This window comes from Populus alba, chromosome 11 (genome assembly GCF_005239225.2).
Source record: "Populus alba chromosome 11, ASM523922v2, whole genome shotgun sequence".
Classification (NCBI taxonomy): Eukaryota; Viridiplantae; Streptophyta; class Magnoliopsida; order Malpighiales; family Salicaceae; genus Populus; species Populus alba.
Window position 1 is genome coordinate 11,817,809 of NC_133294.1, and position 67,245 is coordinate 11,885,053.

The window sequence follows — 67,245 nt, forward strand, 5'->3', positions numbered from 1 at the left end:
AGGACATTGCTATTCTTCTTGGCCTACCCATTAATGGATGGTTAATAAACAAGGAGGATCTATGCTTATGCATAATAGGACATGCTCCCCCTAACTTGTATGTTAAAGAGGCATGCCATCAAGCTAAATTGGATTGGAAAAAAAAAAATTTAGTCCACATCCTAATTATGCGAATGGGGATTGTGTGGGTATATTAAAGCATAAATCATGCATATGTTTAGCAACAACCTCTTCCATACATGACTAACAATGTAATGTCAATTATGTGTTTTCCATATTATTAGAATGGTTTTTTATGATATTTATGAATATAGTTAGGGGTCGACAATTCTTACTAATTTATACTGTTGGTTAAGTCATTGATGCATGATAGGGGCTAAACAAGTTAGGTGGTTGTTTGTTGCTTTTATTAGTATAATAATATAAACAAAGTGTTTTAATTTGTTATATTTCATTTATTGTTATAACAATACATATAAGCAATTTATAATAGTTCGTGTTTTTTTAATATATAATTATAGTCCTAAGAGCATCTGCATGTTAGGTGTTTTAAAATTAAGGATGGAAAATGATAGGTTAAATCTTTAGGCTAACACTCCTATTAGGAATTAAATAATACATATTCTTAAATAGTTTTTCATTAGCACATAAATTATAATTAAATAAAACTCGTCATAACTTTGTGATTTGCAAAGTCAAGTAGTGTAGGAGTAAGATTTTTAAGGATAATCCAACCCACTTCCTGTCCTTTATCATAATAAGCTGGATAAACAATAATTACATCAAGTATGGGTTATAAAAGTTGATTTGTATAGTTTAATTGTATTATTTTTTGTGTTAAATTATTTATAATATGATACCTTGCTTTAATATTTTAATAGGTTAAGTGAAACCTTTCTATGAGGATGGGCTCCTAGTTGCTCTTCAAATTTGTAGAATGAGCAAAGATACATAGATAAAATGTTAAGTTTTCTAGAACACAAACAAAAATGGAAAACAAATTTTGGAATTCACAACAATATCATTAAACAATCTAGGATCATTTAGAGTTTGAACAAAGATTATATGAATATTAGTTTTTTTTTTTTTTTTTTTTTTTACAGTTTTATAAACTCTTCAAGACTAAGTTGTCACAAACTAAAAGTAATCTTAAAGAGTTTATCAAACTTAATCCATATAAACCAATAGTTCAATATATTAGCTGGTTTAAGCTAGATAATGTAAAAAATATCACTCAGGAGCAAGAGTGCCAACATTATATGTTTAAAATGCTCATCTTGTTTACTCTAGATTACAAAGAGATGATAAGGTCATTTCAAGGTAATTCAAATTTCAATTTAAGAATTAAACAAGGTAAAACTCTTGTGCGCTTATGCCCCAGAGAGAATATTTTCAGCTCACCCAACAAAGAGATCAATCACATGTCAGAGAAAATTGTCCATGTCTAGCATACCTATTATCTGAAGGCATTGGATCTAGCTCTATTATCTAGTTTATCAATTGCCTTTGAAATTTGTAACTAGCATGGTCAACTACCACAGAACATTCTATTTTATTTACAAAAAGTTTTAAGAAATAGTGTCTGGAATGGTCATCAAACTTGCTAAAAGTTTTAGACTTCTGAGATCATCATTTCAAAGTTGTTTTTTGGTATGAAAAATAGTTTTCAAAAGTTCGAGAAAGAGAGAACATGTCTAATCGTGCGAAACATACTTCCATTAACACAAACTCAAAAAAAATGATTAATAACCAATTAATGATTTGATTCTTTAACACCAGAAACAATGGATACCGTTAGGCCAACACCTGCATTTTCTTGGGCTGTTTGAAGAACTGGATATTACAGCGTCCCAAATATTAGCGGGCTCATGGTAGGCCGTCTTAACCTAAAATTTTCACCTGCAGATTCTGGACGCCTAGTCCGAAACCAAACATCAAAATGTAAGGTTAACAACTTGATTTCTTCGTCGATAAATCTCTTAACACCTCACCCTTATATTTTCTACAAAATACTTCTGAAATACAAGCAGGCACCACAAGATAATAAGAGAAAAAAATGAAAGTGAAGTGGGCGTGACAGATGTGTGGACGCCCACATAACTAAAAACCTATGCATAAATTTAAAGTCATTTTACACCATGGTTATTGTCTATTTTGAGCAAAGAATTGAGGGATGTGCTATTGAATCGCTGAGCAAAGCCTCGAATCACAAGAGCGATGACATCCCGCAAATGTCTCGAGTGGACCATCAGGTCTACTTCATTCTCACTATCCACAACAATCCTAAGCCGATGCTGGTCATTTCGGAAAAGCTCCACCTGAAAAAAAATCTTAACCTTAGCTTTTCTGGTAGTAATAAGATTGGGAAAAGCAATCTATAAGTGGACTAAAAGTGCTTTAAGTTTAAGCTCCGATTATTGACAAAACTAACTAAATACATAAATTGTGAGCAAAAAACATTATTGTGATGTGGGAAGAGAGCAACATAAAGTGAGATGCATTGAAAAAGACTAAAAACCAGGGGCAATTTTATATTTTTACCACATCAGAGTACTTCTAAATTCATTTACCAAACTGTCAAGAGTACTTCTACATTTATATTATAATGTTTGTTAAAGTTGACATTGAATTGATAATTTAAAGCAAAATTGGTATGCGATTAGATGGAATGAAAACCTAAAACGAATTCCTTCTTGAAATCAAGATAAGAAACAAGTTTGCAATAATACTGCATGCCAAGGAACAAAGTAAGCAAGGTGTATACAAAATTATTAAAGTTCAGACACAAACTCACATGAAAGGGAGGAGCATAACTTCCACGAATTTCAGTAGTTGGAAAAGAAGTCTTAGAACCAGGCTTCACAACTTTCACGCGTTTCCTATTAACTTCTAGTATTCTTCTCTCAAGACTACCCCCCTCTCCAAGAACCTGCAATATTAACAGTAACAATAAAATGCTATATTTTTTTTTTTATCATTCCAACTTTTACCTCAAAATTGCAATGACATGGAAAAACCTTTTTTGGAGAACGGTCTTTGTCACATAATGCCTGTATACAAAGATTGGCAGTCAGTTCTTGAATAATGTAAGAGAATACACATAAATGAGCTGGCTTGGACAGTCAAGACTATTGCAATTGTCATCTTCAAGCAGTCCTTTCATGACAAACAATAATATATTAGATCTGAACCAAACAAAAATAGCAAACATGGTAATTCAGGCAAGCATCTCTCTCATACTTTCACAGAGAAAACCCAAAAGAACAGAAGTCAAAATCCATCCTCCTATCCTTCTCCCCTCCAATTAAAAGAGTTCTAGAACATGAGATGTATGATCAAAACACCTCCACCAAACCTTTAGAACTCAACAGAAAAGAGGCCAAAAACAGCTTCAGTTAAAAAGAAAAACAAAAACTATATAAAAAACAATCTTGAAATTCATTACATGAAAGTATAGTTTGTACATTCTGAGATGCATAATTTACAATAAATTCAACAAATACAAAATTGAAGATGTACAAGAAACATCAGCAACTATACCAAGAGCACCAAAAATCAATTAGTATAGAGGAAATTATATTCATCACAATACTTAAATATACACACCTCAAACTTCACAGATCCAAGTTCAATCTTCTGCTTAACTTCTTTAAAAACATCAGGCTCTGAAAGTTAATCATGCCAAAATCAGGGGGAAATTGATGACAGACAATCAAAAAACTCATGAGATTTTACAGCATTAATCATAATTAGAGAAGGTATTTCACACAAGTGAGCGGGGAAAAACTAAACGAAACTAAGGTAGGACATGGACATGAAAACCCATACATAAAGCTTGCTGTGGGTTTGTCCTTGGAGCAGGACAAAAGAATTGCAAGTCAAATCTTGTCTGTTTATACATCAAATTCAACACAACTCATTTCTTAATCAATACATTATTTAAGATTTTAAAGTTCACTGCAATTTGTCCCCAAAAAAACACCCAGTGGCCATTTCCACTTGGAGTGCTCTAGTCCAAGCAATAGAAGGGCTTGTGGGATTTAAAGATGGAAGGAGATACCCCATTTTGTAGTCCAAAACCTGTCTTAGGTTCTGTTGAACCAAAAAAAAAAAAAGTTTGATGATTTCATGTCACATGACTGATCTGCCATGAAACTTGCAATGCCAGGCTTGCTCAAAGCCCAATCAGCTAAAGTTGAACCAAGCGGCAAATACTATAAGATGGGTGTCCAGCAGAGTTCAACCAGGAAATCTTTTAATTTCCTTTTCTTTTTCAACAAGGCACTTCCTATATCTTTTCCTCATAAAAGCAAGGTACATTAGATCCTATTTTCCAGAAGATAAAAAAAACAAATTGAAAGATCATGATATATACAAACTAAAAAACTCGAACCCTCCTCTCTTTTTCTTTACTTGTTTGCCCTAATCTCTTTGTTTTTGAAGTTCCCAATCCTAGTCTCAATTTTGTAAAATTTCTGGAAAGTTGCTTCCTATATAATGAAAAATGAGACGTTCACTACTCTACCACCTAAATACCAAATAAAAAAGTCACACCTTCATGACAATTACTGAAAGATAAATACCATGATTCAGAAATCAACGGAGAAATTTCAACAGAATTATGGCAGGCTCAATTGCAGCAAACTTTATTTAACTCTTAAAAGGAAGATTTTATTATTTTTTTAATTACCAATCGTTCTATCTAAAATAAACATCACTTATTCCCAAAGCTATAGATAAAATACATGATTGTTATTGAGCTTGATGTTGATGATAAGAAACAAATTAATTTCATATAAAATATCAACTATAGTAACATAAATTTCATCCGAACCAACCTATGTTCTTCCTGTTTTAAATCCATGACTTTCTATTTTCTTTTCTCAAAATTTCACTTAAATACATATAAGGAATCTCTATGTTAGACATTGTTTCACACAGATACTAGTGCTCTTTTGGTTGGGTATTGTTCCACAGTTCCTTCCAGGGTTTAGGCTAGAATCAGAGGGATTAGATAACTGTAAAAATTCGAACCCTGCTGAACCTGTTTAGGTGACATTGATTTTATACCAACAACAATTTGCTAAATTGTTTAAAATAAACAGTGGGAAAGGGGAAGTACAAGTAGCAGAGGGAATTGAGCATACCAACTGCAATTGGCTCTGTTGATGCAGACACCGGTTGCCCCTCAACACCATCATCTCTCACAGGAGTATAAATTGCCACCAGCCTGTACCCCACATCATCAACATTAGCTTCATACATCCTTCCCACCTCCCCTACAAGATCAAACAATTTTCGAAGTCAAATACAACATTCTGTCAACATTTTTACTTGTACTCGAGTGGAACCCACCACCAGCAATGAAACTAAATGAAGAGATTACTGTCAACAAATATGTCCATGTGGAGCTTTTTGTTTGAGTGTATGGTTCCAGCATTTTATAGAACAATTTAATGGTTTTTCAGCTGTCATACCTGGAATGGAGATTAGATCGGGACTACCAATCATTGATCTAAGCCATTGAATTCTACTTTTGCCTTCTTTTCCTCCACTGTAAATGCCTCTAACAGCATATAAGTTGGTGTGAAAACCCCTACCCTCAATCTCCAACTTATTTATTCTAGGAATCCCTAAAATCAATCAATATATCAATTACTTAACAAGAAGAAGAGTTCATGAGAACAAATACCGAGATAAAATAAGAATGCAATCAAGTGTTAGGCATTCAAGAAAAATTGCCAATAGCAGCAGGTACAATAAAATCTTAGCAATGAACATGTCAACAAAAAGAAAAGAACAGAAACTTTCATCAATGAAAAATCCAAGAAAAACAGCTATTTGTAAAATCATGCAATAGATTATCAAAAAGGACATTAAAGGTTCACGTGTTAATGCTCTCCAAAATAATGGGATAGTTTGAAATAGACATGCAGACATATATACACACACGCATAAAAGGTTCACCCTTTTATTAAATATTTTACTAACAGGTGTCAATCTATGATAGATCTTAGATAATCCATGGTAAATGTTACATTAATAGCAAGATTTACTTTTTCATGACTTAAAAAAATTCCTCTAATATTGTAAAATTTAGTATCCCTAGTGTGTGTGTGTGTGTGTGTGTTTGTGAGGGGAGAGAGAGCGATATAACACTACCTTCACAACATTTAGATTAAACAGGACTTTAACCTGAATGAGGAAATATCCAAGCATAAGTGAAACATTTGCAACATGTGATTACTAGTCAGTTCAGAAATAGACATCCATAGTTGGCCAAAATGTCAAAAAAATATTAAATTTGGAAAAAATAAATCAAGAAAATGGAATGTGTTACTTAAAAACCATGTCCCATCAGAATAAGTGCACATACATCTCATGGAGTGATACAAAATTCTGAAATCAAATTGATGGAGATAGATTAAAATATGAAATAATTTCCCCTGAATAGAGAAAAAACACAGTTTAAAGCAAAAGACCTGGCAACACAGCATCAGTCTCAGCATATGCTAGTTCACTCAACCTTCCAAAGACATCAGTCACAATACATTCACATCTGAAGCATCTACCAATATCTTCTAACCGCAACTTGTAAGAACAGGAGTGCTGTGCAGGCAAGAGTTCAAAAGAGCCATCCCCTGTCACTGTTGAACAGAACCTGCAGCATCTTTGTGTCAAATGAGAGAATGACAATAGCTAAGGACTTGTGATGAAATTCAAGAGACTGGAAATATTTCTGACTTCATTGCATACATGCCAAATTCTGAAATGGAAACCAGCCATCTAATGGTTATGCATGTCATTTCACCAATAGCCATAAAGTATACCAAAGTGTTTTAGCACCTATTTATTCAGAATCCCAACAGAAGTAAAATGATTTAAAAATGTTTGCCTTCATACGAATTTTGGTTCCAGTAAAAAGAAAATCGGGTTGGATACATGTTGCTGTTGTAATATGAACAAGTTAAAAACACTTCAATTGCATTGACCCTTCATAAATATACTTTAAAATTTTGCTAAGGATATAGGGAAAGAATGCCTAACAATACTAGTTATTATTAGAAATCTATCAGGGGAAAAAAAAACTCTAAAAGAGAATTTTGCATTTCACCATTGGTATTTGACTTCTTTTTTGTACTTGCTCCAAACATTTCTTTGGGTTTCACTCTTCGGGATCACTTCAACAGCAGTAAGTACATCACCTTCAATTGCCTTTCCCGTGAGAGCAACCATTTCCACTTGTGGAAGCTCTGGGACAAATCAGAAATATAGTTTAATTTGCATGATGCTCCCAAGGAGATGTAGCCACAATGCAGTATACAATAGAGCATAGCATATATAATGTTCAGCAACTGTATCAATAAAAGCAACAGGGTGGAAGAGAAGAATGTAATGCAGCAAGCAAAGCAAAGAATCAAAGAAGGGGAACAGATATATACATCAATAGAACTCCAGATAGAATTACTAAGGTCACATCTGTCTGCAAACGAGTACTATATGCCATGTTCAACAAAATTACCTTGCAAGTACGAGCTTCAATAAGAATTTGGAAAGAGGAATGGCAACGCACATGGATCATTCTTGCAAGGGTTTAGGAGCTAGACATGGCTTCTAGATAGACTTATGTCTAGATAAATTTATTACTCTAACTAGCCAAAAAAGCTAGTTCATGAGTGTTAGAGAATAATATAAATCATATCCTGGGACCTCACCTAAAAACTTAAGTTGTTGGGTTGAGATAGTTCTTTGACATGATATTAGAGCCTTAATGACCAAGCGGTCACGAGTTCGAATCTTATCATCTCCATTTATTTGATAAAAATTATGCACAAGGTAATCTGGGCCCGCAAGTTTCAAGCCCAAAGGGTTTTCACTTGAGGGGGTGTGTTAGAGAATAATATAAATCATATCCTAGGACCTCACCTAAAAGCTTAAGCTGTTGGGTTAAGATGGTTCTTTGACAATGAGAAACCAAAGCTCAAGAAATTAGGACAATTTTTTCATGGTTGTTCATAAAATTTTGGTGGTAACATTACTAAGCCTGCTTTTTATCATAGTAAAGCCAATTGTCTTTCTAATTTCATGAGCTCTAGTTTCTAGAGAATTAGTCTTACTGACTAGGTTGAAATAATAATTTGATGTAAACATAAATCTACTCGGAAGGCAGGTCTAGCTTCAAAACCTTTGCAACAGTTACTACAAAAGTTTTTGAACAATGATAATGACAATCTTGATTGTCATGAGGAAATTCAACCACTTGAGTACATGACAATCTTGCAAGCAACAAGAGTAAAGTTTGAAGGTTTCTAAGTTACATCAGATTCTTGGAAAACAAGGGGAAATAGTTGAAAAAGTAAATGGAAAGATTTCGTTGTGGATCCATTTTACAGGGACCATCATGCAAGTATTTATAGCACTCTAATGAAAACCCTAAACTCGAATAAATAGGAATCAAAATCCTAGTAAATGCCATCAACGATTTTCCCATTAAATTAAGGACAAAATTTCTAATAAAAAGCAATCTCCCATTTCCTGATTCAACTTATGAACACAACCTGAAAAAAAGATACAATCTTACACTGTCTAATTTAGATCAAAGTACAATCTCATGCTTCTATCCTTTTCCACAACTCCCCCAACATTCCCAACTAGTTTGGACTTCAGGTTGACTGAATTAAATCCATACAGAGTATGGTTTCACAGAAGATATATTCATCAACATAACTCACCTAAAATTGTGAGTTGTACAATGAGATAATTAGAGCACAAGGCAAAGGCTAGAGCCTGCTCACTAGAGGTAGTTGTTCAGGAATAGTAACTTCTTTATTCAATTCCATGTAACTTTGTTTAAGAAATCAAAAGAGCACAGTATCATAAATCTAGGACACTCCCTCCCATGAATTTCTATTTTACCTTTCAAGGCTTCTCTTCATCTACACAAAAAACAGGGAAACTGAGATAATATAAATCTTGTGAACGATAATATTACCCACCTTCATTTTTCTATTTAATGTTTTCAAGGTAACATAACATTTGGACAGAAATTTGCAGCATTTTGATCTACCGCCGGGGGGGGGGGGGATGAATAAGTGATAAGGTCAGCGAGTCCAATTTATACAGCTCATCTACAGTTAAATGCAAAATCATATTCCCCATTCTTTCCCAAAAGAGACTACACACCTGGGAGAATGATGTTAGTTGGCTCAGACAACTTAAGCTCACCTACTACTGAATCTGAACGAACAGGTGTGTACCTATGAGAAAAATTTGGACATGTTTATCGCAGTATATCATCACATAGCCTTATGAACCAAAGGAATACTGGAAAATCATTCTAGAGTAATATTCAAATGTTTGGCACATCAATAGATAACTAAGTTTAAACTTGAGGAACTTAGATGGGATGGTAAAAAAGAGTAAGAACAGTTACCCAAACAATAAGCAGCAATTGTAATCCAAATCTGTGACTTTGTACGTTCTAGAGTTAGCCCCATTAATAAGAATGATTGTTCCCTCATTTGTCTCTCTATACCAGCTGAAGAGGCTCAATCCCTCATGCCCACCAAAATATTTTCCTTCTCCAGCATAAACACCCGAAGACAGCTCCTTCACATGAACATTAGAAACTACTGGAAGAGCTGCCACAAGATATCAATTCCACTTTTTAATGAGCTAATTTAAGGAAAAGAAGAACTAAACAAATGCAGCTTCTTGGCATAACTTGGGCCAGACCATGGATTGGTATAATGGAGTACATGTAATTCAATTTAATCAACCATACTGTGGTTCAAAAAGTGGCCAATATATCATAGGTTCATCACAAGATTAACAAAACTCCAAAATGCATGCACCTGTGATGATGTTTATGGAAGGTCTATGACTATCTATAGCCTTGCATAACAAGATAGGTCTTTGTTGTCAAAGAACACATGAAGTTGAAATTTATGAATGAATACCAGGGTTAACTGGAGAGTTGGAAATTGTGACTAAAGGCTTTCCACACTTGCCATCTGCACGAGTAGGCAGCCAGTACAGAGCCAAATAAGCTCCAACATCTTCAATTGATGGAGTATATGACCTGCCACGAGTGCACATCAGTCTCAGAAATTCATGGTTAAGATGAACTTTCTCAACTCTTTGAACCCAGTATATTATACAAGTTACTTACAAGGTTGTACCACATATAAGATCATCATCACCGGCATTTGATATATCCAACAATTCAGATTTATTTAGCTTGTCCCTTGTTCTAAACCAAATGTACTCTCCAGCACCTTCCTGTCCACCGAAGTACGTTTTTTGTGGGATGGCCTCCTTGTCCTCGTAGCAATTAGGAATCACAAGTTCCAATCCCACTGGATCAGCTATTTAAAAAGAGTAAATATAGAATAAGACAAATTTGAGTGTGATAGAAATTTTATTGAGCAAGAAAATGCTAAATTAGAATCAGTGCCAAAAACACCAAAATGTCAATTAGATTAGATTCAATAATTTCAATCAGGAATCTAATGAAGCAGTGCATCTGGGGGGGGGGGGGTGCGCAACTATAAACACATTAGCAAATGCACATTGTCATGTCAAGCATGCATCCAAGTAGTATACGCCACTGACAAACCAATAAGACCTGAGTACCAAAACCCCTGTGAAATATGTTTTTGAGTTCCCATAAGACATTTTACAGAACAATGACATGTGTGTCTATCTTTAAGAAACACGATCCTAAAGTTGCATCACATATAGCATTCAATTACAAGAAAATCTATTTTGATATAGATTTTGGCTGATTTTCCAGAAGTTTAGGAATTTAAAACATTAAACTCACCAACCATTGTGATGAAGTAGCTATGTTATTCTTAGAGAAACACTCTCCCAATGCTACATTAAGCGATTCTTCTTCAACCAACAGGTCTTTTGGTAAAAAAAAAAAAAAAAATGAGTGTCCTTGGTAGATTTCTATGTTTGGGATTTGGAGTCTTTATGTCATGGGTTATTTTGTAAGCTTAGTCTTTAATAGAGTATTCCTATTTAGTTTCAGTCCTAGTAAAGTAAGGATTAGAAATCCGAGTTTTAATCTCTATAAATGAGAGATGCTATATTTTCATTTTCACTCTCTGTTCTCCTGTTCTATTTTCTCGTACTTCTATTTCTTTCTTGCATAAAAGCAATGCTGCTATAGTAACGGATCACTGTTCACAGCCTAATTTCTTCTTATTTCTTTCTAAACAAGCTCTATGCTACTCTAATGCTACGAACAACAAACCCTAGCTCACCACAAATCCTTCCTAGAACAGAAATTTCAAATATGTCTTGCATCATCTTGGGTTTTTAATCTTTTTCAATCAATCATCTATCGGTCGGACAGAAACTGGTTCTTAGGCTTTTCTTTGTTTAACTGGTCAACCGGTTCTGGATTTCCCAGAAACCAGTCGACCAGATGTCTCTATTTTAGCTTTTGCTTTGTTTTCTTGTTGTTTTAGCTTTGTTCTTTGTTTTGACCTTATGGTCTCTTTATCCGATCTTCAGACTTGTACTGCTTGGGGTATACCCCTTGTATCTTGTAATTATTTTTGGATTTATACAACTTGAACTTTTCCAAAGAAAAATGAATTAAGTAACAACATGAACAAAGCTGATGATACGTGTATCATAACAACCCCAACCAAATCAAACTCAAATTCATTTATGTCTTTCCAAAGCTTTCCATCAAGAGCACCTTTTGAGTGCTAATTTAGATTCACAGAAGTTAATGTAAAGGCACATGCTTTTTGAAACTGTGACTTTCTATAACCTAATTAGCATGCAAGCATGACAACAATGATACATAACAACCCAAAACAACTCAAACTCAATCCATGTGTCCTCCCAAAGCTTTCCCTCAAGTGCAGCTTTCCAGTACTAATTTCGATCCCCAAGTAAAATTTGACATGAGGAAAAATTCCTGCTAGAAAGTCATGTCCTATCCCCTAAAGTAATCTAATTATTAAGCAATCATAAGTTCTTAACAACAATGTGGGCAGTCCAATCAGAATCAAAGATCTTTTTTAGACAAACAAAAGCTACAGCAATTTTTATTTTATTTTAGGCAATAATTTTCAGAGATGTTGAGGTCCACAAAAAGATTATTGTTGTGTCTTATATGTTCTGAATTATGAAAGTATGACTCACCAGGTACAATCACATCAGATAATATGGTCCGTGGGCTTCCTTTCATACCATCTTTGCGAATTGGAGTGTAAACAAGTTCGATGCATTGTCCAGCATCCTCTAAAGTCAAATCAAGATACTCTGCAACATTTTAAGAAGATATTTTCTAATCTAGTAATTCCAAGAAGACAAATCGAATTGGTAAAACATCATATTTCAAGTTGCTTCACAGAAACTTACCATCCACACTTAATTTCTCCCTGATACCACCACTTTTCACTCTAAACCATTCATGGAAGCAATTCCCTCTCTCTCTGAATCATAGAAAACTTTAATTTCAGGAGAAACAACTACAACAGGCTTAGACATTCGAGCACTCAGTAAAACAATAGGTTGCTAATGCCAATAAAAGAACGGACATCTTATTCACTAGAATTCTCACCCTCCACTATATGATGCAACAAAGCTCAAACGTTGTCCTTCCATCATCGATCCCAGAAACTCCAATGACTGACAAGTTGGAGGACCTGTGCAAGATTTTAAAGATAGAATCACGAAACCAGACCTTACTGAGTCAACTATTACATGATGGAATAGAGGAGATTAAATCTCAAAAACTGCATAATTCAGAAGCTTATAAAGAAACACAGCAAAGAAAAAGGGTAGCAGCTATGGAAAGGACATCACATACCTGGTATAATAGGTCCAATCTGTTCAGAAAAAATGGTAGGACCACAAGCCCAATCACTTCTCACAGGCTCACATGAAACCGAGACAAAGGAGCCAATGTCATCAACTGAAAGCATGTATGACGAGGTATTGGCTCCTTGAATTTCAATTTGAGCACCATCTGAACTAGTCTGTAAAAGAATAGCTTGGTGAATAAAGCATAAAGCAGTCAACAATCAGATGTAGCAGGAAAATGCCATTTCTACCAGTAAGTGCTGTTCCTCCTTTCTGCTACACTATGTCACAAGCAACTACGGCAATTTGCCTTCAAAATATGAGAAGATTACTAAGTCCATACATGCATAAAGAAAAAAGTACCCGAAACCAGCAGAAAACTGAATTCCCCTCTTCACCTCCCCAGTATTTTTTGTCAACGCTTACTGAAGTTCCTTCAATAGCATTTCCAACTATTTGCAGAGAAAGCAATCTTGGACTTCCTAATCATCAAAGACAACTTCTCGTAAAGAAATAAGTTTGAAACATAAACAACATAACTAGCTACATGCAGACAGCACAAACCAGTTCAAGCACACAAGTCTTGGTAAGCATTCACAACAGATAGCTAGTCCATAGAAATACCTAAACCACAAGAAACTAATATTCTTTCAATACAACTTTCTTAAGATTCAAATTTATCTTCAACCTTCACTTAACAGCTTAAACTTTCATGTTAATTTTTTATATATATATAGTACAAGTCCATTTGACCTAGATGTCAAGAATTCAAAACCTAATCCCTCCATTTATTTGAAAATTAATATCAACAAAAAGTAGTGGTGAATTGCGCCTAATATCTACTTCAATGCCAATAAACATTCAAGGGAAAGAGCTAATTAAGAAAAAAAAAAAAAAAACAAATCATTGGCTTTGCTTATAAACTTTAGTTTTATATTGTGATTTACATTAATTGCAACATTTTGCAGCTTCATCTATTCTTGGTTCACACACTTACACAAGCAAGCAAAATTATATAAACTTGAGACAAAAAAATCACCTGGTCGAATGCGTTCCACCCCCATGCAAGTTCTTGGCTCGCCTGCTATTCCATCATCACGGACTGGGATGCACTGAAAAGATATGAATTTACCAATTGCATCTCTAGTAACACAATACCGAAGAACTCCAGAACCCTCAAGTATCAAGGTTCCATTGTCTCTTTCAAACTGAAAATTCCAAACAACAATGAAAAGTCAGTTTAAGTGCAATTCTTGGATAAAAAAACAGGCATCAGACACACTCGATAATTTTATTTCTTTAAACTAAAACAGTCAACTCTTTACTACCCAGTTTCATAATAGTGGGATTTCAAAATAGTGGGATAATCGAATGGAATGGTGCAAAGGAAAACAAATAGCCAAGTGTTGTTAAAGACAAGGCGATAAAAGGCACCAAGCCTGTAAAATGCTTGAGGTGCTCACCCAAATGAACCAAGGCAATATGTTATAGATTAAAAAATGTGTACAATATTATAGTATAATATATTATATCATATAAAATAAATCTAAAATATATATCTTCCTAATTAAGATTAGATCATTAGAAAATCAAAAGAAAATATACAATAACATGACATAGTCATATAAAGTTATATTTTTCACCCTTAAAACAAAAAAAAGATAATTTAAAGTGGTCTGCAGTAAGTAGCCAAATAGATTAAAAGGCAAACTTAAAATCATCATCATTATTCATTAATCTTCAAAAACATCCTCATTTGTACTTGTGTTGTTCTCTGACTCTATTCAACTCAAAGTTGGCTTATATTTCTCTTCAAGTGCCCTTCTTTGACTGTATGTCTCCCTCTCACTTTAATGATTTTTTTATTCTTTTTTTACCCTAATCTGTTTTTTCTAACAAAAATACCCCTAAGTTGTTTCTTGTGGTAAATTTAAAAATGGACAAATAGGTCAAAACATAAATTAGTTAAAAACAAATCCAGCAGAAAAAAAAAATATTTCAATCAGGCACTCGCTTAGGCAACACTTCATTGAAATCCATCACCTGAGACTAATAAAGGTGCTGTGGTCTTGCCTCGCCTAGGTGAGCACCTGACAACACTAAAATAGCCTACCCCAACTAGCTTGGGTTTGAGGCTTGATTGTTGTTTCTAAACAAAGGAATGGTCAAATATACTTGATACAAAAAAAAAAAAAAAAAGCAATAAAATGGATGTGAAGACTATAAAAAAAGTTGATAGAAGAAAAAAGAAAACCATTTGGTACATTAAACAAGCTAAAGTTCTGAGATACATATTCCAAATGACATAAGAGCAAAACAAAATGAATACTAATAATTTGAACATATTTTGCTAAGACTCATATGGTTAACTTCTAGATATCCTATTTATTTCTCTAGAGATGCAAAAAATGACTTGAAGAATTGAATCGCAAATAGCAGATATTTAAATAAAAAAGGCTACACCTTGTAGCATGAGCCGTTACCCCACATAAAAGGGAGGGGAAAAACCTATTTCAGAAAGCCTCTTGGAACCTCTAGTGTCCAATTTTCTACTGGACAATGCGACCTCACATGGAAAAAAATGGCAATGTTTTTTCTTTCAAATAAAGTACTAAAAAAAAAAACCAAACAGTCTGTTATGAGTAAGGAAAAGTAAGAACATCCACCAAGACTGCAATATGTAAATACGCATACATACAGATAAATATTGTTATAGATCAATAAAAATCTTCTATTTTTCAAATAGCAAATGATTTTTCATTTTGGTTTTAGGCTGGGTTTTGTTAGGGATTAAAAAATGGAGGTTAAATGTTAAGGGGTTAAGTACCAAGGGATAAGTGTTACGAATCCAAGAAATTGGTTAAAAGGTAAAGTATTAAAGATGTTTGGTAAGTGTGTAAAAACTACTTGTAATGGTGGGACCCAATAATTTTTAAATCGATATTAAAATAAATATAATAAAACAATAATAAATAATGGTAGGATCCATTTGTTGGGTGTGCATAAAAAAGGGAATGGAATTTGAATTTGGAAAGAAAAAAAAATGTCAAACTTCAAAATTATTTCCCCTCTCAAAAATTTTGCTACCCCATCCCCTATAGGTTAACATTTAACCCCCATTTCGAGGTTGACCAACATTAACCCAAAACCAAACACACCCTAAGTGTAAGAATTTATTCATGGAAATAAGAGAAGGATATCATGAAGGAAAATCTTCATTGCATGGCTATGGGTTATCCACAAGAGCATCAAATACAAAAATGATTTCAGTAGATTGATTGTCAAAGCAACATCTCTTATATGCTAGCAATGAAAGTTAGAAATATGAATCTCTTGAAGTAAGCATCTTAACAAAACTTTAATTTCATCTGATTATCATTAAGAAGACAGGTCTCAACATGTAAAAAAGAAATTAATGTGATGCAAATTTTGAAGTTGTAGTGCACATGGATTAGATTTAAGCATTTACCTCATGAAGAAACCAATTATATTCACTTTTCCCTTCATGCCCACCTACATAACCGTATGATGCTGTCAATATTCCACCTTCAGTGTAGTCGCCCGAAATTGATAAGAAATTTAGGCTTGGGGGAAGAGCTGGAACATGTGGAAAAATAACATTTAGATTATGTGAATTTCAAACCAGAACTTTACCTTGTGTCAAAAACATATTCAAGAAGCTTTAGCAAGGCAGAGGAAAAGGATTTACTTACTCTCAACTGCTTTTTCAGATATAGCATATGCTGGTTCACCAGATTCACCATCTGGAGTCATAGGAGTATATTTCGCAACAATGTAATAACCAACTGCTCCTAAAGGTATTCGTAATGCCTAAATTACGGCAAAAGTTCAACTATGAACATCCAACAAAAATAAATGAAAAGGAGACACTGGCCCATTATTTCTGTGTACATATACAGATAAAGGTTTACCCACCTTTGCAATCTTTGCTGTGATCAATGCATCAAGACTATTCTCACCATCCAATGTTGAAGAACTTGTTTTAAACCACTGAACTCTGCTAGAACCTTCAGTTCCTCCAGTAACAGTAGCAGTTACAGTGACCTTACTGTTTTCCCGTAAATGACCAATTATCTTTATATTCTTTACTTTAGGAGGTGCTGAATTTGGAGTAAACAAAACCATCACAACCAATGGGAGTCAGAAACTTTATGCAACACGATAAAACTGCAAAAACATTACAAAGATACCAACAACAAAATACTGCAATATATATTACTAGCAATGGAAGAAAACTATAATGCAAGGAATTTCATAAAGCTCATTGTATCGTTGTTATCAAGAATAGAATCTAGAAGAGCATACCATATTTGAAGAGTATACACTGATGAAGCACACTTATAAAGAACTAATTGTACATTTTTCAGTGGACATGATAAACAACTAAGACTCTAAACTTGATAGAGGAGCAACTATTTTGACTTTTTAATGAGGATAATACTCAGCTAGGATAACATGCAACCATTGACATGGAATAGAAATGGCAGGAATAAAGAGAGAAAAACAAACAATAAAATTGGCCACCTAGGCAACAGTGCCCCTACTATTGCTAAAATATCTGGTGCATCACTAATTGGATTTTCATTTGAGGAAAAGTACACCCTCTCACACAAACACACCATTGACATTTAAACAGAATGGCTTGAGAAAGAAAGAAACAGTGAAACTACACTGAAAGTTTTCCTGCCTTGGCCACTAAAGCTGATGTATTACACAACTGAAGGAAACAAACAAATTAAAGAACAAGAATGGCATACATAGCAAGAGAAACTAAGATTAGTGCCACAAACAAATTTCACTTCCCATGACCGTGATTTCCCTGAGTAGGACAAACTTGAAAACTATGCTGAGTCATTGACTAGTTGGCATTTGCATGAGTAAAAGTGAATCTACTTTCTTATATTTACTAAAACTAACATGTGCTTCAATTATGTTGATTTAGGGTTACCACAGACTGCAAGAGGTTCAAAAATGAATTTAATTTAGAAAAAGACCCATTACTTGCCAACTGATATGAGCTTCAAATCTATCAGACATTTTCACTATAACCAGGAAGCATAACAATGCCTCCGGGCCCCTGGAACAAGAAAAAAAACGTGAAAATATGTTGGCATCATTTCAATCTACCTTGCTTCACTGGGTGAGAAAATATTGAAACAGATTTCCCTTCCTGTCCTGCAAAGAATGCTAACTATTATACTACGTAAATATAATCTATCAGAAATCTAGATGATGAGAAAACATGTTTCTTATAATTTCAACAACAAAAAGGGCAATGGACCTACCTTCAAAATTAATGGGTGAATATACAAAAGCTAAGCATCGTCCAACATCTTCATTGGTCAAGGCATACTCAGATGTACCAGTTGATATGGATACAAAATCTCTACAAAATAAAAAATAAAAACAGCCAAGAAGAATGAAGTAACTTCTATCAAAAAAGAGTCCATGAAATGTGTATCTCTTAGAATCCACAATTAAAAAAACAAATGAACTCAAATGTCTAAATGAAAACCATGAAAAGTGGAGCACAAAAAAAAAATCCAAATCCAAATTGAAAACATACAAGGAGAAAATAAGGCCTTGTATATGCAATGCTATTTGCATAAAAGTGAGCAGGGCATAAACCTCTAAAAACAAGAATAAAAACAAACTCAAGAGAATAAGTTGTTTTTTTTTCCAAGAAACAGAGGTAAATTATGAGATATTGAGCACACTAACCCAGTATTCTTATTCTCCCGTAACCATTCAAACTTGCTGGGACCCTCTTTCCCCCCAAAGTAATCCCCAACTCCTTTAATGATATTTCCTTCTACAATATCTCCAATAATTCGAACATTGCTGACCGATGGAGGTGCTGTCACAATGAAACACAATCCTTCAGTGTCCAACGCCATACTATTTGCATTTAAAAATAAATGGTGAAAATATTTAGCAAATATATAGCAGGCATGACTAACCAATAAAGTCAAAATTCAGAGCATGAGAACAAACATTCTGAGTTTTCTATGAAATTTTAACTAAATTCCCAAGTCAACTGTTTGAGCCTAGAAAGTTTGCATCCATTATTGAATTAATTATGAGTTCAGCATAAAAGAGTTGTTCATGCAAGATAGGAGGATATCTCATCACTCATGCTAAAAGGAGGTTTGATTTTCAGGTTCATTCTTTGAATTTGAATAAATGAAAAATTACTTCCTCGCCTTTTCAAGGAGCATACTAAGTTTCAAATGGTAAGTTTCAATTGACTTTTATTTTATACAAGAAAGTTCAGAGAGTTGCACCAATAAAAACCTCAGAACAAAGAAAATAAATTGTCATGGATGCTAAAACGCTTGATCACAGGAAACTCATTCTGTTTAAATTCAATATAAGTCTTGGGGTGGGTCAACCTTTTCCCAACAGATATTTCTTTGGGATGTTTCCCTGATAAAGGGGAACCAAGCATAAATTCAAATAGGAAATTCATAAACATCAAGGATAAACAATAAGAAATTGAAGAGAAAACAGCTCGTACACTAACTAATCAAGGATTTCATCCCCTACACACCTGCTTTAACAAAATCAGTATATTTATATTGAGGTTCCCCTTTGGCACCTTCTTCTGTGACTGGTGTGTACATAAAAACCAAACTGGAATCAATGTCATCTAAAGTTAAACAATACTCCTCATCTTCTGCCCCTACAATAACCACTGGGCTACTATTCCATCTTCTCCTCAGCCAACTGAAAAAAGGCAATAGTGGAGTTAAATTGCATATTTTGACCTTGGATGTGTATATCCTACAACCACGATATCAATCTTACCTAGCAACACCCTTCCCTGGAGTTCCACCACACCATGCAATCCCAGCATAGCCTTTGATAACATTTCCTTCCACCAACTCTCCTTGCACTTCAAGGTTCACAACCTTTGGAATTCCATTTCCTTTATAAGATGAAAAGGTGAGGTTACAAGACAATATGACGCAAGTACATGGTTGAAGAAAAGGTTGGGAAGAAATTAGGTTGAAGGAAAAGTCATCATGTATTTTATACCATATTCTCTTTGACTGAGAATATTAGAGCCTACAATTCCTTGAATGTTTGCATGTATATTTGTCTGATTCTTCATTTCTAAAAGGGCTTTTCTGTTGTAGATGTAAAGCCACTTTGATGTGAATCAATAATTACAAATTATAAATCTATTCTGCTAACAATAAAATAACATGCTGATAACTTAGAAGCTAAATTAACAAGCAACTTATTCAATATCAACCATTCATTTAAATAAATTAGAGCAAAACATACCGGGTGAAACACGTGATGATATAGCAAAAATAGGAGGATACTCTATTTCTCCCATTACAGAAGTACATTCCACTTTCAGAAATTTACCAATGTCTTCATGCTTTGGCCAGTATACCTAAGCATCATATGATACTATCAGCATAGCATAAGATGAAGATATCTGCTCAAATGTTTATCTATGACATGAATCAATTACCTCTCCAGTGGCATCAGGAATGGCAGCAAAGCTTGAAAGTGCTCTTTCTCCCACAAACCACTGATACTTCAAGACTAACTGTGGAGCGGCACTTGGATTGTTGTCTTGAACAAAAACAAAGTGGCAGTGGCAAGCATCTCCTTCAAAAGGTTGATCTACCAACGCATCTTTGAGCAGATAGCCAGGAGGGAAATGCTCTTTCCATTGCTCATACAGAAAGTGAAAAGTGGAGTCTGTTCAGCAGACCACAGTTCAAGGTTAAGAATTTCACCAAGGAACCTTCAATTCATGATTGGCAAGATCAACTATAATTACTTGTTGTGAGATAGCTTCACAAGTCACTGCAGCCTAATATTCACATTGTGCTACATAACATGACAGTGGAGATTCATAATGTGGCCCTTGCTTGTGTTGCCTTATATGTTTCACAGTCTTTGGTGGTCCAGCTATTTCCTCAACATGAACTCATTAACCATGTACTAAACCTGATACATTGCCTGCTCAGTAGCCCTCACAATGCAATCAAAGAATCAAAACAAGAACTAGATAGAGGTGCTAAACAGCATATATCCTTTTATGGTTGGTTTTGTGATAGTTAGGCTGAGAGTGGTGGTTAAGAAGGATTCTCACTATGTTGATACAAATATAATATAACAGTAAGTTGACTGGTGTTTGTTGTGTAAGTAGCAGCCATATTTGTCAATCACCTTCTGTTGCTTAATCTGTGAGTCAGATAAATGCTTATGGAATTGGTGCTTGAAGCTGTGAAATTTATGGCAGGTGTAATTGAGGTGGACATGAATGCATGGAGAAGGTATTGTTCCCATTTAGGGAAATTTAAGGGAAAAGTATCATATCTCACTTGTTTGAATGATACTTGTCAGTAGCACGCACTATTGACATGTGGAACAATCTTTGGTTGGTGAGGAATATTACTGAATCCATATTGCTATTTATATTGTTTAGATGCTCACATGTAATAAAGGTGGAATGAAGTACCATGGCATGCATTGAACCTAGAAATAGCAACTACCACCTTTGTAACTAATTTAATAAATCCTGTTAACTTTTATTCATCAAAAACTTTGTAAAAATTCATGTGCACATGCACAAAGCACATGAATTAGCATGTCCACATTCAGGTCATAATGCCGGCAGTTATTGATTTCAAAGGCATAGCCTCCATCATCACAGTAATTAAGCATTCAGTGATGGAGAACAAGAATAGGATAATCAGAGCAGAGATGATAGAAGAAAAGACGAGAGAAACAGCACCAAGAAAGAAGGCAGAAAAAGGAGCACAGGGAACTTTTATGAACATTTAACTATAATGTAACCTCAAGAAAATAGTTTAAAAAAAAAAATCTAATACGGAGTTGAATAGACAAAATTAGCTAGCAAATGGAAAATAAGATAAAAAATTTAATACCCCCCAAAAATCACATGCAACTAATTAATAACTAAGCAATCCTAGAACAAATTAAGCAAGAGAAAGAGATCATTGTCTAAATAAAGCAAGCATCTACCATAGGGGCTTCTCCACTGAGCTAGAAAAAATCAACATTGCTAGAGATGTGGTGATTTATTTGATGTAGTTTTCAAAGTCCAAACCAAGCACCAATATAGTGTGTTTTGCAAAATGAATACCTGCTGCATTCTCAGGGCGACAAAGCTCCCAGCCATCTCTAATACACAATGCTGTGCATGCTGGATAACGCTTTGCAATTGCAACCTCTTCCCGGGAAAGATCTATCAGAATTTTCAAGTTTAGAAAACAATGAAAAAAGTAACAAAATGAGAACTTCATAAAGTGAGCACTCTATTTTCAAGGTGGAGAAAAAAAGAAGAAGAAATGCATTTGAAAGAAAATGCAGATGCATGTTTTGTTGTACATAAGGAGCAGACATATCATTCAATCTTGAATAAAGGCATTTCGAAACATGCCAAGAATACCTCTATCATTAAACTTTTTCAAGGTAAGACCAACAAGCAAAATCGAGGCAGCTTCTAAATGAGGCATCTTAAGTATAGGATTCTCCTCCACTCGCAAATGCTGCAGCACAACACAATATTAAAAATATGTATCTTCTTGGGAGTTTAAGAAAATGAGCAACATGTTTTCATTATAATGTCATCAATGCATCAAATATTTGTCTCCAACTCTTAAACCATTGGAATATAAATATGTGTACAGAAGATGATAAATATTCTAACTGCATGTTGATCCAAGAGAATTCAGACTATGCTGGCAGAAAGATGAACGCAAATGAAAATATTTCTGTAGTTTCTTCTACTCCCAAGTCCAAATACCCCACTGAAACAGATTTCATTAGTCTCTAACCCTAGGCCATATTAACCTTAAATATTCTTGAGCATGAGGAATCATTTTTTTAACAAAGTAAAAGATGTATAAAAAAAAAAAGGATATTACCCTGAGCATTCTATGGTTTGACCTGGATTATACTTTACCCCTATAGTTGCACATATTAAAGGTTACACCCGCAGCTAAAAAAGGCCAGTAATTCTGTTAGTGAAATTACCAAAAAAAAAAAAAAGATGCCCCAATATAAAATTAACCCTTGGAACCCTTCTCCTTGCAGCAACCATTCCCCCACTCCCACTCTTTCTTTCCCTCCTCCTAAGTTCTCTCTCTCCTAAACTACAAGATAAAACAACCATACAATTCTAAAGTCAAAACTCCCTCCCTCTGACTCCATTCTGCCTCTCTCTACACCAAGACCACCATTGCCACCCTCATCTTCACTGTCAACCTCTGTATCGCCTTAGACGTCAACCTTCAACAAGTTGACATTGTGATCTTCCTCCACCGCTGGCCAACCCCCAAGTGCCAATCGAGGTTCAATTCTATTCCAAATCAATAATAACAACCCTTTTGACCATAATGCCTCCAACAGTCCTAAATTGATCACCTTTTGTTTGAATTGATAGCAAAAATTTGCACAAAAATGACCAATTTGAAACAGAAGTTCTATTTCTAGAAGGATGGGTCTGAGCTATCTCTAGTTGGTTTATATTTTGAGCTCAAATTTGCCTCTCTTTTCTGTTTGCCTATTCATTAAGTGGTTAGCAATCATAGAAGCTTACAAGTTTGGTCATTGGGTTGCAATAGTTTAGCTTCATTGGTGGGAGAAACAAAAAATGTATTTTTCTAATTTTTGATACATTGTAAAAGTTTTGAATTTTTATAATTATGGGTTAATTAATTGGTTTGAGTTGACTGATTGTTTTGACAACCAATTTTGTTTCAAGGTGTGAGAAGAAAAATTATTATTTTGTGGTGGAGGAGGTTTTGGGGTTTGACAGAAGTCATGTCAGTGACAAGGGTAATTATGAAGATACCAACTACGTGTAATCTTTTTCTTCTTGTTTTTTATTTGAATAATCATCTACCTGGTTATTTGGTGGGGTTAATGATTGGTTTGTGATAATACGTCTTCAAAGGAAAAGCTAGAAATTATCTTTGGATGTACTAACTTCGGTAAAATGAATCAGAATATAGGGTGTTAAGTAAATGATGCAGTAAAAGATGTCACGGAATAATATGTGAAATTATAGGGGCAAAATGTAATCTAGGCCAAACTATTGGTTGCTCAGGGTAATTTATCCTACTAAGAAATCATAATGATGAAGATTGAGATACCTCCAACCATTCAATATTGGTTCACATAGCATGAGAAAGCCTTAAGTCAAATTCTTGAATTGTTGCTAAATACTCTCCTTCATAATTTATAAATCATAGTGTGAAAAATTCAAGGCTGGTTTAAAACATTATCCAGCATTTGGTCAAATAAGAGAATCATATCAATTTTGAAGTCAGACAGACTTGCTTGCATCAGCATTAACCACATTGATGGTACCATAAAACTAGCTACAGTAGTAAGAACCTAAATAAACTACACAGAAGGAAACAGAATGATTAAGAGCATGGCAGTAAAGAAAGTGAAAATACAAGACTAGTTCAGCAACTATGGGTCTCCAGAAGTTAAAAGGCAGAATTAAAGAACTTAAAACTAACCTCGAGGGATGGTAGGTGCGGGAAACCCTTCAGGGTTGTTATTTTGTTTTTGCTGGCAGCTAACACCTGAAGAAGTAAAAGAAGGTGAAAACATTAAAGATGGTGATTCAATCACGAATTTAAAATAAGCTAGAGTATTATTAGACAGCATGAACACCTGTAGTCGAGGTTGGCCTGCCATTGACAGAGACTTTAACTTGTTTTGAGCGACCGAAAGAAACTTGAAATGAAAAGCAAGACATAAAACCATAATTACTTTTGCGTGCAGATGTAGAAGTCCATTATCAATCATGAATTACAATAGCCGATCAGCAAGGCTGCAACAATTTAAAGGCTTACCTCCAGGTTAGGAAGCTGAGGAAGGTTTACAAGTGATGTGATTTGATTCCCAGCAAGATAGAGTTGCTACAGGTAATAGATATTTCGCCATCTTGTTAAATAAACCATCACAAGCTATAGTCTATTATAATAATGAAACTTCTGTGATGAATGGACATGAGAAACAAACCTGAAGGGCCTGGCAATTCTCAAGAGGTTCAAACCCAGGCCCCTTGAACTCATTGAAACTCAAATCAAGGACCTGGTAGAACAGCATTGTTAATCAGTTACTAAGCTTCTTTTGTTTGAAAATGGACATGCATAAAGCAGAATTCTAGTACGTTTTGAATTTTTCTCATTCAAAAGTTGTTTACTGTGAAAAATGGCCAAGTAGAGTAGTAATAAGAAATGGAATCATGATGAAACATAAAACAAACCTTCACACGCTTCAGTATCTCAATTCCTTCCAATGTAGAAAGGAGATTGTCTCGAAGATAAACAAACTGTCACACAAAAGTATCAGTTAAACATTCTCTATTCACAAGTTTGGCATATATAAGAACCAAAACATCTGGATAGTACATGTTTACCTCTAAATTTTGGGCTAAGTTCAACCCACTAGCATTGAGACTACGTATTTTGTGCCCTCTAAGATCCAATCTCTGATGCAACAGGAAAACAAAATCGCAAAAAAAATGGCAAAGACCAAAATCAGAAGTGGTGAAAGGAAAATATAAGCAGCAATAGTCAAGCTTTCCGTGAAGTACACATTGAATTGTTAAGAGTATGCGAAATGCTCATGGACTTTAGGGTTCTGAATGTCAATCAGCCACATCACATCACCATGTCACAAGAATATTTACTAAACCTTCAGAATGAAGACAAAAACCATTATCTGACTAATTGATATCTCAAAGAGCAAGGCTATATATGCAAACAAATCACACCAAATTTTCAAACAAATGCTTAACCAATCATCTAACGTTTGTGTGGCCCACAATTCACCATCTATTACTTGCCAGATATGTTTGCATGGAGTTTTAGAATGATTTGTTTGTATGCACAGCATTTTCCTCTCTCAATTCTGATAATCCTTTTTCTCAACAAGGGGGTGTTGGTTTGCATAAAATATTTTACATGTAAAGTCTTTTCCCTTGAAATATTGTACATTGAGCATATATTCTAATGAGGTTGAAATAGTTAGATCATGACATAAGAGGAAAATTGTGAGTTGAGAAAATACATTATGGAACTTAATGAATTGAAAACATTGCACTGCAATTGAATTTATTATGTAGGCTGTCTGTGAAACATTTCACCTTGGCTGATTTTCTGTAAGACATTTTACACTAAAAACATAAGAAAATCAAGAAAACAGTAAATACTCCACACAAAAAAAAAAAAAAAAAAAAAACACCCCAAAGTTTCTTCTAACAAAACAAGAAACAAGTCCAATTTTGTAAGATAAAAGATTTTCTTAAAGATGCAAAACTTGAATGTTACACAAATATTTAGGCTCTAGCATCATTATCCATCTAAGTATTTTGAACTGCTTATTAAAAGAACACGCATAAATAATTATTTCTTTCTCCACTAAAGAACTGTAACCAATCCATTTTCTACAAATCTACAGTTTTGTTTCTTTTCAGTATTCATACTCAAGATTAATATGACTATCAAGACTCGGAATATTGTGAAGCATTTATAAACAAAGAAAGGAGATTGGTGTTCTATAGGGTATTTGCCTATGATAGCAACCTGCAGCAATGATATGCATAGTGTGTTTTCGATTTCCCTTTTCTTTTCAAGATACAAGGGGTGCTACTAAGATAATGATGGTTAATAATCATAAGTACTGAACTGAAATGCCTCACCTCCAATCTTGAACTTGTATTTAACAACTTCAAGTATAACAGATAGCCACAATGTCAAATGAACTAATTCCAGCTCATAACTTTAAAGAAGATTCAGCAGTTATGATTGGATAGGCATCTAAAAAAGAAACCTGAGTGTTTAATTCTTATGTCCATCAAACAAAATGCACCATTGACAAATCCAAACTCTTTTTTTTTTCCTTTTTTTCAGCTAGAACTACAAAAGGATGGTGGTATATTTCTTCACTTAGAAAAGAGATAAAAATGGGCGTCAAAAATTAGAAATAAGGAAATGCGTTGACTCTTTTTTGGAACTAATGGACACATTATTGATTTCCATATATCAAGATAATAGAATACGAAATGTAAAACAATTCATGTCATTGTCCTCTACTCTGCGCATACTAGATTGAACATGCTACATGGCATATTTGACAGAGAAGTCAAATGCAGAGGTTCAAAAGATGAGAAACGTGGCAGAAAACAGGACCATTACCCAAAATGCTTCGTTCAGTGGTCAACAAAATGACTAAACCAGAACATCCAAAAAAAATAGCATGCCTCGGGTTTTTGGAGAGAATATGAATAGCATGCTTACCACATCATCGCCAGCTTTAGTTTCCACCAGTGGAAGAGCAATGAAGTGAGAATCGTGGCTTTCAGGGGCACCTGCTCTTCTCCGTCCAGTCAAATTGAAACTCCTATCCCGAGAAGTTGATAGGGACCCGGCTCTCAAACCACTAGAAACAGAAGGGGACCTAGCAGATGGAGAAGAAAGCTTCTTCCTGCTCATGCTACTGGCAGTACTGTCCACTGATGTGGAAATAACCCTTCTTGAAGAAGAAGAAGAAGAGGTTGGCAATGCTGGCTTAGCTGAAGGCTTCTCCAGCCTACTTACACCTGACCCAGTTGATGCTCTCAAACACTTGCCCATGGGAACTGAGTTCCTAGTGTCGGAAACACTACCAGTTCTAACCATGGGTTTTGTAGGAGGCAAGGAACTCCTTCTAAGCTCTGGAAGGGACCTCCTCACTGGGTCCGAAACAGCATTAGTCTTTCCGCTGGTATTCTGCCGTTTTGTTGAAGAGACGGGTTGCTTCTCAGGAACCCCTCCAGTGCTGTTTCTTCTGGCGATTGGAACTGACTTGGTATTGCAGGAGGATGCATTTTTGGCGGTCACATTTGAACTTGAATCAGAACTGTTTTTTGGTTCAGTCCTCTTTCGAATAGAACCAATTGGTGTTAAGAGGTGGGAATTGGCTGAAATGGTAGGTTTTGTGGTTTTCGAAACCTTCATAGGGATTTGCATTGAGCTAACAGACGATTGCTGCCTCTGTTTGTCTGAAGTTGGAGACTTTTTAGCCGCCTCGTCACTTAAAGGTTCCTCCATTTTTAAGCTAAAGTAGCCTGATTTAACCACCACAACAGCAAGACAGCATACCATAACAATGAATATTGTTGACGTTTTAAGTCACCCCAAACCGGAATAGTAAGGAACCTAAGAAACATTGGAAGGCAAAGGAAACCCCAAAAAAAATAGTAAAAGCGGGGGCCGTGAAGGGTTGTTGAGGGGGGGTCTCATAAATTTCACGCAAGACCCACTGACATGGCATTATTGTTCCTGTTAAGGAGTCGGTTTCACTACTCGTTTGGGAAAAATAATAATAATACTAACTATTATTACAACAAAATAGCACCCCTCTCCCGATTTCGAAAATCTATTTTGTAGCAAAATAATCATAATCGACAAAGCAACAAAACCCTGTTCACCGACAAAGGGAACTGGAAAAAAGAAACTGAAAACTTGCAGGCTAAAAACGGGGAAGATAAACCTCGGATGTCTTAAAAGGGTAACATGAATCCTTGGATTGAAATGGTGGAACTTGGATCTAGCACAAAATACAAGTTCTTCTGCAAAAACCCAAGCTTCCTCTCCTCTCTGTGGGTCTTTTAGAGAGAGAGAAGAGAGAGAGAAAATGTGAATAAAACAGACTAGACAAGTAGAGAAAATGAGAGAGAAACTTACTTGGAATGGATGGTGGATGAAGTAGATCTAGCTAGTGAAGTTTCACTACCATGGAGAACTACCATGTAAAACCCCCCAAAGAAATGAACTATACCTTCCTGGCTTTCTGCTTTGTGTCTTTTTCTTGAAAAGTAATGCATAATAAAGTAAGACAGAGGGCGGAGAGGGATTGCTTGTTTGAAAAAGAAGACTTGTTTGGCTGTAGCTGTTTTAGTAGTCAGTTTTGATTAGTAATTTATTTTTAATTGACACAGCAACCTAAAAATCTCAGCAAATAATATTATTTAAAACAATTTCGATGAAATAATTTATTTTATTATTTATTAAATATTATTATTTATAAATACAGTAAAATAATTGTTGCTTTTAAAATAACAATAATTAAATATGTCGCATTTTAAAAGCGCTATAACTTAAGAAATTTAAATTATCAGATCAAAAAAACAAATAAACACAACTAATCATTAATAACTTGTTTCCCCTTTTTAAAACATCTAAAATATCAAGATGATTTTTTTTTCTATTCAAAATTTGCCTTTTATTTTTTTCCTAGTCCTACAAGCATGATAAACATGTTACATTGATATGAATTTGTGTTTCGTTTAGTTAAAATGAAATCATTGTTTATGATTGAGATTCAATTTAGAGTTTGTTGAATTAATGATAAATCAGCTATAAATACCATCAATTAAGATTAATTTGATATAGTTGAACATTAAAATAAGTTAAATTAATTACAAAATAATTATTTCAATAAATTATGTATTGCGTTAAATTTTGAGAATTTTTCGTGAATTTTGGCATTTAAGGCTAGGGCATTACAATTTAGTTAATTATGTCCAATTGACCGAAATCCAATTTGCTTCTTTTTTATATAATATCTTATAACATATTTATGTTATATCATTATAGTGGCACTATTATTCCTGGTATGAACAATAGTATTGCATACAATGGTGGGAGTAGTTTGTTGTTAATAGTAATTTAAACATATCATTTGCGGAAATGAAAGAAATGATTTGTCATGAAATTTTGGTGAAATTATAATGATATTAATGATGAAATAACTTGGAGGTGTCAAATTAGTGAATTTTAGTATTATCATGTATCAATTGCATGTGATGACAGTTTTAAAACAATGATTGATTATATTCATACAAAGTGGATTGAACATGATGATATTGTATATGAATAATCAATCATAATTTTTATATGTATAAGTGTCTCATAATTTGTTGATCCTTTAAAGTCAATTAATAAAAGGAAAAAAAGGTTTATTATTAGATGATTTGCTACAAAAGATGTAGCATATGCAATGAAACAGGACATCATAGGAAAACACATCCTATTCGACAATATATGTATGACAAAACAAATAAAAGTTAAAATATATAATGATACTTTTTCAAAGCATATTAAACTTGTCTAATTTCACATTAAACACAGGTGCTCTAACATAGGATGTCAAGCACGTGAGGTGGCGAATCTTCTTCTAATGTTAGGCATTCACATTATGACACTAACATTCATAGAAAGCATGGCTATTTTCATAGAGTTTGAGTCACAATATATGCCTATCGGGTCCACTGACACTTCTATCTTGTGGTTACATGATTAACATCAATCAAAGGATGTTTTCTTTGGGATTATAAGTATATTTAATTTCAATAAATATTTTAATTTATTAACATTAAGGGTATTATATATTTATGTCGTTATATTTTAAATTGCTATGCAAGATGAGGTCATGATTTACTGTCAGACATACAAGCGAATAAAGCTATATAAGCGGATCTAGCCATATATGTTTTACATTGGTTTTTTATACATCAGTTGTCTAAATGTGACATCCCACATCAAAAGTGAGTGTCCAGAGTCAAAGCTTTATGAGTAGTGCTGGTCGCTGACTTGTTGTGTGTGTTTTAGCTTGTCAGGCTCAGAAGTGGGCTTGTGTCACTAGAAACAAAACTGTGAGAGCAATAAGGCCCAAAGCGGACAATATACGACAAGTTGGGTCGGGCTATTACACTAGAGCACATGAAGCTTGACTATGAATTGATCCATTCATTAATTGATCGATGGAAACGTGAGACACACACATTTTATCTTAGGCATGGGGAGATGACACTCACATTTTAGGACGTTACAATTTTGTTTGGACTTCTTATTTATAGACGTAAAATCCACATCTATTGACATGCATAATTGGATTGTGCTATGCAAGAGTATATTTGGATTAACACCCCCCCCCCCTTTTTTTTAATTGAAAGGGTAACATATATCTTAAATAGATTAAGAAGATATTTACCATACCACTAGACGATGCTAACGATGAGGCCTCGCAGAGGTATCCATTAAATTATGATTTTAATACATTGATTAGTTGTTAAGTATATATAAATTAGAATGATAACTTTAATATGTTATGTAGATAAAACAAAGCATATATAATGCATCTATTTAACAATGTATTAGTCACATACCTCATAAATATACATGTTCCTTTAATTTATCTAACATTTTCTGGATGATTTTACATCATTCTTATATATAATTGGGGATCTGTTGTCTTAACATGCCTAGACATCTATGTCTTGCTTGTATGAAAGGGGTCAAATAGTTTTGGAGATGTTTGTTATTTTTACACGTATGAATAAAAGAATTTAAAATAACTATATAAATTTAAAATGTTTATTATTAACATTAAATAAACAACTTGTTTTTATTTAATAACAATTATTGTCCTTGGAGCATTTCATGTGAGTCGCCCTCAAATACCTAAATTTCCCTTATGATTGTCCAAACTATAAAGGTTCAACTTCAACTCCCTTTAGGATACATGTATTGCAATGTTATTTTAAAATTATATGCATTTATATTATCTAATGTAACTTTAAATTTGCAATTAAACTGACGTATTCATAATGTTAGTAAAGTATTTGATAATAGTCCAACACATATGTTATCGTTTTATTGGAGCAGGCTTGATAGGTAGTAGCCAATCCATGTATTTTTTGAACCATTTGTTAAAGAAAAAAAATTAATTTTACTGAATGATTGTTGTTTAATATTTAAGAATCATATTTTTCCATAGGTCACGTAGGTAGTTTATGACAATGATATATTGACAGTTGCTCCAGCTATTTATACTAGCAAGATAGATATATAAACATTTGTGGTCTTGTTTATCGTGGGGCGTGCCGTGACCTCATAGGTGACTATGAAAGCTTTTATTGTGCCTCCTAATGAGATGTTGTTGGAAAGATTTTTGGATTTAATCATAAAATTATGACTAATGTTTATGAGTCGCCATCTAGTATTATGGTCACTAGGAACCTATGATCCGCGAGAGTCTGGGTAGGGGACTAATTGTGCAAGAGGAAGACTTATCACCGTTAGTGCACCTTATCTAAAGTAAGTTGCATTGTTATTTAATTGTTCTTCTAGATCGAGTTTTTATTCGTTGGTTTTTTCTAAGGTTTAAAGTAGATCTCTCTTCGTGAGAGAGTTCTATCTCATCGGGTTTAATCCTAACCATTTTAAAGTCCAAATTTTAGCATCACATTTATTTTACACCTTGTATCTTTAATATATGAGAGTGTACTATATTGCGTAACACCCCATAGATGTTAAAGTCTACATCTCGACCATAAAAATAATATTATAAAAGAAATTTTGATATTTTGGCCAAATCCTAATGAATAATCATAAACTGGTTATAATATCAATTTTTGAATCTTTTAAAACATGAGAAAGATGCAATTTTTTTTTTGTTTTTATGAAAATATGCTTGGAAAGTTTTTTAGGATTTGACCGTATGCACGAAAATAAGACTTTTTTTTTTAATCAATTCAAAAGTTTTGAGTTTTTTTTTTAATTTTTTGAATTTTTTAAGAAATTGTTCTGGAGAAAATTAGGTATTTTAATACCGGATTTGTATTTTACAGTGTAAATATACAATCCTATATTATGCAAAATTGGTTGAAAAACACGCGAGAAAATAAAATTTGAAAGGATTTTTGAATTCTTTTTATATATTTTTTAACTAATAATATTATTATATATATTATTATAAATAAATATATACTAAATATATATGGGTTGGCTGGCCTAGCGAACTGGATCGGGCCCATAAAAGTTGGGTTGGGTCAATCTCTGCCCAACATATCATTTTTTATTTTTTAGGGTCGGGTTGGATCCAACCTAGCCATCCGGGTTGGGCTGAAAACAGGTCTAGCCCACCCTTAGAACTGCTGGCAAAAGCCAATAGTGTAGGACGTGAAATACTTTAATTAAATGAAAAGGAACAAAAGGCTTGTTGTAGCTTGGGCTGAGGGTATTGATAATAGCTTGATTGGTGGCGCTCGGTATGATTGGAGAAGAAGTGGTGGCTCAAGGTAGAGTTGGAGGCAAAACCACGGTTGTCATGGTGCAAGAGAGCTAACAGAGAAGAAGAAAAAGTTAGCGATATGATAATAGTTTCTGCCACCGATAAGGAGCTAGGTTGGTGGAAGAGGTTGAGCTACCCTCAATCATGACAGTGTTGCAATGGTAGCAACAGGAGGAGCGGTAGAGAGAGAGAGAAGAGAGAGAACTCGTTGCGGAAAAAGAGAAAAACAAGGGAGGGTGACTGATTTTTTTTGTCAACTTTGGACTTGATTTTCTTCCTCTTCAGTCCATTAAATCCATCTTTATTTATAGAGAATAGAATAGGGTAACTTTGTCTAAACATGAGAAAAATTTCAGCTCTGAATTCGGTTGGGAAAGATCTCAACCGTTGCTTCAAAATAGGCATCATGAACTATCAAATCTAATAGTTCGAGGCTGTTTGAGGTGGCCACTTTAGGCCGGCATCGCTGCTTCTGGGATGTCAATTTGACTGAAGGGATCACATGGGATTGTAGAGCAATATCAGGTGATCATTTTGGTTCAAAATTTGTCAAATTTAGTGGATATATAAGGCATTAAATGCACATGTAAAGAAGTCACTCAGGTATAAGTAGGAGTAGGACGCAATCATGTTATTAATGAGTCTAGATCATACAGTAGACGATGTAGACGTAGATAAATAGATGTGTTATGTTGATATATTTTTAGATTTCAACTACTAAAATCTTATATTATTTAAGTATTTCATATTCCTTTTGCATGTACATTTATTTATTTATTTACATTCTTAATGTTACTTGTGGTTATGAAATTTGAGAATTTGTTATGTTTAGTTATTTTGATTTTTTTTTGTAAGTATTTTTAAGCGAGACAAAATTTTAGGTATAGCTTCTAAATAGGAGAAACTCTACCAAAGTTTTATTAAAATTAAAAAAATTTCTTACTCTATAAAATTATTAACTAAATTAAATGTAAAATTAACAAACTAAATAATAAATATCTTAAAAAATATTTTTATTAAATTTAGATGCAAAGAAATTTTATTACTGGATTTTCATGGAATAGCTGGGAGGTTACTAGAATTTAATTGATGTTGCATTTTTGAATTGCGATGTTAATTAGATATCACAAATCTGAACTGCGACTTTCAAAAGTGTATTGTTTCGCTAAAACTTTTTGTATATGTGTTAATTTGCCTCTTCCTTTTACTTTCTATGCTAATTGGCCAATATGCCTGTTTGTTTTGAAACAAAAGAAAATGATATATTCACCATCAAAACTTTTTAAAATTTCACAATCAGTTGACTAAACTTAAAGTTTTATCAATTTAATTGAATTGTTTATTAATCACACCAAAATAAGTGTCCAACCTCAATATAACACCAAAACCTTACAAGAAAAATAGTCATTGTTATGCCCATGTATATTAGATATGGAGTTGCTTTTATTGAAAGCGCAAGACTTTGTTTGGTTTTTAAAAAACTCTTTTCTGAAAACCACTTGTCTCATTTTCTCATATTTAGTGTGGTTTCTACAACAAGAAAAAATTTAGCCTTAAAAGTGTTTTTATTTTTTTATTTTTAGAAAACACTTTCCAAAACGCATCCTTTTTCTCTAATCGATAGCCTCATCAAAAACACCTCTATCTCAATATGAAAAAAAAAATTCTTTTATCTAGAAGCCTATCAAAATATTTTTGTATCTATTTACCATTAATTAATTTGGCCTTTGCAATATGAAAAAAACATTTAAGGTTTTATAAAAGAAAAATATTAATAGATTTCCCTTAAAAAATATTTAACAATGATATCTATAATATTATATTTAAAATATTTATATAGTTACATTTTATATAATAAGATTTATATAAGTATATGATATAATAAATTCTTTCTTTTCCATCATTACACTTTTTGTATCCTTTTTTTTTTTCCGTAAATGGTTAAATAGTTATATTTAATGTTCTACATATGTTAGATAAACTACAGAAAAAAAATTAAAACATTAATATGTTATTTTTCAATTTATTTTTAATGACACAACCAAATACTAGAAAATGTTTTTTAACTTATTTTTTATAATACTACCATTTTCATAAAACAAATTAACTTTCCACGAAAATCATTTTCAAAAAAGAAATTATTTTATAACAAACAAACGAGTCCTAACAGGTAGTTTATTTTGTGAAAAAAATTTTCTTCCTTTTTTAATATTAAATAAATAGTCAATAAAAATTATTTTTTAATCAAACCCTAAATAATGTCAAATTAGAAAAAATACTTTCTTTGATACTACTAAACTAGTATTCAAAAACACAATCGTTTAACCACTTTAATTACCATCATCACCACTATTGTGATCCTTACAATCATCATCCTTACAATCATTACTTTATTACTTGCAAGGCCACCATTTATCACAATTCCATTGCCATCATCGTTTTTGTCATTACCTTCATGACCACTATATTGTTTTTAAAGTAGCTATTATTTCATCACTACTACTACTATTATCATTACCGTAACAATCATTATATTATAGCCATCAACATCAATATCATTACTAGCATAAATACTATTATCATTACCATCATTAATGTGACATCATAATTATTACTATCATCATATAAATAAGAACACTGGACTTCAATCTCATTAAGCTCCACAACAATAATCATCTATATCAACATCATCTCAAGAAAGACGATTTACATTCCTCACTTTTAAAAGCATAATTCAAGTTGATCTAATATTATCAAGTTTTAAATTATAATACAAAAGGAAGCTCCTAAAAGCCCTTTCCCAAATATCAAGTTTTGATGATGAAGAATTCGCTAATGAAAATCTAAGTTGTAACCCAAATCTTATGAGTCAACTCTATGAGATATATATAAAAAAAAAAAAAAACTCAAGAATATGCTCAATGACATCATCCACTTACTATTGTCCAAAAATTAAGCATAAATTGTTTACGTTTTCATTTTAAAGGCATGTTAAACAATAGATGTTCAAGAAAAAATAATGAACATACAAGTTTAGATTATAAGTTTGTAAACATAAATATCATGACGAACATGCAATCAAAGACTAAAAATATATAAAAGTTCTAGCATGCATGCTAAACAAATATTTAAATCAACATAAAATATTAAATAACCATTCTAAAATGCATACAATATATTAGATTAAACAAAATTAAAGAAGAGTACTTATTTGTTGAAGCACCTTAAAATTGATCAAGTTTTTATCAATAATGAATCTTTTATCCTTAAGACCTTATTGATCTTCACTTTGTGCAAATGATGTTTGCAATAAGCCTCCTAAGCTTTTAGCAACACCATCTTATTTGGATGCACTTCTAAGTTTATGAACCAAATTAAAATGACTCAAGTATCTCTTAAAAAAATGAATTTAAGCTTTAGATTTAAGAGGAAAAACAATGCTTAAAACTTGAAGAGAAAATACTTTAATTTAAGGTGAAGAAAATATGTAAAATCTAGAAAAACATTGTTTAAAACTCTTATTGCATGTGGATTTTAGCATCTAAAAGGATAAAGAATTAATTCTAGTAATAACCATAATTAATTTCTACCATGAACAACTTTGATTACTCACCATAAAACATGAATTAAACTTGAATGATTTGACCATATATATGATGTTTTTAAGCTAAACAATTTGTTAAGGTTTATAACAAAATACTTTTGAAAGAAACCAATCAACTTCTTTATTTATAGACTAGATTAGACAAAACACTTGTTGTACTAGAAAAAACATTAGGCTAGAAGAAGTAATTTTTCATGATTAGGTTCAAGCCCAAATTTAAATTGGTAAAAAATTATCTTTTATAGCCTAAAAGATTATTTTAAAATAAATCCAAGCTCAAGCTGCGCACGCCAATGCATGCGGGTTTAAGCCTAAAGTTTACTTTGCTTAACACCTCTCTTATAAAACCCCATATAAAAAGCAGAACCATACGTATTAAGGTCCCAATGAGAAATGGAAGTTTGGGATTGAAAAAAATAAATAAATGATGAAAACAATAGTTAATGTGATGTGAAATGAAGACAATGATCTTCATAAATAAATTTAAAGGTATTGTTAAAGTGAAAATGAGGATTCTGAATATTAAATTAAAATGCATAAAATTAGTGAAACCGATAACGGGTGCCAATGAATAAAAAGAATAAGGAAAAATGAGAGAATGATTATAAAAAATTAACATGGTAATAAAGAATAAACAATAAAAATGAATGGTATAAAAGAATAAAAAAGAGTGATGGTGTAAGCATCCATTTAAAAAAAATATTTATCCATTTGTCATCCTTGGTTGGGATAACATGTAATTAAAATCAAAGCATAATATTCACTTTATAAGATTCTAGCTATTAACATTTTGAAGGATAAAAATTCTAACTATTAACATTTATCTAGAGCTCTCTCATTTTGATAAAAGGAGTGAGTTTTGATCAATCTTTGAGGAAATCCACAAAAAGACCTAGAAAAACCTTCTAAATACCCTTAGAAATAAATAAATAAAAGGGAGGAGAGAAAAAACATAAGAATATACTTTGTAAAAAAATGCTAGTGTGAAGGTTCAAAAACTTAATATAGAAGATCTAACAAGTTTTGGAAAGAATAGAAAGTGAAAGGGAAAAAAAGAAGGTAAAGAAAAGAGAAGTAACAACCTATAGCCACCAAGCTTAGAGAATGTATAACTATGTGAAATTTAATGGTGGAGTCTATATGGCTTGCCCATTCATGCTTTTTCAATGTTTAATAATGTTTTTTTTAATCCTTTTGACATTATTTAGTGTTTTAGCATTTATGTAGATTGATGAATGAAAATGTTATTTTGATTGGTTAATCCTGTTTTGGAGTTGTTGTTGATGTTGTTCGGATGTTTTGAAAGGTATTTGTGTGTTTGGTTTTGACGAAGTATAGTAGTTTTGGAATCTGTCAAATGTAGTAGTAGATGTTTTGATGACTTTTTCTAAGTTGCTAATGCATGTTCGTGGTTCCTGAGTTTAGTTTGGGTCTTAAAGTGTTTAAAAAGTCAGTTTTGGATTGAGTTTTGATGTTTTTGTTGTCTGATAATAGGGCTACAATTTTAAAAGTTGAAATCTTATACATGTTCTTAATGATTTGAGGTTATTTGTTAATATATTTTATTCAAACTTGTTTGTTTATGATAATGTGGTTTGTTAGGGTTAAAAGAGCTTGATTTGAAGGCCTAAAATGTATTTTCTAGGTTTGACAGTGCATGATGGGTTTTTTGGGCAATATGGGTTCATGTTCTTCATGTTCATATGAAGAACATGGTCTTGAGTGCTAGTTTTAGGTTTCATTTTGATTTGATTTTGGTTTGTACAAGTTCATATATCATTATTAGTAAATAATCTAGGGTTTTCATGCTTCAATAACATGTTTTAAGGGTTTTAATTTTAGGGTTTCGGTTTTGAACAGAAATCTATTTTTGATAAAAATCATGATGTTTGAGTAATAATAAAAGGAAATGGATACTCAATTCTTGATCTATGCTTGATTGGGAACAAAACATTGCCTTTTATTGCTTGAAATTTAGTATGGTTTGATGTTTACATTGCTGGGTTTGAGTTTGAATGTTTTTCATTGTTCTTCGTGTTCTTAGTTTTCCTTAGTATTTGATCTGTTATCATTAGAAAATTTTATGCTTTTTGTGTTTTTTTAGTTATGATTTTATTTCGGTTTAAATCTCTATTCTAGTTTAGTTATGGTTAAACCTTGATTTTTGGTTCGGTATATAGTTGAACCAGTGTTTTCAAGTCGGCCCAAATGGGTCAAAACCATATCAAATACTTATGGCTTTCTTTGGTTTGCCACTATTTTGATAAAAGAAATTTTGGCATAAAGACGTGTTTGACAAACATTTTCTTAAGCCTATTTTAACAATTTTGTTTTGAACAAAAATATGATTTTGCCAAACATGAACTTGAAAAATCTTCTTTTTTAAAAAATAATTTTTACTTGTTGCATATGGCCTAATTCTTATAAAAAAAAATCACATTGTTATTTATAAAAAAAAAGGAGAGAAGGTGTTTCTTAGCATGGTTTTAGAAAAATATTTGTGTTTATTTCCTTTGTATCTTTTGGAATTTACAAGTTTATGAAATTCCTTAAGTATTTGACCAATAATTCAACAACCCTAAAAATTTTAATTCATGAAAATTAATGGTCTACATCTTGGTATAAATGTTGGACCTATAAATAGATTGGTGTTTAAATACTAGGACTTAACTAGAAAATTTTCATAATTATTTTATAAATTCATCAATTTTATTTATGAGTATTTTTCACCATAATATATGAGTTGTGGAGAACCCTTTTGCTTTCCAGGATAGGTGAACCATGTTAAGACACCTACATCGATCCTTCCCATAATAATTTATCTAGGCATATGAGCTCATAATAAATTTGAAATGTCATATTTATTCATGAGAGTAAATCTTTATTCTAAGTCATATATCACCTATTAGGAACCCATTAAAATCTTTAAACTATATCTAGATCACATAATGCAGGGTACCTTAAGTAAGGTGCACTAGATCACATAATGTATGGTACTTTAGGTAAGGTGCACTAAAGGTGTTAATACCTTTGCTAACCATAATCAGTCCCTTATTCTTGGAATTTCTAATAAGACCAGTATACTCGGGTTTCCTAGTGATCCTGAACTAAACAATTATTTGGTGAATCCTTGATCCTTATGTCTCGTCACGCCGCATGTGTAACACTTTTACTGGGATAATGACTTAGTGAGAGGATCTACAAGATGCTTTTTAGTGGGTACTTGTTCTATCTTTACATATTTCTTTTTTATAATTTCTTTAATCAAGTGGAGTTACCTAAGTACATATTTGGATGGCTAATGAAACATTGGTTTCCTTGCTTGTGCAATGGCTCTATTGTTAATATAATATAAAGTTATTGGATCAACAATACTATGAACTGTACCTAGTTTAATGATGAACTTTTTGATCCAAACAGTCCCTATTATTACCTCAGATACAAAGATATATTCAACTTCAATTATAAAATCAGGAATGGTCTCTCGTTTACAACTCTTTCAACTCACAACACCATTATTTAAAGTGAAAATCTATCTTAACTGAGATTTACTATCATCAATATTTGATTGAAAACTAGCACTTGAATAATCATGAACAACAAGTTCATCTTTTCTATAAAACATAAATACATTCTTAGTTCTTCTTGAGTATTTAAAAACGTTTTTAACTATCTTTTAGTAATCCTTACATGAATTAGATTGATACTTACTCGTTATATTTAGAACATAAGATATATCTAGTCTTGTATATAGCATCACATATATGATGGATCTTATAAACAAAGCACAATGTATTTTTTCTATCATATCTCTCTCAATTTGTTTATTAGAAAACATCTCTCATGCAAAATTAACAGGTATCATATCTCTCTCAATTTGTCTATTAGAAAACATCTCCCATGCAAAATTAACAGGTATCATCTATTGGATTTTTTCATGTTAAACTGTTTTAGCATCTTATCTACGCATATGAGTTGAGATAACGCTAACAACTTTTTAAATATATCTCTATATATTTTTATTCTCGATATATATGTTGCTTTTCCCATATCTTTCATAGAGAAATTTTTGGACAACCAAATCTTTAATGCCTAGAAAGGAAATGTTGTTTCTTATGGGTTAGGCATGCAGGCTCACCCATATGTTTTTGGGCTAGAAGTTGATTCAATATAACAAGTCTCTTGAGTTTTCTTTTAAAGGCATTTATTTTCTTTGCTTGAATTTTATTTAAATAAAACAACTAAGATTATTTTCTAATTTGTCTTCCAGTGGGATTATGATAATTTTTAGTGATATTAGTTGGTATTGTTTTTGTTATGCCTTTCATGATTGTTTTTTTTTTTTTAAAAGATTTTGATAAAAATTAATTATAATTAGATAAAAATTATTATATTTGAGATGCTATTCCATTATATATCATTCAATTTAACAATTATTTTTGAATGACATTCTTGCATTTTTTATGATGTTGCTAATACTTTCATTAATTATTTTATGCATACCTTTTATTAATATTTTTTAATGTTTGTGGTTAGGATATTATATGAAAATAAAGTTTTTATAGTTATATCAAACATGTTTTGAGTTTCTTTCACTTCTTGGTCAGCAAAGTTTTTTTTTTTTTAAATAAAAAACAAAGGAGGAACATTACATGTACAGTAAAAAAAGGTCTTGAAAAAGAAATATATTTTTTTTCTCCATGGTTTTATTTGTTGTCTTTCCTATAAATATTTTTTTATAATCATATAATTAGTTAAAAAATAGATTTTGAAAAGTTTTCCATTGCAACACATAAGTAGTATATTAATTTCAATTTCTAATACACCGTGTCAAAAAATAAAATTTATTATTTTCCTATTTTTATTGAAACTTGCATTTATGATTTTGATAAGTTGTTTAGAAAACAATATTTTGGTAAGTCAAATGCAAAAAAAAAAAAAAAAAAAAAAACCCAAAATACATTAGTTAGATGGCAGGGTTTTAACAAAATAGAAACCCATCTTTATCCTTAATTTTTAATTCTAATTGCTTATAATTTTTTTCAGATTAAGAATCCATGAAAAATAAAAATAAAAATCTACCAATAGTAAAAGAAGGAACTACACTAGTTTTTTTTTTTTTTTTGTTAATAAAATTGAAATGATTACTTTTCTTATTAATCATTGTTTCAGTTTACCAGCTAGAATCTTAATCAGTGCCGTAAACCATTTTTATATTTGTTGATTCATGTAATTCTTTTGCAATTAATTTTTTTTCGTGGTGTAAAGCGCAATGTAATGCCTATATATATATATATATATATATATATTACATTGACAAGCAAAAATTGAGTCTGACCCTAGTATAGAGCACACATTACTAGTGTTATCTCAAATATCATGCGGATTATCAATGAATTGCTTGGTATGGCTGCGAAACTTACCGCTCAATGTTTCCTCGTGGACACTATTAATTTAGCAATTGCCACCAAGTCACCTGCAGTATACAAAATAAACAGGAATTAATTCTAACTCCCATCTACATATGACATATCATCCTTTTGCAACATTTTCCAACCCACAATTATGTAGTTTATAATGCTTCAAAGATCTTGAGGTCACTCAATCATGACCCTTTAACAATTCCATTCATCCTTGTATCACATGAAAACCAAAACTTGGTTCTGATAAGCCAGATACTCCTGTTACGTCCCTCTAGGGTGACGCAGACTGTTGGGATGTGCTGGACTTTAGTTCCTACCATGCAGGGATTTGCTCACTTGAGAGGCCAGGACTATGGCCTTTGCTTCAGCACTCATCGTGGATGTGCTGGACTTTAGTTCCTACCATGCAGGGATTTGCTCACTTGAGAGGCCAGGACTATGGCCTTTGCTTCAGCACTCATCGTGGATGTGCTGGACTTTAGTTCCTACCATGCAGGGATTTGCTCACTTGAGAGGCCAGGACTATGGCCTTTGCTTCAGCACTCATCGTCATCCACTCCCTGTCCGAGCGACGCTGATGCTGTCTTGCGTTCTTAGCTCGCTTTGGTGCTAATCGTGTATCTCTTTCCACAAAGGCAAGTCTAAATTTTTCAGCCAAGGACAACTCCTTGGAGTTCGAAAGAATTGGAGAAACAGGTTTTAATGTAAACCCGCTTGCTGCCCATGTGCTGGGATTAATCTCCTGAACAAACAGATCATCCAGAGCAGTATCTGGAAAAGCTTCTATGGGAATATCCTTTCCTCTAAAGCCAAAGGGTGACCGCTTCGGATTTACTGAAATACGTGGGCATTCAGTTGCCATGATCTCCAGTGAATCTTTATCAATATTTGGCTGCAAAAGATAGGGAAGTGTGACAAGAGGAAAGAGCATACAAGAATGAAGGTAAGAAAGGCGAATTGCTCCCATCTTTGACTTGTAATTGTGCATGAGTATGATGTCAACATTAACCTCACAAATCATAAAGGATCTTTGGGGGGGGGGGGGCATAAATTACAACTCCTTACCCACACAAGCCAATGCAAGGATTCAGCATTATGACTGATTTCAGCAGTGTCAAGTTCCTCCCATGAATCTCCTACCATATCATCCAGCTTTGGTTTCAACAGAGTCAAGCAGCAGCGTGCCGTGTAGTCACTCCTTGGGCATCCTCTGCAATATTAACTTTGTTTTAAATCTATTATCAAAGTCTGACATTCTACACCTGTTCAAATGTAGATGATTGCAAGAGATAACTTAGGAACCGTTGAAATTAGGAAATAACCATTTTTTTTTGTTTAGTAGAAACTTTATAAGATTTAATCTGGCTTAGGTGCCACTTCCACTCACATATGTTGTAAATACTTGAGAAAGATGCTTTCCTTTTTTTTTTTTAAATATTGAACTGTAGAAAATATATCAATGCCAATCGTATCGCTCATGTTTTCTTCAGAAGGAAAAGAAAATAAAAGAATTCGGTCAATTATTTTACATGATGAAAACCTGCTGTACCAAGAAATGAAAGAAGGCAGAAAAACATTTATACCAAAACATTGTTCTATAATTAACACTTCATAAATAGATTTGATTTTTATAGTGAATCTTTTAGTTACAATACCAGCCCTATACATGTCTTGGTTAGGAAGTTTACCCGCATCTCAATGTTTGCAGGGACTTGCAGCGCTCCACAAGTACAGAAACACTAGAAGCAGTAATTTTGTTGCATCGACTGCACAAAACAGTGTCACATGATTGGTATTTCTTCTAAAGCAACGGAAAACTGATAGCCCGCTGAATTGGAATTAGACAAATTACTGCTTAAAAGAATGAAATAAATTATAGCAAGGAGTATTTTAATAAATATCATGGAGGTCTAATGATAGGTGCAAAAGATGTCCTTGAAGAATAAATCCAGGAGACCTAGCATCATTTAGGATCCATCAATCTGTAACAATAGGCCAAAGAGAGAGTCTGTCCATAATCCAAATGCCTATGTAGTTTCCTACACTTTCTTCTTTTCTTTTTCTTTTTTTAAGAACCATCTGAAGGTGTAGCTTGTATTACCAAAACAAGGGCACTTCTTTCCCCTTGTTAGTCACCTGTCTACACATTCATACTTCCACATGAAAACTTTTTTTTATGGCCAATGTTAATGCTAGAAATATGACCCATAAATATCTAGTTTTGAAGCTTTTCTATAAAGAAAACCAATTCAATTGGTCAGTCTTCCCCCACAAACTTTGATCCTCTTTACTTTTCAAGCACTGCAACAGAAGATCCACTTATCTAACTTGTTCACCAGCAGAGTATGGTAAAAAAAGTAAACAAAAATTCCTCCTAATTGCTCAATAAGTTATCAGACACGCTAAATGTTACATGGTATAGAAAAAATCATGAGATCACAAGCGTGCCTTTTGCAGTAAGAATCTAGAAACCAAGTTGACATAGTGGAAATACCTAAATATATTTAGAAAAGCTGCCCAGAGCACTGTGAGCCACACTAAATGATCCATTATTTTTGGTTAGAGGGAATACTTTCCAGCTTCATTACTTATATCCGAACTTCCGTACCTTATATCCACAGCTCGAAGAAATTTACAAGTTTTGGTCACTTCTATTAAACCAGAATCAGTAACTTCTGAGCCAGAAATGTCAAGTATCTCCCAGGAAGTATCAGCTAAAGGAATGATAACCTCATCACATAGCATTCTCCTTCTCCTGGCAATTGCTACAATTGTCATCTGTGTTGCAATAATACATCCATAGAGTGTTAGGATAAATGAGCACGAAGACCCACATGCCAGTGCACAATCATTAAAGCAGAAGATTGACACATGTTGGGGTGAGTGGAATGTAACCTTGATATGTTTTTTCGAATGCATAGACTCTTGGCATTGTATTAGCAAAGTTTGGATAAAATTAACGGATAACTAGTGTAATTTTCATGGTTGCAAATCCTTCATCATACCAAATGTTCTAAGGCCTCTCAACCTGCCTTTTGAGCTTGAGAAGCAAAAACAAACAGGGCCTTAAGAGTACAAGGGAAGAAGAATTCTCTAAGCTCCCGGTATAGAGATTACTTTCATATTTTCAAGGATAAATGAAAGAGTTATCAGAACAAAGAGAGAGACAGAAAGGCCTCTAGTTTCTCTTCAATAGATTAGCCACTCTTTTACCTCAAAAAATCGAAATCATAAGGTAGTTTTTCCCTTCTTCTAGGAGAGTGCAGGGCTACACAAGATGTAATCAGGATTAGAAAGAGATGTGTGCGCCAAAATGAGAAAACTCAAAAGCTGTGCAAGCAACATTCTACGTTCTCATATTAGAGCGCATCAAATTCAATTGTCCTTTGTCTAGTTTAAACACTCTCACACACTACTAAATCTGGGCATTCTCCACTACGGATGCGAACATCCAAATTCATGACTGGAGATAATAATTTACGAATAAGAATTCCTAAGACCTGTTGAGTTATTTATTATTTGGCAAAAAAAAAAAAAAAAAAAAGAAGAAGAAGAAGAGGGAAAAATCCTATTCTTAATAGGCACTAAATCCTCAACAGTTGAAAATGTAATCCATCCCTAAACCACCACCTAGTAAGTTGATAAAATAAAAGGTTCTAACAAATGAAGCGACAGAGAGATGCTAGCAAAGAGACGGACAAGAAAAACGGCAAATTTGGAATTTTTTGGAGGCGTAAGGAAATAAAGAGAGAAGCTTACCTTAATATGCGGAGGAAAGGCGATGGAAATGTCACTCAAATGGGCAATAATATCTTGTAAATTCTTGCCAACAACTCCGAGGCACAAGCTCAATAAACTTGGAGGCTTCGACTTGCCAGGACGACGGCGACGACAGCTTAACAATCCTATCATCAACCCAATCACAAACATTGAAGGAAAAACAAACCCAAGAAATTATTGTAAGAGAGAGATGCGAATTGTGATTAAATTACCAGGGGATTGAAGGGCTGGGGAAAAGAGGGAAGACTTGGAAGGAGAAGATGTCATAATATTGGAATTCAAATCGAGTTTCTTCAAAGAGGCTGTAATTTCTTTCTCCTCTTCCATCATCACTTTCTTTAGTTCTTCCTCGACCGACCTTCCACACACACACACAAAACAAGAGTAAAGAGAGAGGAAAGGGAAAGAACAAAAAGAAAAAAGAAAAGAGAGTGGTATAGGTTACGTTGTTTATTTGATAATATATTTATTTTAAAAAAATATTTTTAATATTAACATTTGAAAGAAAAAAAAAAAAGTGAAATCGCGTCCAATCCCACCACAAAACAGGCCCCAAAAAGTCCCAAATCACTGGTTGGGGTATTTTGGTAACTTCAGAGACAATTGGTACTCAACAGCAACTTTTTGGTTGCTTCCGATCCGTGGGTTTCAAATCCAAAGATTTGTTGAAGAAGAAGAAGAAGTGGGTGCAGCAATATCCTCAGCCATTCTCTTCTAATCGGCTGACTTGATACAACCACACCGAGAAGAAAGACGACGGCATTTTAATAAATCAATGGTGAAGGGAGGAGGAGTGCAAAACCCAGGATTAGCAGCGGATGTGAGTCAGGTGATTGATCAGTTGGAACGGCACTGTTTGGCACCCGACGGATCTCTTGTCTCCAAATCTGCCTTCTCCGACCTCCAACTCGTCAGTGCTATTTACTATTACCACCACCACTACCATTTTTATTTCTGTGTTTAAATGGTTAATAATGATATGATAATTTTTCAGGCCAGAGAGGAGATGTCCAGGGAGAGATTGCGCTACTTGGAAGCTCTGGTACTTCCTCCTCCTCCTCCTCCTCCTATTATATATATAGGTAACCGAGTGTTTTCGAGTGTTTTACATATAATATTTAAAAGAAAAATGATGATAATGCAGGCAATTTATTGTGAAGCAATTGCCATGGTGGAAGAGTATCAACAACAGGGTGTTACCATGGCTAATCTTGGAGGAATTCGAGATGTCCAAGGCTCGAACAGCTCTCCTCAGGTTTTTTAAAAAATAAAATTAATTTCCCCGATAATGACAAGTAATTTTCAGTTCAGAACCAAAAACACGTTGAAGTAGGAAGAACACTGAAATAAATAATTTATCAAACTATTCTACTAAATGGTGATCCATGTGTATTGGTTTCATTTTTTTTTAAATAATTGCCTACCGGGATATCCAATATAGATCGAATTCCGGGATAATTTATTTTTCATTCCTTTTAATTTACTTGTAATTGAAGGTGTATTTGAAGATCTGGATTCAATAAAAGAACCTTCTTCTGCCTACTTTTCATTCTTAGGTTTATGAGACTCTAGAGCACCGCTTAGTCGTTGCAGAAGCAGCTCAGAAATTGAGGCTTCCTCTTATATCGAAGGATGGTGAGATCCATGAGGAGGAAATTGAAAAATGGACTGCAATGTCTCGAAGTTCCCTTGATAGTACAAGTACCAGTGTTACCATCAGCTCAACCTCTAACTCCATCAATTATACAAACAGTTCTGCAAACAGCACTGCAAGTGCAGCAAACAATGCCGCTTTTCTTACTAATAATGACTCAACTGAACCTGGAGTTGGTGGCGTTCCTAATCGCTTTCTTGGCATAACACCTGCCTATTTGTGGCAAACTCATCTTCAACAAATGCCATTCATGATGGTATGTTCCCCCCATGGAATGCAATCTATTATAATGCTTTAAGCATGTTCTCTTCACACATTTCACACACACAAACACAAACACACTCACACAGATATATTATCTTTCTGTATTATGTCTATTTGATATTGTGCCAGCTCTTGTAGGACATTGCTGAATATCAGATGTCTCTTTCATGTGAGGTTGAGGCTCGCTTGAAAGCTAAATGCATTAAGTTAGCTGATGCTTTTGTTGATGATATCGGTAGGTTCTTGTGAATTGTCTCATCCTCCTTGCATAGTTTCATGCTTCTCTTATCATCTACCATATGCATGTTATCTACTAGTGTTTTTGCAATACACAATCAATGAGAAATAGCTGTTTATCTACGAGTCATTGCTTGGGGAGAGGTAGCCCTCTTGATAATGCATAACATGGAGTGTTGCCCTCTAATTCTTGCTTTTAACCATGATGATAATGCAAGTACAATATAACCTGTTAGTTTGTATTGATGTATGAATTTGCATTGCATTTGGTCTGGAGAGATATGTGAGGGGGTAGCAATTTTGTCAAGAAAGCAATGAACTAGGTGCTGTTTTTGGCTCTTGCTCAAGTTTAACGCGGTATTACTTCAACAGAATATTTATAATTTAGCAAAAGCAACCAACTAAGACTAAATTCACTGCATATTATTGTCCAAGCAAGGCTTATATTCATAATAAAAGTTTCTCATCATCATTATATGTGTGTTTTGATTGGTATCCATTAGCATGCACCATTTTAATGGAAGTATCATATTGATATCATATTAAGTAATAAAACCCAATGCTCTTGTTCAATAAGCAAATGTAGTACATCTTTCATGTGTATTACAATCATTTAATTTGACTTAATATTTTACTGATGCAGATTCAATGCCTGTTAATCAAAATTCAACTGCTCGCCTTCCAGAGAGGTTTGGACACTCTCATTGCTAGTTCTTGAATTTTCCCCCCTTCAATATGGAATGCAGAAAGTTATGCTCTTTCTTGATAATGTAACGTTATGTTATGGAGCAGTCCAGTAAGTGGGACCATGAATCTTAATAAAATTGTAAACTATTGCATGTTGCACTCAACTTACTTTTCACATTATCAGGGTCAAGTTGATAATTGAGGAAATTGAAAAGGAAGAAGCAGCCCTGCGAGAGGATCTTTATTCTGCAGATAGAAAATTTGCTGAATATTACAATGTAAGTTGATATGCAATTTTCATAGTTTTTTTTTTTTTTTAATATTTTTTTCTCTTACTTTTCTTTTTAGTTTTGCTTACTAGCATAATAATTACATGATAATTTTGTCTTGGAAAGGTCTTAGAGCAGATACTTGGCGTGCTTATTAAGCTTGTCAAAGATTTGAAGCTGCAACATCAACATAAATATGTAAGTCTAATTTGAAAAATCAAGACTCTGTTTTGACTGTTGAATTTAAACAATGCTTCAATCAATTTATTTGATTTTGCTTAAAGATGTATTTGGTCATTATACTTAGGAGCTAGGAACATATTGAACCTTGAACTTTCAAGATGCTCTACTACTGACTTCAATTTGTGGGTGGTTTTGGTTCCCCTGTTTGCTTCTACCAGCATCACAACATTTTAGTATTGCTTTTGGTGACCTTAATGATACGTGGACCTTTTAGTATTTATTATTGATGACCTGTAATCTTACATGGAAAAAATATCATCTGTGGCCAAGCACCAATTTAATGGGCCCTAGGAGTTGCTACTTCAATGATGTAAGGTCATCTATATTAAGTTCAATCCAAACTAGTTTAGGGTTGGCTGCATATGTTCATCTTTAATCAGTTTTGACATGGGCAAATAATATTCCATAAGCTGGTAGAAATGCTGGATTATTCTTCAACATTTCAACATCATTTGTTTGGGTCCTCTTACCCTCCTTTTTCTTAGTACTTTAATTTGATTGCTATCACTGATGCAGCTTTTCTGTCAGAATTGGATATGGCAGAACATCTTGGATGGCTTTCCCTTAACTTCTCATAAGTTAATCCCAGATAGGCATTAGGCACAAGTACGACCCTACCCTTGAAAGAATCTATTTCTTATTGGCCCTTTCCTATGCTACACAACCATCTGAACATCCTCATTTAATGCACATGTTGCTATTTCACTTTCCAACACCGACTATCAAAGAGTGTAGCTGTCAAATTTATTTTGTAAATTTTACCTTTTGCTTGGATTATTTTACTCACATGACACTTTATTTCCACTGAGAGGATAATCGCTTTCTTTAATTCTATAGGCACAATTTTCTCAATGTTCTCCTCTTTAGGGAAATCCATGGAAATGCAAGCATTTTAGTACCTTTACCCCATGTAGGTTAACAATTTGCTGCAGATCTTTAGCACTGCTAAGGTTGTGAAACTAAGTGCTTGAAAAAAAATGGTGATTTGAAAAAAAAAAAAAATGCATCTCATTTTCACCATATAGAAAAGGAAAAAAAAAATCACCTGCTTTCCTCTCACCTCTCTAGTCTAGAAAAACCAGAACTTATGTTTTCATTTCCTTCCTTTTATTGGTAACAAGACTGACGAAAGCAAAAAAAAAAACAAAAAAAGAAGGTTTTTGACCCCACTCTCTTTCCCCAGAGACTCAAGTTATGATCCCAATAAAACATTGATTTTGTTTAGTGTCCCATTGCTGTTTGGGCTCGCTTCTTCCAAGTTCTCCTTCTAAGTTCTCAAAGAGTGCTTTTGAACTAGTTCAAGGCTCTGCCAGCCTTGCCTCAGACAAAAACTGTTTCCAGCTTGTATAGTGGCACATCGGAACCTGCAGTCACCAATGTCTTCAATGGTGTATTAGTTATTACCATATCAACTGCCAAAATTAACCTCTGCTATTGTTTTGACTTGCAATTGTGGCTCATTTGTTGTTTCATGGTGCTCGCATATGGCAAAAGATGGTTGAATCACTGGGTTGTTATTACCATATTCAAGCAGGTCCTGGCTGGCCTGTTTTTTTTAACATGCTTGCTTTTAGGATTTCTTGAGTGGATCTAATTCTGAAATCTGGCGATAGATTTAAATGTGTGATCATCCTTGAGTTCCTTACCATGGATGTTCCATTGGCTGGCATGACCAAGAGGATTATTATAGGAGTATTGATCAGCAATTGTTTACTTGCAATTTGATCTGGGTTTCTCCATTTGGATGATAGTCATGAGATTGTGGTTCTGAGGTTAATTTTTTGTTTGATTTGGTTTTATTTTCGTAAGAAGAACATGGCCATGGAAATTGTGGGAGAGAGCACACATGCATGCCAACTGATTAAACCAAACATGTATTAAATCAATTATTTTCTCACTGTTTGGTTGTTGGATTCTTTCATTAAATGACTGTATCCGTGTTTCAGAATAACATGAAAAATTGTATCTGGTGTTCTAATTTGAATAGGAAGTCAGGCTTCTAATGAAAATCAATTATTTTTTCACTGCGATTTGTTTCTTTTAACCGGTCCTTTTCTTTTTGCACCATGTCTATCACATGGGCGTTAATGTGGAGAAAATAAAAGCCACTTAAGCACCATAATTTTTTTTTTTTTTTTAAGTAGACTCTCTTATGGTTTTAAAAGTTTTAAGTAGACTCCCATAGGTCTGCTAAGTGTATTACAGCTGGCCATGTATGATGCCACAGCAGCATAAGAACAACTTTCAGTAGGATTAATCCTGAATTTTTATATTAGATTTTTTGCTGATGGAAGCTAAATGAAGTCTTGGGGTAAGGGAAAAAAGGCTCCAAAAGCAGGTGGATGGGATAAGTTATCTAAAGTTCAGGGTCCAATTTGCTGCCAAAACTATCATTGAATCAATTTGATTTCATTATAATTCATTCGTCTTCCTACTTAGATGCACTTCTAAATCCATTTTCCAACTTTTTTATAGGATGAACTACAGAAGACTTGGTTGTGTAAAAGGTGTGAGACCATGAGTGCAAAACTAAGGTTTGTTATGCTATCTGCTGTTTAGATTGCCATCTCATGAGTGCAAGAGGAGGAAATTAACAGAAATGTACATGTTATACATAATACATACCAGAAATCAATGGCTATTTCTAGTTACCCTTTAGCTGTGATGCAATTCTGGGTGATGAAATGTTAACCTTTGAATTTTATAATTATCATCTCAGGGTTCTGGAGCATGTTCTCCTTCTTGAAACTTATACTCAGGAGTCAATACCGGCTCTTCATAAAATAAGGTGCTTGACAATGACACTCTTTATTGTCTGTGTGTTTTGTGTTTTAGTACTCTTTACTGGTTCATTACTGTTTTTTAATCTATCTAATTTATATTTCAGGAAATATCTTGTCGAGGCCACAGAAGAAGCTTCTATTGCATACAATAAAGCGGTTTGTTTCGTTACATCTCTAACAAAGTTGACCACATATTATCTTGATCATTGCTTGCTCTAAGACTGTCAGACATGAAATTTGTACACTCCTTTTGTGTTTGTGCATGCTATGTAATCATCCTATGGAGATATCTAAATCACTTCTGTGACTTGTAACTTAAATTCATGTTCAACATGATTCTTATGATTACTTAAGAGATGCTGCGTAAGGATCTGCATCATCCTAATAGTGCATGAATTCAGAATGCCATTTCTGGCCAAATACTTGGAAATGTTTTGTTCTGTTTCTGTCACCATCGTTTTGTGGGTTCCCCCCCCCCCCCCCCGTTTTATCCCAGTCTTCATTTTGAAAGTTGTGGCCCACTTTCTTACCAGGTTACACGCCTGCGTGAATATCAAGGTGTTGATCCTCACTTTGACACAATCGCAAGACAGTACCATGATATTGTAAAGGTAACACCAGTTTGCATACTGCCTTTGTTGTCAAAAATACTTTCATGGATCTCATATCTGCCTCGTCCTGCAGAAATTGGAAAACATGCAATGGACAATCCATCAAGTTGAAATGGACCTGAAACGGTTACCAGATCATCCAAGAGCTTAAATTGGATTTATTTCTTGACTTATTAGTACTTTTATAGGCCAAGGACCGAACCAAGTATCAATGTTTGATACCTAGTCTTTTTTTCCTTTTCGTCCAGTTGCATTAATGTATTGCTTTAGCTATAAAAAGATAATATTGGTACATTTTCTTGCTTCAAAATCATTTTTTTATTGGTAGGGCCCACCACCAACTATGGCTGTGCCACAGGTTTACAAATAGTCCTTTGCTGCTGAGAAAAACCATGAGCAATGAAGCCATGCTTTACTATTCATGGGTTTTCTTAAATGAACACTGGAGCTTCACTGTTCACCTCCACTGTTCACATGAATAGTGGAACATGACTATTTTAATTGTATGATTATGAACATTTCTAAACTAATTCTCTCGAGCCATCAAAGGAAATTTGGTAATCAAAACCTAGGTAATTGTTGCAAATTTTTGTAAGTCTTTTGCTAGCACCATTGTTGTGGTTGTTTTTGCTGTTCTTTCTTTTTCTTGTATTATAAAATAAAATTTTCCATCTAAATTTTTATACTTTTAAATCACATAACATTTATATAATTGTATAAGAAATCTTGAGTTACATTTAAGGGGAATCACATGAGAGAAATTTTACAACCCAAAGAGAAATAGAAAAAAGGTAAGACATACAACTCTATTTATTATTACAACCATTCAACCATAAAAACACTATCACATTGGTCTTTAATGTCCATAACCATCCATCATGCATGATAACACATTAATATGTATAATAAAATTATAACATGACTCAGTTCTAATTATTGAATTTATTTGCAAATTTTAAAATAATATTTCTAACATTTAGAAATATTAAATCAAATCTAATTTGATAATTTTCCATACATAATAAATTTTATTTAAGGCAAATTTTATTTGAAATTTTTTTTATAAACTTAATAAGAAAATTAATCATATTAAAATTCTTATTAACATCCTAAACTATTTTTGGATCAAATAAATTAAATTTTGTCTTAAAAACTCTTTATTTAAGAAAAACTATTTATTTAAAAACCAAAATATTATTTCATTAAACATTTTAAGTAAATCCTAACTCAATTAGTATATTACAAAACATAAAAAAATCTGAATGAAACATTTTAATTAATTTCTAATCCTATTAGAAAAATTAATTCTACAATTAATTTAATTTATGCTTCAATTTTAAAATATAAATCAACATTTATATAAGGAGGAGCATAATCATAATTCTATCTCAAAAGCATAAAAAGTAATAAGGAATAAATGAAAGGGCTAAAATCATAAATTACACCCCCAAAACCTTTTGTGATTTTATAAGTGGTAGGGGTATAACAGTAACTATACCTAAAAACTAAAAAAAAGCACCAGGGGTAGAATCATAAATTCCTTGTCTTCTTCATCTTTATGCTACAATAGCCTTGCTTCTATTGCTGCTATTGATGTGGGCTGCCAACACCAATTCAATTCCTTTCAAGGAGAGTGGCCGGAATCCCCCACTAGAAATTTGTAGTTAGAAAATGTATGTCAAAGATATATTATTATTATTATTATTATTATTATTTAAAAAATAAACTTATATTTCCATTAGAGATTATATATCATGAGGTGATTTGTCAAGATTCAAGGAGTCTAGAGGGTTTGACATGAAACAATGAGATTGGTAATTGGGGTCCATCCTGCGGTAGTTGAGGGAGCATGTATGGAGTACTGACTATGTGCACGGGTATCACAATAGTGCGAGCAACCCCTAGAGGGACCTGACGAGTATGAAGGCATAAATAATACTCACCTGGAGGTTATTCTGCCTAAGCTCTTTTGGGAAAATAATTTTGAATTGAAATTAATACTAATAACAACTCAAACATGTAATAAAAAACCCTAATTGTCTAGAGATGACTCTTATACCATTGTTGATGTAATAGCCCGATCTAACCTGTCATATATTGTCCGTTTTGGGCTTTATTGCTCTCACAGTTTTGCTCTTGGTGACGCGAGCTTACTTCTGAGCTTGACACCCCAAAACACGTATGATAAGTTGACAACTAACACTCTTAATAAGACCATCTACCACTCCCTCACCCATCGATGTGAGATATTACAATCCACCCCCTTAAGGAGCCCGACAACCCTATCGGCACAACCGGACAGCAGTAAGGTCAACTCTGATACCAAAAGTAACAGCTCAGCCCAACCTATCATATATTGTTCGCTTTGGGCCTTACCGTCTTCACGATTTTGTTCCTGGTGACGCGAGCTCGCTTTTGAGCCTGAAGCCCCCAAACGCGTATGACAAGTTGGTAACTAGCACTCTTAATAAGGCCATCTATCGCTCCTTCACTCGCTGATATGGGATATTACAGTTGAGTTTCTTGAAACACATACACATAGTAGAATTGGTAAATTTAATTTTTTTTTGGGAGTTCTAAGGATCTATTAGATAAATTAGAGTTTTTTAGGGTTCATGCGAAGATTACTTGAAGGTCTGAACTTCTTTTTGACTTTAAAAATATGCTTCAAAGCTAGGTTATTGCAAACCACAAGCTGTCTAATTATCCGGCCTCTAACGATAATCCACATGAACCACCATTTTTTAGAGACCAAGTAGTAAACGTACCCTCTGTGTCTTGTAAAAAGATTAGAACCTGCCTTTAGGATGTATGCTCCATACACATTGTTTTGCATTTAAGTAAGACCTTCTTGAAGCATCTTGAATTCAGAACTTATGGGTGATATAATTAATGGTCATCACTCATGAATTTTTATTGTAGAGTTTGAGAAAGAATAAAAATTCTTGTTTCATCATGCAAGAGTTACGACCATATGTCACCCTTAGAAGGGAAAGTTCATCATATAGATTACATGTTCATCTATTTATCATGCATGAACCGGGTTGAAAAGTAGGTTCCCCTATATAAGCTTTGTTACACTTGATTGAAAAAAAATGATAGAAAATGAAGAAAGAGGTTAGATAGAGGCTCATTGTTAAAAGAAAATTGGAGTATCAAAGATGAAGTAGCTAGATTCACATCTGCTTGAACAAGCACTAAGCTTGGAGAAATAGAAAGAGAATGCTTGCACGACCTTTCGTGGGAAGACCATTAGTCTATGGTACACAAGAAAAAATGATTAGCTCTTCTTGTTAGCACTTCACCAGTAGTGGCCACAACATTGAAGCTCCGCCTCTCCTTCATTTCAGTTGTGAATAGCAACAACAACTCCTTTAGTCATCAATTAAAGATAATTTTCTTTCTAGTTTAGCTGCACTGTTAATTGTTCACTGCCTCCACATCTTTTAATGGCATCCAATAGCTTCTAGCCTTTTGCGCCATGAACAAAGGCCTTTTTTCCAGCCACATCTGCTATGAACTCCATTCTAGTCCAGCAACACAGGATGTTGGTCTAAAAAACATGATTATAAATGGAACTTCAATGTAGTAGAGCTCTCTCAAAAAAGATCTGTTTGTGGCTCTGCTAGTGGAGAATATAGGAGGGGATGTAGTAGTTTCATTTGGTATGAAACTTTCTCTCACCAGTAGCAGCATTAAAACACTGTAGTAGGTTGAAGAGCCAGACTTGGTCTGAAAAACATGAGCAAACATCGAACTTTAACGTGGTAAAGATCTCTCTACAAAAATTCGTTTGTGGCTTTACAAGTGGGGAATACACGAGGGAATATAATAGTTTCATATGCTATGAAACGTTCTCCCACCAGTAGCAGCACCAAAACACTGTAGGAGGTTAAAGAGCCAAACCTAATATGAAAAACAAAGCAGGCATCGAACTTTAATGTAGAATAACTTCTCCATAGAAATCTGTTATGGCTCTACAAGTAGGGAATCCAATCGGGGATGCAATAGTTTCAGATCATCTATAATTTTCTCCTACCAGTGTCAGCATCAAAAAGTAAAAGTAGGGAGAAGAGACAAACTTGGACTGAAAAACAGGAATAAGACTGAAACTTCAGCAAAGTAGAACTCCTTTTACAGGTGTCTATTTGTTTCATTGTAGTGAGGATTTAAAGATAAAATAAAAAAAGATTCATATTCATAAGTTCTCCCCTCGTAGAGACAATGCGTGATTTCATACATCGGTAGTGGTAGTGCTGCATGTCTTCGGGCATTGCTAAGATTACCTAGCTGTTAGAAGGTTTCCAACAATCCTTAGACAACAACCACAACATTGAAAGATTGACATGATATTGTGAGGATTGCTGAAAGAATTGAACAAGCTATGAAGAGGGAAAAGATTGAAGGTTTTGCCATGGATTCTAGACAATGATGAGAGATGAATTAAAAAATGGCACTCAAGGTGAGAAACCTTAGTTATGTGGTTCAGTCAGGTCTCATTGTAACATCAACTACTTAAATGTCTTTGCTGAATATTGACATACCTCGGCTACTCAAGTTTATCTACCAGTATCTACAGATTCTAGACCTGCTGCCTCGACTCCGTTAAATCCCATGCAACCACCGTTTTCTAAGTGGTATAATCCAAACAAGAGATGTGAATATCATGGTGGGGTCCTCGACCATTTCAATTGAATAGTTGCACAAGAATTTCAAGAATCGAGTTAAAGGTTGGTTTTCAAGAGGCAAGTTGAGTTTGTGAAAGATGATGTCGTCAGTCATATTGTCACCACAACATCCTCAAAATGACAAGTGATAAAAAAGGCTTGGCAAAACACAGATACTGCCAGATTCAAGAAGTGTGTTGAATTGTTAATCATTTTGTTATGGAGTTTTGCCATTTTGCATTTTATTTTGGGATCACATCTCATTCTTTAACAGAATATGTCTTTTCTTTATCACTTTGTTGTTTTGAAGTTAGGAGATGTTTAGCATTTGATTTTTTACAAAATATTTTGGTTAAGCTCTAACATCCAAAATTAAGGCTAATAAATCTTGAAATATTAAAGTGTTTTGATTGCAGAGATGACTCGATGTTTGTTAAAATGACATGAGGTGACCAAACAAATTTTAAGCTCACACATGAAATTGAACCACCTACCATGTAGCTAAGTTTTAGTAGTATGTGTAATAATAGGTAGTGGATTCAATAGTTATGGACTTGTAAATCATGATTCTTACAAGTTCAAATTATTAGACTGGATGATGTCAAAATTTATTGGTTTTAATCGACTTTACTTGAAATGAGAAAAGACCATCTTTGTCATCCCTTCACTTTCTAAAAATTATATCCCTTGTGGTCCTATTTGAGCCTGATAGAATATTTCTTTCAAAGAAACCCATACATAGATCACACCCTACATTTGGAGCAAATGAGAGATTTTTGTTAGAAAATATAAAGACAATGATAGAATTAATGGTAAAGAGAATGTTAAGAATAAAAATCCAATTTTTGAGACAGGGCTAAAAGAAAGAAAGAAACCATAGACTGGAAGGCATGTAAGAAAAAATTAAGGAAGGTTATGAGAAAGAAAAAGAAAAAAAAAAGAAAAATAGAAAAGAAAAAAGAAAGTGGAAATTGCCTCCACTTAAAGGCAAATCAAAGAAAAAAAAAGGAGAATGCCTATCAATTCTAAGAAGAGCAAACAATATTTCAATTAAGAAAAGACACAACAAATGCTAAAAGTCAACACCAGAGAAAAAAAATTAAGCTTAATATCTTTTGGTGTCTATGATAAAGCCTCTAATGTCTTCGAAAGATTAGATTGATTGTTCATCAAGGAAGAAGTTGGATCTGCATTAGGACCTATGTTAAGAGATTTCTAATCGTTGAGGTTAACAAGGTTATATGTCACTTTCTCTATAAAGACACGAAGAGAAAGATAATTAAGGAATGGTTAATGTTGATCTTAGGTCTTTGAAACCCTTAAACACCTTTTGAGCCTACGAAATTCCTTTCTTTCATAGCCATGGACCATAGAGCCTGCATTACGTGCTTTTAAAAGCTTTTTTTGATTAAGTAAGCAATTTGAACCGATAAATGGCGCTCTCAAAACTTGAAAAGCTTTTCCATAAAAGTCGTGACTTCATGAATTAAACTACTGGTTATTATGCATATTGATAAAATAAATGATAAAAAGAAACAACCTTTCTTGATAAAGCCTCAAGTTTTGACTTGAGTATCTTGTTGTTTTTCTTGAAATTCACAGAAGGTCATCTCACCATATACCATCAAATGATATACCAAAGATCAGAGATTAAAATTCATATAAAGAATCACAGAAAATTACAATGGGTCAATTTCAATTTTTAAAATACAAGATAATCAAAGGACTATATTGAATGGCATGTGTTGGATCTTTGACCAAACAAGCTTTATTTCCAAAAATTCTTTTCAAAATTGAAATCTTTGATTTCATTTCAATAATTAGACTTTGAATAGACATGATCTTTGAAATATGAGATTTGATTCCAAAACAAGAAATGTTGGCAAATGACATGGCCAAAAGATTGATGTCTTCTTTTAAATGCAGGAGTGTTGAAGTAATAAATAACTCGGCAAGACCGGGGTTGAACCATATTGATGTTAATTGTATAAATTATAAATAACAATAATACAACAATAATCATAATAACAACAATAATAGTAATAGTAGTAATAATAATAATAATAATAATAATAATAATAATAATAGCAGCAGCAGCAGCAGCAGCAGCAGCAGAATAATAATAATAATAATAATAATAACGAAGAAGAAGAAGAAGAAAAAGAAGAAGAAGAAGAAGAAGAAGAAGAAGAAGTTGATGAGAATTTTGGGATGAAAGATCAATGTGAGAATTAAACAATGATAAAAACAAGTGTTAAGGTTAAATGATCCACTAATGATATTTCAAACAAGTATAGTATAAACTCTTATTACTCAACTGAAATCTACACACAAAGAAGGTTCCAATCGGATTATAAATTGTTAACATGATTACATTAGTTATCTTATTCGATTAATGCTAATATTTGTAAATATTATCAGGTATTCATGATTATAACTTATATTAATAACGAATCAAGTTCCTTTCATAGCACATGTGTAGGTTATACCATATGATTGGGCTATGAAAGTGCCAAGCATTTGTTGTACCAAGTGTTATACAACACAAATCTAGATTAACCATTTAACAAGCAAAGTATTAAGGGTGAACAAGATAACAAATACAAAACATGTTACTATCAAACATTAAAGTCCATGTTAAGTTTACACTATACTTATTTTTACACCATTAGTGTAACCTTTTCACCTTGAAATAATAAACTTAGCTAAACATAATGAAAGAGAGAAACATAAATAAACAAAATAAGAACATAAATAAGATACAAGTTAACTAAGTAAAGGAAAAGAAATGAAAAGCATAAACAAGATATTAGTGAAAGCAAAACTTAAGAATTACAAAAAATATAAAGAAAGAGCAAGAGCAAGTAGTTGATCTGAACAACCAAGCTCCTAAATGCATGGCAAATGCCTCCTTTTATAGGCCAAAATTTAGAACTATTGATTTGATGACTAATTGTTGAGTGGGTGGCCACATCTTACTTGGTGACAATCCTTATCTTCTTGTCTAAATAAAACGTCATTGCTAATGTCAGAATTTGAACCACCTTTACCATAAAAGTTCTAGAAAATTGTCTCAGCTTTCTAGGAAAAAAAAATTGAGGTCATTTGGACTTCTAGAACTCGAGATATGGGCTAAACACTAAACAATGTCTGGGCTGCAGAATAGATTTAGACTTTTCCGTTGTTACTATAATTTGGACTTGAAAAAAGCCTTTTTAAATTTGGACTTCACATGAAAGTTCTAGGCCTATGTCTTACCTTTCCATCCATATAAAGCAGACATAAATCTAAGATCTATAGCTCCAGATATGACCCAATTACTGAACATTATTTCAGTTTGGACTGAACCAACATCTTTTTTCTAAGTTTGGCCTTCTCTTTGTCCTTTCAATTTCAATACTTAAACTAATTAATCAATCCTTTCATTTATGTGATAGACCTGCATTTAAGATGAACATTTACCATAAATTAAAGATATCTTATATTATTAGATATGTTATTATAAAACATGCTTTAGTTAAGGAGTTACTGATACTTTAAGTGCAAAATGATGATATAAAACCTTGATAAAAATGCACTTTTAAGTACTAATCACACTCCCCAACCAACTTATTATTAGTCCCTAGTAAGTAAAGCGTTAAAATAGAAAAACAATTTGCAAATTCCACAAAGTAAGGCATTCATCATTCAACTTCCATTAATCTATTCAGATAAACAAACTCTCATTAAATTCATATATCTGCTCAATACCTCTTAAACAAGATATTAATAAACCTTTCTTTTGTGCTCAAAACATCAACATGTAGTTATGGGGCTTTACTTGGAAGAAATTTTTTTTTTTGTTCTAATGTTTAAGGTTTACTTCCTTGGGTTGAGACTATATATATATATATATATATATATATAATATATATATATATATATATAACTTAAAACACAATGCATCTTTAACTCATGTAACGAGCTTTCGGCTAATGACTCCTAGACCAGTTGGTCTTAGGGCATTAGGTGTTGAGACACCCCTACGAGCTTAGTAACTCGGGTTGCAGATACTGATATGTAGATAATGCAATGTTTGATTCCCTTAAGCTTTTCTCCTCAACCTATGTAACAAGCATTGGGTCAATAGCTCCCAAGTAAGTTGACTTTAGGGTATTAAGTGTTAAAACACCCCTTTAGGCTTAATTGCTTATGTTAGGGAGGTTACGAAACCAAACTTATCTTTGTTTTTATTATCATTATTTTTTTTTTGTTTTGTTTTTTTTTGCAAATTATATACTATCCATTTCCCTTAGTTGTTACCTTTAACAAAAAAATATTAATAATGTAATAATACAATATGCAAACCACAATCATATGTTAAAGTGTGTGTGTGAAAATGAAGGTTTAAGAATACTTGTTAAATGAGTATATGAGCAGAATTAAGTGATAACAATGCAAGAGTTTGTAAACCTGAATATTTCAAGAAGTATTATGAAAGACCTTATTAAGAATGTTTACTAAGATGCGTCTTAAAAGTCAAAAGAACTCATTTACTCTGCCATCCTAGTAACAATAGTTTTATAAATGGTTTATGAAATAGAAAACACAGTTAGTTAATTTTTTTTTAAAATATCAACTACTACGCTTTCCCCCCTAACCAAAATGAGACATTGTCCTCAATGTCCTAAGGTAAAAAGATAGAGTATAGAAGACATCACCTGAAATAACGAACACTGACAAACCTGAAACACATTTAAACAAATATAAAAAACAAGAAAACACAATAATAAAACTAAAAGACATAAAGTTTTTACAAACGAAGGCTCAAATCCAATCTAAGCTTTTTACGGCTTTTCTTAGTTGACCAATTTATGCTACTCATGGAGGGATCAATTACAGGGATGAAAGATTGTAGTTGGTTAATGAATTATTCAGCAGTAGCAGTAGAGATTATGATTTGTCGTGCCGAAGTTGTTAAAAATTCTTGTTCCACAGCATGATCAAGAAAATACAACAACTTATCATAAAAACCATTAACATTTAGCAGACCTATGGGTTTATGGTGAATGTGTAGTTGAGCCCAAGAGGAAATATGAAAGATCTCTTCCAATATGCCTAGACCACCTGGTAAGGCAATGAAGGCATCATCATGGTTAAACATGACATTCATTCGATTAGACATTGTGGGGACCTGTAGTTCCTCTCCAATTGTTTTTCCAATGATGTCCTCATTTGCTAAAGCTTTGGGGATGACCCCTAAAACTTGACTGCCTCCTAAAAATACAACTATTGACACCCCCCATTAACCTAAGGTTGCCTCCCCTATACACTAAATGAATCTTTTGCTTAGCTAGTATCTGACCAAGATGATTTGTTGATTCTAAAAACTCCTTTTCTTTTCTAAGACTTGATCCACCAAAAACACAAATATTTCTTATGTGATGACTTGAGGAACTTGCCATTTCTACACACTTCTATATTTGATGAATGTATGGGTTGAGTAGAAATGAAGGGAAGGAAGAGAAGAATTTATAGATTAGAAATTAAAAATGCAATCATATCACCTATATGTAGGCCAGCTGTAGTCTCTCTCTCTCTCTCTATGTTATTTATTTATTTTGAAAAAGCATGTGTATGTACATGTAGTTGTGATTGTGGCTCACATCTTTCTTTGGTTTTACGTCCAAGAACGACTAAACACCCTCTATGGGTTGAGGATAGGCTTCCCATCCAGTTTTCTTAAAAACTAGCAAACAAGGTCTTTTTTAGTTAGATTCCCAAGACTATGTCTAGCATGTTCTTTATGGAATTATGACTATAAATCATGAATTGCATGATGCACATCTCCACTAGGGTGCGTCTCAAGAGTCAATAGAAGATTATTTAAAGACCTTTTTCTGGGTGGTGCTTGTAAAAAAGTAACTTCATTGATTGATTCAAAATATTTTTTCCTCGATAGTATTTTATCTATCAATATTGTTAGAAGAAAGAAGGAATTGCTAAATTTTCTTTTCCTGGATCACATCTTTTCCTGGATCACACACACACACACACACACACACACACACACACACACACATATATATTTATATTTTTTTTATGTCGATCCAATATGAAGATCTATTTGCTCAAAAAATTTTCTTTGAAGAATAAGAATCTTTTTACTCAGGCTATCCTTAAGAATTATATTTTATCTTCACGGTTTATAGATACCATTCCTAAACAATGACATGTTGCATTACAAGTGCATCTAGTGTATCTGTGACAGACTTTCAGTTGTTTTGCACGACGTTTCTTTGCAGAAGTGCTTTTACTTGTTCCAGGCATGTATGAAATGAAAGAATTGGAGGACTCACCTGATAATCAGACTTTTGCTTCAATTAACCAGCGAATATCTTCAGGAATTCCATGATTCATTAACAACCTCAATCTTGCACATGTAGCACAATAAATTTTTGTAATCGCATTCTGAGGTAGAGCGAGAAAATACTTTTTTAATTTTTCAAGAGTGGTGTCCATTTTCAAATGAGAATTGGAGGAGAGATTCAAAGAAAGGGGAAAGAGCAAAGAATTTCACAAATATATACATAGATATTAGTTATCATGGGAAACTTAAAGAACCTACTTAAGAGTCACGGAGTACCGTTATCTGCCATTTGACTGGGGTTAGAGTGACTAGCAAAACAAAAGTCACACAAAAAAGAAACATAAAAACAAAGTGAGAAAAAGAGTCAATCTTTATATACATGATCACCCAATTCAATATAGTCATGTTTAATTGAAAAATTGTCAAAGTAAACTTTCAAACAATGTCTATTTACCTTGAAAACATTGCCATTCTTTGGATTCTCGATATCACAGGCTCCATATGGATACACATGTTTCACAATAAAAGGACCACTCCATCTTGATCTTAGTTTTCCGGGAAATAAATGGAGTCGAGAATTATAAAGCAAGACTTTTTGACCAACAATGAATGTTTTTCTCAGTATTTTCTTGTCATGAAACTCTTTGATTCTTGCTTATGAATTCTTGAATTTTCATATGCAACATTTCTTATTTCCTTAAGCTCATTTATTTGAAATTTTCGCAGCTGACTAGCATCATCAAGGTTTGAATTGAAAGCTTTAATAGCCCAATAAGCTTTATGTTCAAGTTCTACTGGCAAGTGATAAGGTTTTTTATAGACTAGTCTATAAGGTGACATACCTAATGATGTTTTATAAGCAGTTCGATAAGCCCAAAGTGCATCATTAAGTCTTAAAGACTAGTCTTTTCGATTAGGGTTCACTGTTTTCTCCAAGTTCTGTTTGATCTCCCTATTAGCAAGTTCTACCTGTCCACTCGTCTAAGGGTAATAAGGGGTGGCAACTTCATGTGTGATTTCATATTTCTTCATTAAAGACTTAAATGGCTTGTTGTAGAAATGTGTTCCACCATCACTTATTATGGCTCAAGATATTCCAAATCAACTTAAAATGTTTTCTTTCAAAAACTTTATCACTGTTTTGTGATCATTGTTTTGACTTGGAATTGCCTCTATTCATTTTGAAACATAATCTATTGCGACTAATATGTTTAAGAAACCAAATGATGGAGGAAATGGGCCTATAAAATTTATACCCCAACATTCAAAGATCTTAATGACAAGAATATGATTTAAAGGCATCATGTGATGTTTTGAAATAGATCCCAACTTTTGACAATTTTCACAAGTCTTGCAGAATGCATGTGAGTCCTTGAATATGGTGGGCCAGTAAAATCCACTTTGTAAGAATTTTGTAGTTGTCTTAATGAGAAATGACTCCCACATGCCTCAGAATGATATAATTTAATGACACAACTTATCTCATTGTCAGGAATATATCTTCGAAATATTGGATCAGGACAATATTTGAATAAATAAAGGTCATCCTAATAAAAGTTCTTCACTTCATTCAAGAACTTTCTTTTGTCTTGGGTACTCCACTGAGTTGGCAATTGTCCTGAAACAAGAAAATTAACAATCTTAGCAAACCAAGGCATTGTAGAGACAAAAAATAAAGATTCACCGGGAAAGTAGTCATCGATTGGTGCGATGTTAGATCTCGAATCGGTTGTCAATCTTGACAAATGATCTGCGACAACATTTTCGGTGCCTTTCTTGTCTTTCATTATGATATCAAATTCTTGAAGTAACAAAATCCACTGCACCGATCTAGCCTTAGAATCTTTCTTAGAGAGAAGATATTTCAATACGACATGATCACTAAAAACGACAACAGGTGAGCCAAGAAGATAAGATCTGAACTTGTCACATGAAAATACTACTGCAAGTAATTCTTTTTTAGTGGTAGTGTAATTCATTTGAGCACTATTTAAAGTTTTACTTGTATAGTAAATCACATAAGGTTTCTTATCTTTTCTTTGTCCCAAGACAACACCCACGACATAATCACTAGCGTCACAAATTATTTCAAAAGGTAGTGACCATCAAGAGGTTGAATGACAGGAGCGAAAGTAAATAAGCTTTTAAGTTTAACAAAGGCTTTTTCACATTGTTCAGTCCATTCAAAAACATTTTCCTTTGTTAGAAGGTTTCACAATGGTTTAGATATTACACTAAAATCTTTGATGAACCTTTTGTAAAAACCAACATGTCCTAAGAATGATCTAACATCTTCAATAGATTTTGGTGTTAGCAAGTTCAATTTGATTGTAGTCTTCTCTTGATCTTCCAATGCAATTTCAATTTGATTGTAACTTGAATAGCCATTTAGGAAACAATAAAATTCATGACCTGTAACTCTTTCTAGGATTTGATCCATGAAAGTTAAAGGGAAATGATCTTTTCTAGTCATTGAATTAAGTTTCCTATAGTCAATGCACATGAGCCAACCAGTAATAGTCCTAGTTGGAATTAACTCATTTTTATCATTTGTTATCATAGTGACTCTAGGCTTTTTGGGTACAACTTGGGTAGGACTTACCCATTTGCTATGGTTGAGATGAAAACTTACCTTTCTCTTGGAAACTGAGAGCAGATGTTAACTTTGCAAGAGTATCTTTAAAATCTATAATGCTTTGAGCAAGTTGAATGTTGATTGTATCTTGCTTTTCAATGAATGCATGCAATGTTTTCTCAAGATTTATTCTAGGAGGTGGAGAATAAGGAGGTCCATATCCATGAGAATTTTGAAAATTATGGTGTGCTTGAAACGATGGCTATGAAGTTTGTGCATTATTGTTATCACTCTTCCAACTGAATTTTGGGTGATTTCTTCAACCAGGGTTGTATGTTTGCGAGTATGGGTTATGATTGTGCCTTTGGAAATTATTTAAAGCATGAGCTTGTTCATGGAGGCATTCCTTGAAAGAAGGCAAAGTTGGACAATCATTGGTTGCATGTTCATTTGTTTCACAGATTTGACATACAATTTCTTGAATAAATTTTAATTGACCATTTTTTTTCAATTCTAGTGCTTCGACTTTTCTAGCTAAAGATGTAAATTTAGCTTGGAGGTCATGATCTTTCTTAAGGCTGTACATACCTCCACTAGATGTATGAGGTTAAGTTTTACCCGGTGCCTCATAAGTGCCTGTAGTGTCCTAATTTTGTGCATTTTTAGCTAGCAAGTCTAGGTACTCCATTGCTTTATTAAGGTCTTTATCTTTAAAATTCCATTTCACATCAATTCAACCATTTGCCTATATTTAGGTGTTAACCCTTCATAAAATTGTTAAACCAATCTCCTTGTTTCAAAACCATGATTAGGGCAAGTATTAAGAAAATCTTGATACCTATCCCAACATTGGTAAAATTTTTCATCTGGTTTTTGAGTGAACGTGGTGATTTGTCTTTTGAAAGAGTTGGTTTTATGAGATGGAAAAAAATTTCTTTAAAAATTGCTGTTGCATTTCATCCCAAGCACGAATGGATCTTGACCTAAGATTTTGTAGCCATGTTTTGGCTTTATCTTTTAATGCAAAAGAAAAAAGCTTTAATCTAATGGTATTCATGCTATAATTTAAGTCATTATAGGTGTTACAAACTTTTTCAAATTCTCTCAAATGCAAGTG

The 67,245-nt window shown here is 33.4% G+C and overlaps 3 protein-coding genes across 3 annotated transcripts; 1 reads left to right on the forward strand and 2 right to left on the reverse strand.

The window, feature by feature from the left end:
* Positions 1-1,936: 1,936 nt before the first annotated feature.
* LOC118035355 (187-kDa microtubule-associated protein AIR9) lies at positions 1,937-28,751 on the reverse strand. Its single transcript, XM_035040893.2, has 38 exons — positions 28,593-28,751; positions 27,165-27,973; positions 25,283-25,354; positions 25,130-25,195; positions 24,883-24,954; positions 24,714-24,779; positions 24,532-24,594; positions 24,375-24,440; positions 22,292-22,391; positions 21,986-22,087; positions 20,339-20,571; positions 20,143-20,257; positions 19,660-19,780; positions 19,403-19,578; positions 18,574-18,709; positions 18,138-18,238; positions 17,980-18,027; positions 16,768-16,952; positions 16,545-16,662; positions 16,301-16,428; positions 13,871-14,039; positions 13,195-13,313; positions 12,839-13,007; positions 12,590-12,674; positions 12,388-12,461; positions 12,169-12,288; positions 10,172-10,367; positions 9,960-10,081; positions 9,434-9,641; positions 9,184-9,257; positions 7,115-7,253; positions 6,483-6,661; positions 5,478-5,633; positions 5,148-5,279; positions 3,607-3,665; positions 3,018-3,050; positions 2,795-2,929; positions 1,937-2,318 (listed from the first exon to the last, which is right to left on the reverse strand). The coding sequence occupies exons 2-38, from the start codon at positions 27,954-27,956 to the stop codon at positions 2,127-2,129; spliced, it is 5,121 nt and encodes a 1,706-aa protein (XP_034896784.1). The 5' UTR covers positions 27,957-27,973; positions 28,593-28,751; the 3' UTR covers positions 1,937-2,126.
* A 13,319-nt stretch (positions 28,752-42,070) lies between these two features.
* Positions 42,071-46,234, reverse strand: LOC118035357 (uncharacterized). The gene is made up of 6 exons (XM_073412560.1): positions 46,002-46,234; positions 45,769-45,914; positions 44,618-44,787; positions 43,698-43,775; positions 43,075-43,219; positions 42,071-42,901 (listed from the first exon to the last, which is right to left on the reverse strand). Exons 1-6 carry the CDS (start codon positions 46,117-46,119, stop codon positions 42,488-42,490), a joined length of 1,071 nt encoding a protein of 356 aa, XP_073268661.1. The 5' UTR covers positions 46,120-46,234; the 3' UTR covers positions 42,071-42,487.
* A 137-nt stretch (positions 46,235-46,371) lies between these two features.
* LOC118035356 (AUGMIN subunit 4) lies at positions 46,372-52,778 on the forward strand. The gene is made up of 13 exons (XM_035040894.2): positions 46,372-46,699; positions 46,784-46,831; positions 46,934-47,044; positions 47,346-47,699; positions 47,846-47,942; positions 48,588-48,633; positions 48,816-48,909; positions 49,027-49,098; positions 51,619-51,677; positions 51,863-51,931; positions 52,031-52,082; positions 52,460-52,537; positions 52,611-52,778. The coding sequence occupies exons 1-13, from the start codon at positions 46,565-46,567 to the stop codon at positions 52,686-52,688; spliced, it is 1,293 nt and encodes a 430-aa protein (XP_034896785.1). The 5' UTR covers positions 46,372-46,564; the 3' UTR covers positions 52,689-52,778.
* Positions 52,779-67,245: the final 14,467 nt, after the last annotated feature.

Bases quoted from the DNA above. Each gene is read 5' to 3' on its own strand.
- LOC118035355 (XM_035040893.2), bottom strand. From the start codon at position 27,956: ATGGAGGAACCTTTAAGTGACGAGGCGGCTAAAAAGTCTCCAACTTCA. The intron at 14,040-16,300 runs GTAAATGCTTAA...TGGAATTTTCAG, and splicing joins ATAATTGGTTTCTTCATGAG to TTTGAAAGAGACAATGGAAC. The intron at 12,289-12,387 runs GTAAGTTTCTGT...AAAATGTTGCAG, and splicing joins GGAGAAATTAAGTGTGGATG to AGTATCTTGATTTGACTTTA.
- LOC118035357 (XM_073412560.1), bottom strand. From the start codon at position 46,119: ATGATGGAAGAGGAGAAAGAAATTACAGCCTCTTTGAAGAAACTCGAT. The intron at 44,788-45,768 runs GTAAGCTTCTCT...ATTGCAACACAG, and splicing joins CCTTTCCTCCGCATATTAAG to ATGACAATTGTAGCAATTGC. The intron at 43,220-43,697 runs GTAAACTTCCTA...TTAATATTGCAG, and splicing joins CTGCAAACATTGAGATGCGG to AGGATGCCCAAGGAGTGACT.
- LOC118035356 (XM_035040894.2), top strand. From the start codon at position 46,565: ATGGTGAAGGGAGGAGGAGTGCAAAACCCAGGATTAGCAGCGGATGTG. The intron at 46,700-46,783 runs GTCAGTGCTATT...ATAATTTTTCAG, and splicing joins CCTTCTCCGACCTCCAACTC to GCCAGAGAGGAGATGTCCAG. The intron at 52,538-52,610 runs GTAACACCAGTT...CTCGTCCTGCAG, and splicing joins AGTACCATGATATTGTAAAG to AAATTGGAAAACATGCAATG.